At 36.9% G+C, this 72,089-nt stretch overlaps 1 protein-coding gene across 3 annotated transcripts; it reads right to left on the bottom strand.

The window, feature by feature from the left end:
• Positions 1-17,400: 17,400 nt before the first annotated feature.
• septin9b (septin 9b) lies at positions 17,401-68,348 on the bottom strand. 3 transcript variants are annotated; one of them, XM_052558351.1, is made up of 12 exons: positions 68,187-68,348; positions 55,425-55,689; positions 54,232-54,578; positions 32,385-32,558; positions 28,674-28,802; positions 28,460-28,541; positions 28,211-28,348; positions 22,802-22,919; positions 20,579-20,674; positions 20,194-20,290; positions 18,928-18,979; positions 17,401-18,793 (listed from the first exon to the last, which is right to left on the bottom strand). In XM_052558351.1, exons 1-12 carry the CDS (start codon positions 68,206-68,208, stop codon positions 18,637-18,639), a joined length of 1,677 nt encoding a protein of 558 aa, XP_052414311.1. In that variant the 5' UTR covers positions 68,209-68,348; the 3' UTR covers positions 17,401-18,636. The 3 variants fall into 3 exon arrangements, with proteins under 3 accessions (XP_052414311.1, XP_052414312.1, XP_052414313.1); XM_052558352.1 differs by lacking the exons at positions 54,232-54,578; positions 55,425-55,689; positions 68,187-68,348 and adding an exon at positions 40,292-40,457; XM_052558353.1 differs by lacking the exons at positions 54,232-54,578; positions 55,425-55,689; positions 68,187-68,348 and adding an exon at positions 33,115-33,274.
• Between the last annotated feature and the right edge of the window lie 3,741 nt (positions 68,349-72,089).

Below are 72,089 nucleotides of genomic sequence, written 5' to 3'. Positions count from 1 at the left end.
CATTATATGACTGACAGACAAGAACGGTTGGACCTAAAAATATCAAAATTGAAACTACTGCGGAAACAAAGACACCTACATTTTGGATGTCATTTAGGATAGCTAAAACATACAAAAATTTAATTGAATCCCTATAAGTGGTGCTAAAAAATTCAGTTCTTCCCAAAACAGATACGTTAGTTTTTGTGCCAATTGTGGCAGTTTAAAAACAAATTTATCTGTGAGTGGAGCTAAAACTACTGCTTTATAACGTTGGGAAAAATACAACAATTTCAACTTCAATCGACAATAAATGTTACCCTAAAGGGATAAAACATAATTTGCCAAGTCTTTGAGCTTCTTTGTGCTTTGATGTGCATTCCAGTTGTAATCAGAAGTCAGACTTTCAGAGTTCCTGGTAGGAACTTTTAACAGGAATGCCTCCAAAGTTTGAGTTCTGACTCTGAGACTCAGAGGGACTGCAACAACCCAGACTTCATACTTTAAAATGGCTGCACAGTGTATCAACAGTAAGTGAAAGTATTGTTTATTAGCACTTATGTTTGTTTGCCTCTAAATAAAATCAGTGGTGCACACAGTACTATCTATGGACATTACACTTTGGCATTATTTTGTTGCAAAATGCCACTTGGTATGTGTAATTTTCAAATAGTATAACAGTGGATGCACCCATCTTGGTTTTTAGACTTTTGTTCTGGAACACCATCAAATTGGGTGTGGCATCATTCCCAGCTCCAATATCTGACTTCAGAGGTAAATGAAATGAAGCAAAAATTAGTCTTTTACAGGTCTTTTGCAAGAAACAAGAGACTGCCTGACATTTACGTTGAAAGTCACCAAAATGATCAGACGTCTCTGTTCCCTCCTTCAAGGAACGAGGGTTACCATACGTAACCAAGATGTTGCCTTTCAGTCGGTCACTCTCGACATCATGTCGGACCAGCATGTGCTTGCCTCTTAAGTGCCCTTTGAGATGACCAAGCATACTGCTTATAACTCTAGGCAATTGATATGCCAGTGCAGATAGGCATTGAACATGGCTCCCCAGCTGGTGGCAGAGGCATCTGTGTAAACCACAGCATGCCTGGAGGCCTGTTCCAGGGGCACTCCTGCCTGGAGAAACTTAAGCTCTGATCACAGAGTGAAGGTTTGGCAGCAGGCCAGTGTAACTTGGACCCGGTGAATGCCGCTCTTACACGCCCACCTCGGGACTCATCCATGAAGCCAGTGCTGAAGCGATCTCATATGCGATAGCCCTAGTGGAGTAAGTGCCACTACACATGCCCTATGCCCCAGGAGCCTCTTAAATAGTTTCAGTGGGATCGCCGTCCTGCCCTTGAATGTTCGTCTGTTCGATCAAATCCAACTCCATACCGAAAAAAGAGATCCTATGCATCAGGGAGAGTTTGCTTTTTTCCCAGTTGACCCAAAGACACAACAGGCTAAGGTGCCAGAGCACCAGGTCCCTGTGCTCACACATCTGATCCCAATACAGTGCTAGTATGAGTCAATTGATATTTGAGGATACTAACACCCTGCTTTCCGAGGGGAACAACAGCCACCTCCGCAACTTTCGTGAAGACACGTGGAGACAGGGACAGCCCGAAGATACCTTGTACTGATATGTCTGTCCTTCGAAAGCAAATCCCAGAAATGGTCTGTGGCTTGGAAGGATTGACACATGAAAGTACACGTCCTTCATGTCGATCACTGCAAAATCAATCTCTGGGACAGATGCCCCAGAAGATGCGTTTCTGCGTCAACACCATGAATTGTAACCAGTGAAGTGCTCGGTTCAAGGCACCCAGGTTCAAGATTGGTTGTAACCACTACCTTTCTTGGGTACAATGAAGTAGGGACGGTAAAACCCTGTACTCATATCGGCTGGAAGTACTGTCCCTATCGCATCATCCGCCTGTAGGACTACGATCTCTGCATGCAGGGGGTGGCCTGCCTACACCCAGCTCCATGGCACAGCTTGTTAGAGGCAGCTCTGCCAGTGCAGAGTGTGACACACCACCTCAGTCTGCTTCTGTGCAGCCGAGAGTTGCTGGGCCAGGCTCTCAACCGCACCACCGAAGAGTGGCGAAAAGTCTGGGACACCGGAGCAATAAAAAAAAAAAAACATTTTTTGGCGTCCCTCATATCGATCAGACTGCTGCTTTTGGTATTCCTGGGCCACCATAGTGGACATCGCACAGCCCAGAGACCATGCAGTGACCTTCGTCTCTCCTAGCGCGAGGTCAGTAGTGATACTGAGTTCTTTGAGAACTTCTGGGTAATGACCTCTCTCATGCAGGTTTTCACCACTGTAATCCTCAAACCACCTGTGCTACTGCTGGAAATAGCCCCCGCCACCAGGACAAGCACTATATCATGGCAGAAGCAACAGAGCAGCAATCATGACCATCACCCATCACCAGGTAACTACTGCATCCAGAAACGCATGGGTGAAATGGCATCTTTGAAAAGACAATCCGTCGTCTTTACAAAGATGTACCCGTGTAAGCTTTTTCAGGGAATGCTCTTTTTGTGCTGAGGCACAAAGGGGACTGGCCACTTGCAGCATGACATAGGTGAAGTGCGCAACCCGCTCGACTTGCAACAACCACAGCTGAAGTGCCGAACTTCCAACACCAGAAGCTTCCAAGAGCGCGTTGAACTCATAGTAACTTGAAGATACTAAATGGAGCAGAATGATGTTTTCACTCGTCTCCGAAGCGAAAAGCTGGTATGCATTGCATCTGCTGTCTTATTATACTCACACTGTGATCAGCTGCAGCTGGATGCAATAATTGCAAGGCAATGTGCATTGGCTTGTTTAGTTACCACTCGAAGTAAATTGGTCTATTGAAGCAATATCCCGATTTGTCAAACCATTATCCCAGTTCGTCGGTCACCAATGTGACGTTGAGAGTGACCGACTGAAAGGTAACTGTATGTACTGTACATGTTTGGTGCCGCAATGTGGGCAGTGTTTCATAACCCAGGGTAAAATACACTGGGTTAAAAGCTGGATTTAGAACAAATATAACCCAGGGTTAAGAGCAGTGCGATAACCCTTAACAATGCAACACAAATTACATACAATACAGTTAAATTAAGTTGTGACAAAACGTTTCATACTTTAATTAAGTAAATTGTCAACCGTATATACTGTACCTGTCATAGTTTGGAAAAAAAAAAATATTTTATCTCTTTCTCTCACTTGATTCATATTCTCTTTCATTCCTTTTTCCTGAATATACTGTGCAAAGATTGATGAGTTCCTTTAGAAATCCAATGCCGCATTTCAAATGTCACTATTCCAAGAAATACAGAGTGAGTGAAGGAGAGGGCACTGGAAAAAATCAAACAGAGTGAAGGTGAGAGAAGAAAGGGATAACCTAGAAAATGAAAAAAAATAGAGACTCACCCATGTGTGAAAGACATAATAGAAAATGTCAAAAGATGTGAGGAACGATGCTTCTGAACAGGCTGTAAATGCTTCTGTGCCTTCAGACTGTCCAGGCAGAATTTTCATGGTGTCTGTCTCTGCCTTCTCTTTAGATCTTTTTTTCTAGCATGTGACCTCCTTCTAATCTGCTGAAATTACAATTTAAAAAGAACTAACTATGTGTAACAGTTGGTATGTTGGTAATGTAGACCATTATAAAACCAAAGCAGAACTTAAAATTTCCATAACTAGGTTTTTGGCAGATTTCTTTCTCTCTTTTTTTTTTCATTCCCAATGAGGTAAGGTAAGGCTTACATAAATAATAATACAACAGCCCCTTTTGTGACATAATTTTTAAATTCTCATTTATCAGATATTAATATTCAAGGCAGTTGCTATAAAAGAGTTTGCAAACAATTTAACAGCTTTACAACAACAGGAATTCCATTTGTCAGCATGAAATGGTACTCGTAACATGATTTTTTGGTGGAAACATAATAACACACATGTAAGCATTAGCTGGATGAATGAATAAATCAGTGGTATCATGAACTATATTTTCATATATGTATTTATATAAATCACATTTCTGATGGCAAAAAATATTCCCCCAATTACTTTTTAATTGTACGCATTGTTTGTTTGTTCTCATTGGTTGATTGGCATAAGGGACGATTTCATGTAACAGAATTGCTCACCCAAGCAGAAAAATAATGTACTGTCGCCAGAACTATATTTTTCTCAAAGCAAACAAAAATGTATTTTTGGAAAAAATATTACTCTATATTTCTGAAATATATATCATGTACACATTATCTGCGGTCATGAATTAAATGTTTAGTTAATGTAATCCTTATTTTAGTTTATATTATGTTTCATAACATGAAAACTGCTGTAACAATATATACGATACCCTGTTTGCCACTGTTATATATATATATATATATATATATATATATATATATATATATATATATATATATATATATATATATATATATATATATATATATATATATATATATATATATATATACAATAAACAATTTAATTAAAAGTTACTTATCTTCTTAAAAGGAATGGATGTTAAATATTATATTTGTTTTTGCAGAGGTCAAAAACTGATCCTACAGTGTAAGCCAAGTTCTGCTTAAGGACTCATTGTGGGAGCTAAATGCTGTAAATGCTAGCATGAATGTGAAGATGCAGACACAGCAAACACGGTCATATATGAAAAAGCTAATGGGTTAAGTGGAGCTTTGCAAATGTGGCAAGTGAAGCGTGAACACAGTGTTAAATATGCAAATGAAACGAGAGGTCTCACTTATGTCATATCCGTTCACTTCACCGCATCAGCCACCACATAAGTATGGTGCCTTGAAAACATATTTAAAGCCATGCTCACTTGCATACTACATGTGCATGTAAGCAATAAAATACAGACTTCACACCCAAGTCTTCTAGTCATATGTAACAAGAAAGCACAAATGGGCCAAGTGGTAATTTTTTTGGACTGCAAATTGAGTCTGTCATTGTTAAAACAACAACAACAACAACAACAACAACAAAAAACCTGATGCTGAACCTACAGTATAACAATGTATGGAAATACTGCTTAGTAAGACATACTTTTAGGGCAAATAAATCTGCAAAATATTAATTATTGTGTAAATCATATAAATGCCATGTATATGAGTCATGTATATGATTCTTAGACTTTCTTCCTCTTCTTCTTCTTCTTTTTTTATTATTATTATTATTTTTATATATAAATATCATTGCAGACCAGTATATGATATGTGAATCTGCTGAGATAGCACATTACAGTTGCTGGTTAATTTGAAGTTTTATCAAAGTTACCTACTAAACTAGCAAAAAAAAAAAAAAAAAAGTATAATTAATTAATTAATTAATTAATAATTGTAACTTTATTCAGTATTTTAATTTGAAACAATGCTATGGTGCTAACTTAATACATGAAGAGGAGTTTTATGAGTACTTGCATAGTCATTTGAATATCCTTTCACGAAAAGCCAGTATAACCTGTGGTGCTGACAAAAATATAAGACCGCTAATATTCTTGAAACTTCTGGGTTTATGCAATGCCTCAGAAGAATGAAAATGACAGCAAGTTCCACTGATCCTAATGGAAGTCTAATAAAGTCCCAGTTTTGAACTACCTTTTGGAAGTGTTTAAATTTCCCAAAACATCTTGCTTTAGTTATATTTAGCTCACATTGAATGAAGAACTATTACAGCACTATTTTGGGGTGCCTGAAACAAAACAACAACAACATTTGTTGTGCCACTTGTTGAGAAACAAACAAACAAACAAAAAATTCTCATAGCACTGTATAGACGCACATATATATGTGGATTTAAAGATTCACGGACACTAAGGCATACATAAATGCACAGCAATGTGAAAACAATCATCTAGGCCTATTTAATTGATTCATTAGTTGATATATGATAGTTAATTAATTAATAAATTAGCATGGTATTGAAACATATAATGAAGAAAATTAAAAATTTATTCAAACCTCTATTTAAAGGGCTAGTTCACCCCCAAATTAAAATTATGTCATTAATTACTCAACCACATCTCATTCCAAACCTTTAAGACCTTTGTTTATATTCGGAACACAAATTAAGGTATTTTTGATGAACCCCCTGAGCTCTTCAACCGTAATTTTACGAAGCTACAAGAATACTCTTTGTGTGCAAAGAAAACAAAAATAATTACATTGTTCAGCAATTCATCTCCTGCTTTTCACCCTGGGGCCATTTTGGAGAATTTTAACTGAATATAAACAGCGTATGCTGTTCTTTGTCAGCAGCACCACTTGGATATGTTTGTCTAAAGCCCCTTTTCACACTGCACGTTGGACCCAGACAATTTCGAGAACATTGCCGGATTGCCTTCTGTGTGAATGCAAACACTTCCAGCGATTGATTCCGAGATCGATCCAGGGTTGGGGACCTAGTGGCATTGACGGGTTCAGTCCCGGAATGAGCTCTGTGTGAACAAAAGCCAGAACCAATGCCTCAAAGGGTGTGTCGTAGTAATGACGCACGTTATCGTGTGACTCTTCTACAGGGTGTTTTGAAAAATCAGATCAACGTTTGCAACAAAAACATATGTGCAAACTGTAATGAAGCAGAGATCAGGTAGTTCCTCACTATCCACGCAGAAGCTGAGATCATTTGCCAATTTAAGTGAAAGTTAACTTGCCTAGCATTTTCGACTCATACATTATACGTCACACCCTGATGTCATATGTCATTACGGGACCTTTACGGATTGTTTGTGTGAACGCATGCACAGATTGCCGGAAATCACTGGCAGTGTGAATGAACCAAAATCTAATGATCCCGGAACAATTGCTGGGACACACTACCCATGTATTATCCAGAATCTCAGTGTGAAAGGGGCTTATGTTGTTTATGCTTTGATCTGAATGAAAACAATGTTTCCCTTGCTGTCTATGGGAGGGTCAGAGAGTTTTCATTTTTGGGTGGACTATCCCTTTAAGACTAGTGAATGCATACATTACATTAATAAATTGCTTTGCTTCTATCTCATCACATATTTCCTATATTTGACCATTTCACAAGATCAAAACAGCTCAATGGCAGTGAGATGTTATTTCATGCAGGAGAGCAGATTAGTGAGAAAAAAAACAATATCCAATCTTTGAAGCTGCTTGTTATTCATACTGTGGCCCATCCAGGGGGTATGTTTCCTGCTGTGCATAAACAAATAAGGTAGGAAATTGATGGGGGCTGCAAAGAGAGCCTAATGAAATGGCGAATTGCTCTGCCTCCTTTGAAGAACAGTGAAAAACCCTTAAGGAACACAAATGCGATTTCTTTCCTCCTTTTGCTCCTTCTTTTCTTTTCTCTTTGTTCTTTCGTCCCTCCCTTCTCTGTCCCCCCACTCTCACCCTTTCTATCGCTCACGTCCTGCCTCTCTCACGTGCACACACATATACACATTCCCCCTCCCTATTTTTCTAATTTTCCTGAGGACAGAGCAGCTTGGCACATGACATTGATTTCCATCAGCATTTGGAAATAACCTCGCTGTTGCCCAGGCAACACCCATTTACCTTTTCTGTCTTTTTTGCATATTGGTGCGAGTTTTTCCATCAGTGAGGGAACGAATGTGGAACGGTGATGACAAATGTGCTCAGGTGGGGCAACGAGCAGTAATGCATGTGTGTGAGTAATAAATGGTGATGCCCAGCTCTAGCAGGGCGATGCAGCATGACTGGGGGAAGGGTAAAGAGAATGCTCGGTTGTTGAGATGAATATTCTTCTGTGATAAAAGAGCAGGCCAGAGGACCACTCGCATTCTTCCATTAACACATTTCAAATGCTGAAAACCATTTTTGGACGCATTCCAAGTAATGGTGGACAGTAATATACAACCTGTACCTTTATTTTTGGGAACCTTTTGTTTCAGTACATACCATAGCATTTTACTCCTAATATATATTTTTACTACACATCAGCAGTGTTATTTTATTTTTATATTTATATACTATAATAGTATTTCATAATATTTTGAATTAGTTTTCATAAAAAGTTTTAATCATTTTGTGATGTGCTCTTTTCATTGTTTGTGTTTTTATTAATTTTTTTACTTTAGTCTGAGTTTGTACAGTTTTAATACTTAAACTTTTTAAGGCAGCGTTTCAATATTATTATTTTTTCCACCTAATAATTCATAATAATGTCACATGTTGTCACAATCTGTGATGGAGGGGAACGATGGAGATGAGAAATAAACAAAAACAGTCTTTAATCCAAGAAACACAGGGTACATCCAACAATAGGAACCGAAGGAATCACATAACAAGCAGACCGAACATGGACAGACTGCACAGACTAGGACAGTACACAGGGAAATGAGGATAATTAACTAAACACAGCTGGAAACAAATGATGAACTAATCAGGGAACCTAATGGAAACAGGAAGGACCAAATAAGGAAACACAGGAACAGCTACGGGGGGAAAATACAACATGGAACTGTCCATAATCCTGGGTGGATGATGGGTGGGAACATGGACACCCGTTAGGGGCCGGCAGACAGAGTCCAGGTAGAAGACGATGGAGGGAAGAGCCAGGGAATGAGACAGGAGGGGCTTGGAGCAGGAAGAGCCCAGCTGAACCCAGGCCACAGTCATAATGTCTACCCACAGTGGAGCTGATGGATAAATGAGACATGGAGGAGGAATGGCCACTGACTGATGTAGCAGGTGGTGGAGGAGACCAAGGCAGAGATGGAGAGTAGATGAGTCAGGGCTTCTGGGAGGATCTGTAGGTCCTAAGCGGAGCAGATGGCACCGGCTAACATCATGAAGGCATGGATCTGGGAGACTGCAGTGGAGCCAGAACAACAGAGTACTGAGGATGAGCCGAGGGGATGAAGGAGCCTGAAAGAGCTGGAGGGGCGAAAGGATGAGGCACAGCCAGAGGAGTGGAATCCCGAGGCGCAGGATACTCGATGCCAGACCAAGGCAGAGCTGGAGGGACGAGGGAACCTAGTGGAGCCAGTGGAATCCCGTGCCACGGTGGAGAGGAGGGAGCAAGGAGCCATGGTGGAGTCCGGGGCTTAGAGGCTGGAGGCGAAGTCAGGGGAAACTCACACCGCCAGGGGAGCTCACACCGCATATATGATGGGCTGAGTCACTGTGGCATACTCAGCTTACCCTCAGCCACAATGCAGGGGGCAGAGCTCCTCTTCGTGCTCACACCATCCATGGCTCTCTTCATTGTAGCAGGAATGACATCATGGCGATCCTCAGTTCTGTCTCTCTCTCTGGTGATGTCAGTCGCGGCGGGGATGGACGATGACACTTTGTCCGTGGAGTTTAAAGCTTTGTCCGGGTAACTGGAGCGGTGGGCGAGCACCAGAAATAGTATGATGTTGCCCTCGAGCGATCTCTTCCCCTGCTCCAGCAGGAGGAGGAGATATTCTGGATGAAGGAGGGGATCCAAGGATATATATATATATATATATATATCCGCCCGTCTCGTCACATACACCCATCGCCCCTCGCAGGCCGGGGGTTCTTCCAAGACTGGGCACTACTCGACACCCCCCCCCCCCTCACTCCGGGGGGGATCGCTCACGGTGAACTGCGGGAACTTGGGGTTAGGACAGACGAGGCAAGAGAAAAGGAGATGGAAGGATGAGGAGCGACGAGAGAGGGGAGAAAAAAAATTCTGGTTCCCAGACGCACTGGCATTGGCACTGGGCAGCCCTCGGCGGACAGCACGACACTCCGTCGGTGGATGGCGATGGCTCCTCCGGTTTTGGGCAGCTGGCAGGAGTCTCCCGTTCCCTGCTCCCTGCTGGCGAATTGCGGCGACCCCTCCGCTCCCTCATGGATGGCAGCCATCCCTCCACATCACGGGCGGGCGGCAGCAAGCTCGCCCATCCCTGGCAACTCACTCCAGCCCACCGCCTTGAGCATCCATAGCGGCACACTTCCTCGTCTGCTTGATGGCACCGCGGATTCACCACAGCGGCAAGGGATCTTCAGCAGCGTGTCCCTCCTTCTCCCGGGCCTCGGAACCAGTGTAACAATAAACTTCATAATCATCGGGAAGAAGGAGGTGGGAACCGGCGGACATTCAAAATGAAGCTTTAATGATAAAATAAATACAAAACTGCGCGACAGCCCCTCACGGACGACTGCCATGCACAAACAAATTCAAAACACAAAATAAATCCAGGCCTGGTCCTCTCTCATCCTTCATTGTCCTCGTTCCTGTTTTATATCCTTCCATCTCCTCCGTGAGACTCGAGGGTCAAGCAGGTTTCCCTCATTTCTCAATCACTCCACCAGCCTTGCCCTGTTCCCACAGCTCTCACCCCGCCCCACTCGTCACATACCCTTATCGCCCCTCGCAGGCCGGGGGGTACTCCAAAGACTGGGCTCTACCCCCTAACCCCACCCCTCCCCCCTCTGTGGGCTCACAAACAACTGTACACACATAGACACACACACACACACACACACACACAAATGGTCATTCCTATACAACAGCTCTTTTACTTGCCACATTCATATGCTTCTGTACTTTTATTCAAGTATTTAAATTCACAGCATGTTCCTAGGACAATGTGGTATGCAATTTCTGATGAGACTGCCCTACACTGGCAGGGCACAACGTACACATCTGTTTGTGTAAGTGTTGTGCAGATGTTGGGCTGTCTGCAGTGTTTAACAGTTTGGTTTCTCGTGCTCTGATCGTATTGCTATTTTATGAACCTTCAGTTCCTCCAGTCTATATACTGTAATTCAGAAGGAATGCCAGCAAGTTAAATACAGGTGAGAACTTGTGAAATGAGTGTATATTTAGGATTTAAGTATGAATTTGTGTGTATTTCTTAAATGATAATGAGAGTTCCCAATCCGTAGCCCTGTGCAATGTGCACAACTGTTCCCTGGAATGCTAAATGTATCCTTAAATGGTAAAAAGTTAAAAGGTACTTTTTTTTTTCTCTAACAAGAGTTACAACTAGTCATAGTGCAACCAAGAGGAAAATTAATTTCTTATTGCCTGATTATACTATCAGGTTTCACGTGGATTGTCTTCAAAATATTCAATATGTATTTTCACTTCCACTTGCACACATTGGAATGAATAGTAATGATAGGAGACAAGGCTCCTCAGTCTCAGAAATAAAGATTGTCATTGCCAATATGTTGGTGAAAAGCAATGTGCACCTGAACTGGGTACTGTTTCCAATTTCCCCACACCATAGATGTGCTGTCCAGCCCTTTCTAATTGAGACATTATATGAGCATGTTACATGAATGCAACACATAGATCCAGCAGGTCCTTCAAATCACCAAGACTGAATGAACCGATCGGGTGAAGTTTCTACTTTCATGGTCAATAGTTTGATATGCAGCTCTGCAAATACTTGGGAAGAAAAAACACATCAGTTTCTATCATCTCAAGATTCAATGGGGGATTTGAGAAATTTTTGGATGTATTTTTTGTGTCTGGGGAATGAGAACCCAAATCAGGTTTCCTGGAACTCAAAAGCACCCACCTGCTTATTTAGTTAATTTTGATATTAAGACCGAAAGGCTCAAAACACCCTTATAAGACTTTGTCATTACCAAATTCATGAGGAGGGAAAAACAACCCAACATAGATGTGGATTGCTCCTGGAGGGCAACGTTATTATTTTTCGGCCACTGCAAATTTATTCCCAGCAATCAGGTATTTGAGAAAGGGCAAATTTGCATTGCTACCATAGGAGAGTAAATCTGATCATATAAATGTAAATAAGGAACAATTTAAGTGTGTTTTCACATAAAAAAAAGCTGAAACTGTGTATGCGTGGGCATGTGTGTGGGTGAGACATAGTAAGGGGTGAAAGAAAGAGTGTGAGAAACATGAAGAGCTGGAGGGCACTGTAACTGTGAATCTGACTTAATTATCATTTTCCCACTGTCTCATATAGCAGAACAAGACACTACACCCACCCTAACAGGGGGCAGAAGAGATTTAATGACATGATTGTCCATATGGTAGCGTGACATTATAGCTGTAAAGGGACTATATGTAGAATTCCAAAACTCTTGATATAAGTGACACTTGGTGGCCGCTAAGTGATCTGCAGCCAGCGACTTATTGCCCATGCTCACACAGGTAAAGGGGCAGTCACACTAGCCTTTGAACGTGCAAAATTATTTAGGACGCCACTGCGAATATGGGGGGGGGGAGCAAAATATAACAGTTTCCCCTCAGTTATCACAACATGGATTAATCTGTGCTTGTACTGTGTCTTTTGCAATGGCGTCGAAAGTGTCATATTATATTGTATTCTCTGTCTCTCTCTCTTTTGGTCGGAGTTCACCAAACTTGAACTTTGGTACGCAGTGAAATGCAAAATCTTTTCGCATGAGCTTGCGTTTCCAGTTTGACGCATTTGCATGCGTATAAATGTAAGTCATGGAACAAAAAGTGCAGTGTGATCGCCCCTAACACTGAAGAAAATGAATGCAATTCAAGGTCACTATATACAATACTCACGGCAAAAGTTCTTCTTCCTCCCTGCTTAGTAAAAAGAGGCTGAAAATACCTTTGTAGCGATTTACTGTCAATGAACATTCAGATGCCGTTCCCGCTGCTTAGAGTGGTGTTTAGATGTATATGTGTGCTGCATGCTTTCCTCTCAATAACAAAACAAACACAACAAAAATAACTGGTGAGAAAACAGCAGGTAAGAAAGCATCAGATCATAGAGATATGACACTAGCTGCACAATTCACCAGCTTTATGTCAACAGGTAAGGTTATGATAGTTTGATTATACAGCATAATAGACTATATAGATCTGGCTGCGTGAGACTTTATTTTGAATTATTTCTCTTTTCGTGCATGACACATTGAAATTTAAATGGCTCTTTTGGTATAATCCTGAACACGTAAGCAGGGGAACTGCTACATTTTCTGGGCCCCCTCGAAAGCATATTCACCCGTGTTCCGTGGGGTCCCCCTTGGTAGATGTCCCCATCGCGTTCCCCTCAGTAGAAAACCCCCTTTCATTGTCAGGCCCTTCGAATCATTCTAACCTTCTCCCCTCACCTTCCAGCGCCCCTGCACATAAGCATTCATTTCATTTGAGAGCTTCTAAAGATCACACATAAATGTCACATCCTTTTGATTTCCCAGCAAAAACTTGCCAAGTCCTTCACATAAAAATCAGTCTACACTATATGCTTTAAAGGGTTGCTCCACCCCAAATTGAACATTTTGTCATTAATCACTTACACCCATGTTGTTCCAAACCTGTAGAAGCTTAGTTCGTCTTCGGAACACAATTTAAGATATTTTGGATGAAAACCTGGAGGCTTGAGACTGTCCCATAGACTGTCAAGGTCCATAAAAGGTATGAAAAGTTGTCATCAGCCGTGCTGCGTATGCTCTTCTTTGTCATCCGCGCCACTAGGATGCACTGTTTCTATGTGTATTTAGCTTTGATTTGAAATAATACAACGCATCCTCGAGACACGGATGACACAGAAGAGCATACGCAGCACGGAGATATGGAGTGACAATGGAGACTATCTGGATATTTTAGATTGGTCGAGGGCCCTGCATTTCACCTGGTTGTTCATTGACAGCAATATTGCCCAAAGTTTACCAGCAACATTGCCCAAAAAATATAATAAAATAAAACTTAATTAGCCTAAGATTAACCGCATGTTTTTGTCTGAAAATTGTCTACTTTTATAGAACAGGTTTGCAAAGAAAAACAAATAAAAACCTGAAATAAATTTTAAAACTTTAGTTTTACTATCTGCAAATGTTTAATTTTAATAGAATTAAAATAATTATTTTTAATTATTAAATACAAATGAGTTAAAATTTTAGAATGAATCATGCTGTTTAATACTCATTCAGTCAAACAGATACTTGCCAGTCAGACGTAAACTAGGGGATTAGAATGGAGGATAGAAAGATAGACAGACAGATAGACAGATAGACAGATATATATATATATATATATATATATATATATATATATATATATATATATATATATAGATAGATAGATAGATAGATAGATAGATAGATAGATAGATAGATTAAAAGAAGTTTAAATATAAATTCTGGAGTATCTGTTATAAACATCTTCCCCATAAAATGCTGATTTTGCATATGTTTTTGCATTTGTCAAATTACTAATATAAACATAAAGATGAGGGAGGCTGACTCTTACTTAAATAATCTGTGTCGATAGTTAAGACAGCCCTTTTAGGCTTCTGCTATGTTGTTATTCTGGCTTTTAATGTTACAAAACGAATTAAACGATGCAAGAGGGTTTTTCATCAGTGATGTTCAATATAGAAATGCCTCATTGCCCTTCATAAAAAAATCTTCAGCAACATACCTTTCTCTTTATTCCTGTGTTTACTTCAACTGCAAAACTGGCAAACATTATTTGAAGCAAATCACACCCCTCCAGAGAGGATCGGCATGATATTTCTCTCTGCTGTAGAATCTAATTAAATTTGCAGCTGTCTTTTAATCAAAACGAGGCTAATTTGCATATGGGTATAACAGCCCCACATTTCTTTGTAAAAAAAAAAGAAAAAAAGACTTGGCATCATGCCAGGAAACAGTCAGAGAACAGGGACTCAGTGTGAGCATACTGCATGTATATATGTGTTCATATGAGTATTAATTTGAAGAGGGTGGGGGAGTAGAGGTAAAATGTGACAGGCGGATGAGGTAGAATGGAAATTACGCAAGCAGACTAATTGATGCCGGCAATTTAGATAGACTAACAAACAATGCGGGCATTTGCTAAATTGGCTCAAGGGTATTGCGAACAGAGCAATACAGGAGGGTGTCTCAACAAAAACCTCAAAATCACAGATTTGTGTCAGGTTAATTACTAAAATTAGCAAGTATAGAGAAACACACACATTTAATATTTCAAAGTAGTTGATATATAGCAGTTCATTATCAGCAATTACTTTTGTTTTCTTTGTCTGAACAGATGTGCTAGCATTGCGGCGATTAGCTGATCTTTAGAAGGATGACAGGCTTTTGTTTTGGAGCTTGTTGACTTTCATAGATGAGGATCAGAGGGAAATGAGAGAGGATGACGACTTCCTATGGAGAGGGTAAGGACTTGAGTTAGATTACTGTCTGCCACCAATGTGTATACTCACACATGCATGCACACAAAAAATGATTAGCAAGCTAGCTACCTAGCTATCTAATTGGAGACTTATACTTTTGCAAAATAAAGCCATTTTAAAGCAAGTTTTACATTTTAGAATTAAAAATAAAAGACATAGAACACTGTTAAAGGCATGCATTAGTTTGTGTATTGAGGATGAATTCAAAATCTCACTTCTATAGGAATCATTTATATGTTAACCAGGGGTATCAAAACAGAGGTTGTGAAGCAATTTGCAAGAACACTGAGGAATAAGATAACATTTATTGACTGTAAATAAGCCTTCACAAAGGTGCGCTAATAGGTCCTTTATAAATCTAAACTTCATTTTTTCTATTGAGTAGCTGAGCTTGATCATTTACCCATAACACTTCTGAAAGAAGTATGGCCTGCACCCATATTTTAATTAAAGCCAGATTATAAGCTGTGTTGTCTACCTACTTTACTACCTGCTATATTTGAATGCTCTTCATCTAGACACCAGTATCTGCTGCATTGGTATCTAACTTGCCTGATATACCTTACCTGATATGTTGTCTTCATTCAAACCTGCAGTAAATAAACACTGTCTTGAGTTCAGACTCACAGTCTTGTCTGAGTTCTCTGTAACAAAATTAAAGGAATATTTCTCTACATTTAGATTTAGATTTTAATGCTCAATATTCTATACTCAAGAACTATATGTATAGAGACATAGATACAATATAAATATCAAATATGCAATCTCAAAAATATTGCCAGCTACTATTGAAATAACCTTTTAATGACTTATTTTCTACTTTCTTGCAACTTACTGAATATACACATCCCCAAGGATACAAATTACTTCATTTACTATCAATTTCTCTCTCTCTGCTGGAGGCTCCTGGTGAAATGACATTTTGATTATTTCCATAGCTGGATAAATAAAGTGCTGGAAAAATGTTTCCCTTTTTCATTAGGCTTCAGTACAGAATATGGTCTGTTTCATTTCTTTATTTTAAAGATTATATAGTATTTTTATATTGAGTTTAGCATAATTTCCTCATGATCATTACATCAGAGACTTTACAAGGAACATATTGCCTTCCGATTCATAAACTTGCATCAACATGTGATGTTATGCAGAACAAATCACAAGCCCAGCAGTCTCTTAATGTAGCTATAATTTAGCTATAATGTGTAATGTATTTTCTCCTACAACCCGAAGTGCCGGAACCAGTTTTTTTTTTGTTAAGACTAGGAAATAATCAGATACAAAATTAGATGACAATAAAAAATAGCAATCTTTATTTTTTCCAAATCTACAATAAGATAAACCTTACCTTATACTACAACAAAATACAATGGGTGTACAATATTCATACAATAATCTGTTTTAATAATATTGCTGTCCATTCAGGGCATGAGATTGCTCAATATGGGTTGAATAGAACATTATAAGTCTATGAGATTAGGATTTGGTTTCTATTTATTATGGCTGCAAAATAACATCACTGACACCAATAATTTTCTGACAGCCAGGATTGAGACAACCATGTCATTTTTTTTTTTCCTCAATTGTTATGCAAATTATTAGGCAGCACTTGGTAGGACCTGAGACTAAAATTAAAACTGTCAATTGTCAACCCAATTTTGAAGCAGTATGCCTAATGTTTTGGTTAAACAAATAACAACTATACTGTACATAAGAAAAATAAGTGGCAGGTTGTCTGCGAATAGGCTAAGATATAAATGGCGTCCACATGGTCACAACTTTTTCTTTAAATAGAAAAATGGTTAGCATACATCTGATATATTAAAAATGGCTAGCATATATTATTAATCTTCTCCCATATTGTTCCAATATTAGCCCAGAAAATATTATTGATAAAATAAAAAATTGGACACTTTAGTCACATTTAAAAATGTATAAGCTGTCAAATCCCAAAAAAAAAAAAATAAAAAAATAAAAAAAAAAAAACACTAAATTGCAATGACAAAAATTCACATTTCTTACTTATTTTTGTAATTAATTTTAACTATCAGATCTCAAGGTCAGATTTAGTGAATGTACATAATCTGCTCCCCTCTTGTTAATATATATATATATATATATATATATATATATATATATATATATATATATATATATATATATATATATATATATATATATATATATATATATATATATATATATATATATATATATATGCGTCCACATGGTCCACATATATATTAGTTCATCACAATAACATGCTCCATTACACATCTTCTAAGTTTTCTATCACTTTATTTGAGAAAAAAAAAAAAAAAAAACTTTTCAATCTGTTATGCTTGAGATGCTATGTATTTTTATATTTTGCTACTGTAAAGACATCCATGCACTCTTAAGTGTGACTTCAGTGTCCAAAAACGTTTGGGGGCGTCAACTGCATGATTATCCACTGACAACATGAAATACATCTATCAACAAATCATGGACACATGTATATGATACAATATAGATAGAGAACAGAATGGCTCAGGACTTGCTTTACTAAATACTGTGACAGTTGCAAAAAAAACAAACAAACAAACAAACAAAAAAAGTTAAGTATAGGTGCTTTGGGTCACTGTGGTGCTATTCTGGAAATTTAAACATTTGACGTACAAAGGCCACACTATAACATTTGGGTGACATGATGCTGCATATAAATACAGAACCCTTTACAAATAAAAAACAAAATGAACATTTAATGTCAAGGCCTTTACAATTAAAAAGCACAACAATAATTACTATGACAAAATAAATGAGCAATGCTTAAAAAAATGCAAACATGGCATGGCAACAAGTACATGAAAATTTTAGATTGTTAAAGATACAGCCCAGGGCAAAGTCACTACTAAACAGGGCGATACTAAAACTGCATTATGGTTATACTCAACTAAAATGTTCCTCTGACAATGCTTTAATCAGGATCAAAACTCTTGCCTATAAGTGTGTGACTACACAGTCAGAAGTCCTGCAATAAACTAAGGATCCTTTTCCACTTTACTTCGTTTCATTATATTTTTAAATAGTGAAATACATGATTTATTTGTATTCTTTTATGCTTTAGAGCTCTTCATTTTTATGCCCAGTATAGCCATAAAGCATGATTTTATTTAAACTGCAATTTAACCACTAATTTGTAATGATTAAGTGAGAGAGCTTTAAGCATATGCTGTGTTTAACTTCTGACAGATGACATTTTTCAGAGCTCTAAGCTGTTAACATAAATGACAACTTAAAACTAAAACAAAAACAGTAACACATCTTTAATGAAATTCATTACAGAACATCACATTTTACTCCACACTTAAAGATTCATTTTCCACAGATCGGAAATATTTTTTGGTGTTAAAAAAACAATAGTCCACACACAGCCAGTCAGAATGAACCGAGGAAGAGACTATTGAGAATTGAGGGATTGAAAAAAAAAAAAAAAAGATAGATGGAGGGACAGATTGATGGATGGGTGGATGGTCTACATCTCATGGGAGAGGACTTCATGCTCAGGTACGCCATTCGCGTTGATGGCTTGCTGCCCGTTTGGATGCGTGTTATTCTCATTGAGTCTGCGTACGCGGTACATCTCGTAATGGATGCTGCTTGTGATATCTTTGATGTTCTGCATATGAGTTCTAAAAAAAAAAAAAAAAGATAAACAGAAAACACTTACATTAAAATATAATTATTAACAAATGAACTGTAGTTTTTTTTTTTTTTTTTTTTAAACAAACACTCTATATAATATAAACACTGAATCGTTGAATACCTGATGAGCAGGTCCCGCAAGTAGGCAAACTCACAGTGTGCGGTGTTCTCAACTGCGAAAAAAAAAAAAAAAAAAAGATGATGATGTGGTTTTAGAGAGTAGTTTTGTCATAAAAAATATTGTATAAACAGTCTGTCAATGTCTTTTTCTATATTTGCTATTGTGCTTGAGGTGTAGTAGCATATTATTGCCTCTAGATGGCAGTACTGTATCAGAAAACACAGATGTTTCTTAAAGTAACATCACATTTAAAATAGGCCACTGTGAGAGTGAGAAACTGCATTAATAAAAGGAAATGAAATCTAATTTGGATTTGTTCCATTTGAGTGTGGTAAATTGACACAGCCAAACGAGTCAAACTATTTTTTAATTTTATTTTGTTGAGTAGTGGCAGTTAAGCACTAATACGTAAGGGTAAAAATTAGTACTTCTTTAAGTAATCTGCCAACCATCTTCACAGATTAATGTTGTTAGGTTGGTTCTTCCTATAACCAAAAACTTCTACCACCCTCCTGTCCACGCAAGGTTGAGTTTTCTTTCATTTTGGCCACAGACTTTCTATGAGGAGGAGTAGTTTGCATGGTACATTGATTCATTCCTTATGCTCTCTATTCCTGTTGAGTGAATCAGGAATAAGAATTTGATTTGCTCTTGGCAACAAGAATAGGAACCAGGTCCCATACTATAGACAGAAACACCAGAGAGATATGTGAATTTTTGTATTAGGGCTTTAAGTTTAGCAATTACCTTAATTATACAGCAATTACATTTAATATATTTAGCTCAAGACAAACAAATGTCAAGGTTGAATCTGCTTTAAAATAAACACTTTTCAAATTTGAAAAGAAGTGATATTTCCTAAACTGCATTCATTACATATTTCATTTTCTAATCCTCTAAAATAATTATCAAATTTTAAATATCGAAGAACAGAATGAAATACTTGTTTCTATTTTTTTCATTTTTAACAACATGAAAAGCATAACTGCATTAAACACGTTAACTCCATGATGTACTGTAGAGTCCATCACGTTATGTTGCTCTTTTAAAAGTTTAGTTTATCTGTTTAAATACAGTAAAACAACCAAAGCGATGTAGGATGATGTGGACACAAGTAAATACAATTCCTTACACACAACTAAATAATTTTAAATGAAGACAAAAAAAAACTGCCAGAAAGGATGTGCAGATGTGATTTTGGGCAAGCAAAAGTAAGACTGATAGAAAGTTGCTGTGAGAGAGTCTGAATGTTTGTGTGTGCACTACCTTCTACTGTCCCCCATCTTGTTTTCCTGCCCAGAAGTCTTTTTCCGTTGACCTGATATTCCTGATCACTTCCCACCACAGCAAATGGGATCATCTCCTAAAACAGAGATCACACGAAAACCTTCAATATGCAAAAGCAACACTTGGAATTGCAATATACAGTAAGGCAGAAAGAGAAGAAACAAAAGCTCACTTTATGTACTTAAGTCATGAACAATCTATTTTTAATGAATATCATAGTATCAGTATAGATAGATAGATAGATAGATAGATAGATAGATAGATAGATAGATAGATAGATAGATAGATAGATAGATAGATAGATAGATAGATAGATAGATAGATAGATAGATAGATAGATAGATAGAGAGTGACATGGACGTACCCTGATCTTCTCATTTATGATTCTGTCCTCTGCATCCTCATCAAACTCTTTTTGAGGATAGATGTCAATTTCATTGGCTCGCAAGTCCTCTCGTATCTGCACAGACACACACACCAGAAGGTATCCATGAAACAGTATATAGTTCCTGATTCATATTTGGAGAATATGCATGAGGGTGCATACACAGAACATTAGGTCTTTAAAAAAAACTTTACTAAACTACTTTCTTTTATCAAACACAGAATAAAAATGAAAGAATGTACTGGTTGCCCTTTTCCATGCAATTAATGGAAAAGCATCATAAAAATTGTCCATTCAACTCTATATATTTCAAATCATCAGAAGCTACACAGTAACTTTGTGTTATGTACAGACAAATTAATTAGTCCTATTTGTAAATCAACCATTTAGAACTTTCCATAAATGAATGTGAATAGTAATTTGTTTGATTTTAGTCATTTTGCAACATGCAACTCAACAAACTGTCAATTTCATCATATGCAAATTAGCAGCCATTACTTTCTTTAATATTTTTCCTTTTCTGTTCCACGGCAAAGAGTTAGTCATACGGTTGGAACTAGAAGGATGACAAAATTTATTTCATTTTTGGGTGAACTTTTCCTTTAATGGCACATTCTGTACCGTAAGGGTCATCAAGCTTTTCAGATGTCAGATTGAATAATCACAACCCACATGACTTCAGACCTCTGGCAGTGAACATTTCAACTGGACATTGGGAGCATAATGAAAAAAAAAAAAAATACAGTGAGAGAGCTTTTAGCCAGCGGGACGCTTTAATGAATGACGACGAATCAAAACTACACCCTTCACTGAATCCACTCTGAGTCATGTTTGTTTTCATTCGCTGCTTCCATGTGGGGGATGCCATTAAACATTAAAGCAAATAAACCAGACAAATTCAGCAACTCCACACCAATGTTCACAAGGTTGAAAATAGTGTCACCCTACTCTCCTGTCATGTCACAGACATGGAGGAAAAGGATCTAAGGATTGTGCGCTGACCACACAGCCAAACATAACAGTTATGTACAACCCCAAAAAGCTTCTAGAGCCTAGGGTTTGTTCTGTTTGGAAGGTGAAGCAAATGTTAGGAGGAAACAGTAGCTTGGACACACACTGAGATTCCTCTGGAAGCTTTTATACAAACAAAATCAATAGACGTTTTGCGAGGTGAAGTACGAGAAGGATAAAGTTGCCTTCACCCACTACAAGACAAGAGCAACTGAATAAAAACATGAAGTAATAATAAACCATGCAGCTGAATCACTTCAATCACTCTTCAATTAAAATTAATGTAAAAAGATCTTGATACGTGCCGTCCTTCTGATCTCTTCTTACACTTGAACAGTCTGTTAAGGCTGTACATTAAAGGGATACGTCATCGTTTCACATGTTTGTGCTGCGTTTTAATTGCAAACCTCCATGTACCAACTCCAGCTGCCCACTGCTGGATCTATCCTGTGAACTGCCTCTACCAGTCTGTGAAGTTCTGCCAAGTTACAACTTAAGTTGAGGTCAAATAAAACTCAGAGTGCTTCACCGGCCCGTGAACCCCCAAAAAATATACCATAAAATTACTGAACCAGATCCAAGACGTTCCCTACATAATTAAGAATGTCCAAGCAGGATATTTTCCTATATTGATTCTACAAATTATAGGTGGTTATAGAAATCACTTTCAAAAGTAATGAACACAGCTCACACAGAAGTCACTTTCAAGCCAAGCAGTTTTCGGTTGGGCAACACAGCGAATCCGCATGACCAACTTCTGTTTTAACTTCAGTCTAGTCTTTCACAGAAGTTTAAGAAATACCATGAGAAAAGCACATAAAGGAACAGTTCTGCCCCAATTCACACCATTAGGAAGGCAGTTCCCACAGATATTTACACAAAGAGATTTCCACAGACATTGTGCGACGGCAGTTTATATTGAGGTTAAATACTTGAAAAAATAAATCATTGTTCAACTGGTGTAGCCTCTGGATGAGTGAGGCAAACTATATTCAAATTAATGGAAAACATACCAGATGCTCTCAAATAAATTCTTTTTGTTATGCTATTATGACCTTGGGTGACTGATACAGACAAGATGAAAAATAAGTTTACAAGGTGAAGTATCAACAGTATCAGCATCTTATAAAAGCTCTCATTGTATGGTTAAAAGAGATTTATTATCTACAAGCTGAGAGATGAATTGCTTACCTTCTGTTTGAAGAAATCTCTCTCTTCCAGGGTGAGTGTGTCTGCCTTGGCGATAACAGGAACGATGTTCACCACTTTACTTAGGTGTCTCATAAACTCAATGTCAATTGGCCTCAAACTAAAACAGAGAAGACAGCAATGCAGTCAAACCCAAAGTAGCAAAGTGTTAAATAGAATTAAAACACAGTGTAAAAGTTGCTTCAAACTTAAGTATCACATCCTAATATTGTAGATGCAGTACAATTAATCAAGGGCATCAGGGCATCAGACGACTAAACAATATGAAGAATTTATTAAAGAAAGTAAAATGGTTAAAAATAGAACAAATATACATGTAATTATTTATTCACCCTAATATAATTCTTATTTTCTTATGTGGATCTCAAAAGTAGTATATATATATAATGTAATTATATAATGATATATATAATAAAATGTTGTGTTTTGTAGCAGAAAGAAAATCATAGTTTGGAACAACATGGGCAGAGGAAATAGGTTAAAACTAAATGCACTGTACATTTTTGGGTGAACTATGCCCTTAAGGAAATGTTGAACTTTCTTTTGTGCTTGTGACTTTGCATTACTTATATTAAAAAACACATCCAGCCGACATGTTTATTTAAGTCAGCTTTGTGGAGTGTTTATTTGGAGTGTGTACAGCATCCACAACCACAAGTCACAAACAAGCAGCACTGACATCTTTAATGGCCAGATATCTGGTTCACTCAACTTCACATGACACACTGCATTTTGCCTTTTTTAACAAACTAGAATGAACATGCACAGAGCCTCTTAGTCCCCAGGACAAAAGGATGTCACAATCTGAGCTTACAAAACTATCACATGGTGAGGACTGCAGAGCTACAGGGCTTTAAATATTCCGCTGAGTCCTAGAACACGCAAAATATACATGTGTATGCACAAAAAGCCCTGTGAGGAATTATGTGCCTCTATGATTACATGCCTATTTGAATATATAACCATTACCTGCACAGTGACAAAGTATAGTGCATTAGTAAGTCCACAAAACGGAAACACATTTGTGGTTTTGTATATGCTTAAGCGCATACATAGATAAATGTGTCTAGGGTGCAAAATTTGAAGCTGATTATTAGAAGCTGTATCTGTGTGGCATACAGAGGTGAATAAACTCACATTCTTGAATTGAAATTGAAATAGTATAAATTACACATAAGATAAATTTTATATAGGCTATATATATATATAAAACTTGTTCATCAGATTTTTTTTTTTTTTTTTTAAATAAGCATTTTTATCAGGCTCCTACGTGTTGGTTCAGTAATTTAAGTTTCACTAAAAAGTGCGAGTCTGTTAATAAATCCCTTATTGTCAAAAATTCCCAATGTTATTTCATAGGAGCCTCATAAAAATGTTCATTTAAAAGAGGACTTAGAGGTTTTTGCATCTTAGGTCTTCACACAGTATGATACATTTATTTGATAAATTTCATAAAGTTGTAAACATTTTATAAGATTTCATAAGATTTTATTTATTTTGCTTTTTATTTTAATTTTAATCAAAGATTTCATTTTTCAGTTTGATTTTCAATTATCATTAAAGAACATGCAATGAAACAATGCATATGGGCTATTTACAGAAATATTTGTTGGTATTATTTGCAAAGCTTTGGTATGTCAGAATAAAGTTAATTTTATTTTAATTTTTAATACATTTAATAAATTAACTTCTATGTATAGATCATTGTGAACACAGTATTACCCATAATAAATACATCTGTTTACAAATTTTGTTTAATCAACAAAATAAGTTGAAGTGAAATCATCTTCCTGAAATTCCAATTCATATTTCTATTTTAATGCCCAATAGGCTGTAGACTTATGGTCCTTTTCCTTGTGTAATTTAAGTCAGTTTACTTACTCATGTGTATTTGAAAGGAAACTTTATACATCATCAGATGCACATGACTTGCACAAGTCCTGGCATGGGAAAAGCCAATGTGATATTTTAATTATCTACCCCCATCTGTGGGTCTCATAATTCTTTCATAGAGGAAGGAGTCACCATTTGTGGTGGACACTTCTTGTTTTACTTCCTGTTTCCCACAAAACCAAATGGAGATTGCTAGCCACCAGAGTGCGACATCCACTAATGAGATTATAAAAGTTTCCACAAGGTCTCAAAGGATCTGTGTGAAACGTTCAGGAAAGAACCTCATGGTAAATTTGCAGCCAGTGCTGGCATCTGAACTAAAGGGGTTATAGTTAATTTCTACTTTTCTGAAAACATGATGACTTGAAAGTAAAGAGCCAAATGCTGACAGTGGTATTGTGGTCTTGAAACTTAAATAAAAACGATTTTACATGTTAGACCATACTACTACTGATATATTAAGAATTCATTTTTGTAAATCATAGAACTTCCTCACTGTGGAATTATGGCACAGCAACCAAATGAAAAAATGCACAGTTATATGAACATTTATATCCTGCAAATGAACAAATGGCTGATGACTGGCTGATGGCACCACATGAAAAAACAATTAAAAGTTTTGAGTTCCGCTAGTGGCTAACCATCCCCAGTGGCTCCACCTATATTTCCCAGTATGCATTTCCCTATACTCTTGAATGGGCGAATAGGCCTGTTTCCAAGACAAAATGTCAAACACAGGAACTACAGTCTGTGTGTACTCACATTATGTGACAAGACAAGCAGCTGTTCAGATATCTTACAAGCATGCAGCAGCTGTGAAAAAGTGTCTAATAACAGTGTGCACACACACCAACACACACTTGTGGAAGGAAATACTCTCTTTAAAAACGTAACCCTGCCCCCCAACCTTCTTCTACCCTGTGCAGACACTACACACATACAAATATATACCTAGAACCAAACCGACTCAAAGGACCACACAATGTAATTTCTCTTGGTCCCATCACTCACACACAAACACTGGTTTGCATGAATCCCATTTATGCAAGTAAGTGAGAAAACTATAGCAGACAAATGTTGAGGAATAAAGGTTCAACCGTAACATTATGGATCAACAAAAAAAACTTTTTGTACGCAAAGAAAACAAAAATAACAACTGTATTCAACATTTAGTTTCCTCTGTCTCTCCGCATCACCATAGCACAATTTTGGAGAATATCCGCTAGACACAAACTGCGTATGCTATTGTGTATCATCCGCACTGCATGGATGTTCTGTATCCTTGTGTTTTGGCTGACACAAAACAGCATAGACCGTTTGTGTCCAGGGAATTTTCTCCAAAATGGTGCTACATTGATAATTAGAGACAGAGGAGACAAATTATTGAATAAATGTCATTATTTTTGTGTTTTTTGCATACAAAAAGTATTCTTGTCACTTCATAATGTTACGGTTGAGCCAGATGGACTATTTTGATGATGTCTTTAATACTTTTCTAGACCTTAACAGTGTAATTTACTTTGCAGTCAATGGGACAATCACAGCCTCCCAGTTTTCATCCAAAATATCTTAAATTGTGTTCCAAAGACGAACAAAGCTTTCACGGGCTTGGAATGACATGGGGTAAGTGATTAATGACAAAATTTTAATTTTGGTGTGGAGTGACCCTTTAAGATGTACTTTGTTTACAAGAGGTGTGTTTATGCTTGATAATAATTAGGACTGGTAATTTATCGCATTAATTAGATTAATTATGGAGAAAAATAACGCGTTAAAATTGTTTACACATTTGATGCACTTGCCCCGTGCCAGACCTATGTAGATCATCTGCCATTTCATACAGTCGATTGATGACTAATATGAGGCAGGGCAACAACTTACTGCGTGATAGAGCCAAGAAAATATCCCTAAAATTCAAGATATGGGGCAAAATGCCCGTTTGAGATTGTGTCTCATATTTACATCCCATAGTTAAGAAATATCACACGAGCTGTAGGCTAAGTGCAATATCACACTAGTGCAAATGTGATGCTCATCTTATACAACAGTTCATTAAGAAGTTAATATTGTGTTATCTCAGACACAATGTTGTCCGTTTTGCTCAATTTTGCCAACCAGAAGATAAAGACAAAGCAGAACTGTTCATCGCCGAGCAACCCTTAGCGGCATTTCATTTCATAATCCATGTTTTTGAATGAATATGGTGAACCATTTGGTGCGTTGAGCCACTGCCATATGCGTTGGCTTTGAAGTGGTGCTGCACAGACCGATCGTTGTGTGACATCAAAGTACCACAAGAGCAATTCTTAAGCATAAGGAGTCGTCTGTTCTCTAATCTCTTGAGGTACTTTGATGTCACACACCGATCGGCCTGATAGTGATGACCTGCTTCAAGTCAAACAATCCTAATGATTCAGTGAACCATTCAATCGAATCAAATTAATGAATAAATGACTCGATGACTTAATCATTAGGATATTTACCACCACTTATTGGCTTTTAGTTTATCATTTGGAGTATCATTTCATTAAATAAATAATTTCATATTTTCATAGTAATAATAATAAAATTAAGAAAATAAATTATTAAATTTATAGTTCACCCAACCAAAAATTACAATTCTGTCATCATTTACTCACATGGTCCCAGAGTAGGCTATATGTAATATATTTGATCAAACAAAATTTTTCTTGCTGAACCTACTTTTTGTAATGCCTGATGCTTTACACAACAATGACTTTAAATTATCTTTTGTGAGTACTTTCTCCAAATTTGATGTGTGATTAATTTGATTAATTAATCATCACATCATGAAATTAATTAAATTAAAAAATTTAATTGCTTACCAGCCCTAGTAATAATGTATCTCATGTGACCACTTCTGATCGGTTTGTGAGGAAAGGTTTCATTTCTAACAAAATAAATTTTGCTGTATATTTAATTATTTGTTTTTCTTAAAAATGTGTACACAATTTTTCCTAAACATATTTATTTTATGTGCAAACATGTTTGCCAAGCAGAATTTACAAGTACTTTGGTTAAGTTTTTGTATTAACTAAATCTTCCAAATGCAAAAAAAAAAAAAAAAAAAAAAAAAAAAAAAAAAAAAAAATTAAATGATTGATGAAGAGAAGGCTTAACACTCTAATGGTGACTTGAAACATAATGCAAGTTTTAGGTATCAAGAATCAAAACACAATACATACAGTAGTAAAAACATCAATTAATTCTGAATAATAATTGTAACTAAAAAAAAAAAAACATATCATATGAAAAGCTTAAACAACAAGGCTGACGATTCTTCAGCTTGACTTCACAACTGAGTGCATTGAGCAGCTTACAGAATGGATTCATCCAAAGAAATATTAAATTAACATATCAAGATCAGCTTTCAACAAGTCCCTACTGTATAAGCAAACATAATGTAACAATAACAAAAACTTATGTTTGGCATTTGTTTGAGTTTAAATGTAATGTGTTTGTGTGTGTGTTTCTCACCAGTGTCCAGTGGGAGGAATAAAATATATGCAGCAGTGGACTCGTGAATCTGGGATCCTCTTCTTCCTTTCAATGTTGATCTCTTCCTGTAAATACTGTTCGTACTGTGCATTAATGAACTTCATGATGGGCTGCCAGCTACAAACATATCAGACAGATGGGGAGACACCGGGAATAGCATGAGATCTAACAAGATGGCCAAGGAATCAAAGAATTAGTTGAATAACAATTAGTAAAGTTGACACTGACCAGTTCTCATTGTTTATCTGGTCTCCGAAACCTGGAGTGTCAATGACAGTCAACTTCATCCTCACTCCTTTCTCCTCAATATCTGTATAGAAATTGAGTTTAAATATATGTTGATAACTAAATTTATGAGACAGTTGGAACTGTTAAAATACGACTTATCCTTAAATGGATAAGCAGGTGTTGACTTTAGTTTTAGTTCAGAAGGCATTTGTACCATGACTGATGGACTTGATCTCAATTGTCTTAGGAATTCGCTCTTCTTCTGTTTTCATCAAAGATCTGCGACTCACTTTAGATTTAAAAAGAGTGTTCATCAGCGTAGATTTACCCAGACCACTCTGACCTGTACAAAGAAAGAAGGAAAAAAAAACATTATTTTAAATTGGCACTGGGGATGTTTATTAATAAGTTCATTTTGTGCAATTGTATTTTTCTTTTAAATTACAGTATAAGGACTAAATTACACAATTATCCCTAGAAAACATGAACCAAAATCTACAATAATGCATAAATGGGTCATATTTGTTTACTTATTCAAAAAGAATGTGTGCTGTTTTCTATATAAAATCATCCTTTTTTCATCCATGTAACCTTGATATCTTTTAATATTGACTGAGTAAGACCATGTCAAAGATTGAAATAAAAATGAAAATAATGGTTGAAATCAAACTCCGATGCTTGTCGTCTCATAATTAGATTTTGAGACTTCAGTCTGGATTTCACAGAAAGGGTCACACAGAAATGTTTTAACATATAAAACATGTTTATTTGTTTACTTACCTTGTATACTGTACATGCATTACAATAGATGCAACACATTTTTCTGAGCTAATTTAGAGCTACCATCAAGTATGTTGCATTCTGAACTTCTCACAAGATAATGTGAGAATGAACTTTGCATACAAGGATAGAAAATTTCACACACAAGATTTGCAACTTTCTATGCTTTGGGCAGAGTTTGCACCTCTTTTGTTTGTTTGGGCCTTCCGTCATCTTATCTACTGTATCTAAAATAGCATACTGTCTTAGAAGATACTACATTTGATGAGGAATTTATTGGCCATTAAAAAGTATGCATGTGTGTAGTAAGAAAGCAATCTGGACATACTATAGCCAAACATGATGGCACTGTCATGTGTTTTACAGCATCAGTTGGGTTTCTTTCATGACATTCATGAGTCTTCTCTGTGTGGCTTTATATAGTAAAGCATCCATTGAACCTCTGCTGGAATGTTGGAGGAAGTAGTTGGTCATCGAGCTACTTTTCACCTACTGTTTTATGGATACTGCAAATTTGGACAATCTTCTAAATTAATGAAGAGATTTTGGCCTTTGTTTCTCAACTCTGGCCCTTGGGGTCCACTGTCTGGCAGAGTTTAGCTCCAACCCTAATCAAACACACCTGAACAAGTGAATCAAGGTCTTCAAGTTTACTAAAAGATGACAAGTAGGTAAGTTTGATCTGAGTTGGAACTACTCCACAGGATTGAGCAAATTCTTTCTTTGGGCATTCTTGATTTTGGGAAAAAGTAAGCATAGACTGTCAGGGCAATTTGAACCTATCTTGCTGTTTTTTAGCATCTCACACCATGAGTAGTGTTTATGACATCTCACGCCAAGACACCACTAAACATTGACACCTGCATTCTGATGTACTAGATCGAGTTCATTCAAAATTAACAACTCTAATCCATGTGCTTAAGTAAAAAACAAATAGCTATATATTGAGTGGACTAAATGGGACTACGGGACTGAGTAGCATTTTCATTCCCCTTTGCAGATTTGACTCAACACTTGCCACCGGGTTCATATAATGGCCGTCCACACACACACAATTCTATAAAAGTGCCACTGTTTCTAGAGGAGGTTCATGGGAGCAGTTGTTTGCAAAAAACTTTAGCTGGAATCAGTCGAGTGAAGCAGCCAAGGCAGATGCTCTCACTGCAGAAAGCATTAACCATGTCCGATTGAATTCTACAGGGATTTTTACATATTGGCGTACATTGTAAGTAACTGAAAAAACATCACTATAAAATCCCTGATAGTAACCACCAACCTCTAGATATTTGGCAAGGTTTAGAGTTAAAATAGTCAGTAAAAGGTAATCAGAGGATTATAGTTTGACAACAAAACACTCAAAATCACTCATCAACTCCCAAAAGATCAATTCATGAACAAGTTTTTTAAATTTTAATAAAGCTGCTACATATATTAATTTACCAAAGCACTAGATTAAAATACACATCAACATGTTCTTTCAGAGAAACAAAAGCATTTGTCTCAGGTCTTAAGTCAAATAAGCAAAAGACATACAGCACTGTCAAGAAACAATTTTTCTAAAACTCTGCAAGTAGCTACAGGTTTTATGTTCAGTTTTACACATTGCCAAGAAAAATAAAACCGGGGTTATATACTGCTGGAGAATAATATATCTCCAGGAAGATATTCAATTTTAAAAAGCTTGAAGTTGGATATTGGGGTTAAGTTGGCAGTTTGCTGCCAGGCAAGTAACCCACCTTGTGTCCCATTGTGTGTGTGTGTGTGTGTGTCAGTAGATGTGAAATTGTTGGTCTAGTGCTGGGTGGTGTTGACTGCTGATTGAAGGTCTCTGGCTAATAACTTAAGGATCAAACAGATGTAATGATGTAAAAGATGTAATGGCAATGCATGATCTTCCTGCTCACTAAAAACAGTATTATAAGGTATACACTTTAAAAGAAAATGGTGTAGGAGTAATGGCACGTAGTATTATATTTTATGGATATGGATGTGGATATGACATTTAGTTTATATTTTTTACCAATTACTTTTGATTACTGCAAGGCCTTTTAGCTAACAGCTTGCTAGGCCAAATTCAGTCTGTTAATAATTTTTTTCATATGGTCCTCTGACTGATTTAGCTGAAATTGCTTTATTGTCTAATAGATCTTTTGTTTGTTTGTTTGTTAACTCATCACTACAAACATGGGCGTAGGTTTGGGGGGGGGGGGACGCTAGGTACTAGTCCCTATCAATATTTTGAGATGACTAATTTGTCCCCACCAATATTTAGCAAGCTCCTTTGAACTGCTATTTGGATCTTTGCACTGTTATTTTTGGATCGATTCTAACGGCCAGGACGACGATAGTACAAGAAACGCTGTAATTTGATTGGCGGCGGGGTATCTGACAGGCTACACGCGCGATCCGGGACTACTTTTGTGCTTGCACTAGCAGCGAGCGGGTGGTGTGTGTGTGCGTGCACGCGCGCGCATGTTTGACAACGGCGACGGTAAGGGCTGTCTCTCTGCCACATACAAAGGCCAGGGTAAAAACATTTTAATATTCCGTTTTTTTGCCCCTTATTGTACTTTGTAGATGACACCCAAGAAGAAGAAAGGGGACATAAGAAGCTTTTTCATAAAGCAGAGTCAGAGTGTAAGTAGGCAAAATAACTAGCTAGCCACACAAATAAACTAGCAGTAGTGACTGACCAGGAGGTGGGGGTGTCCCCACCAAAGCTGAGACCAAACCTACGCCCATGACTAAAAAACACTCAGGTATGGATCATGTTCCATATCAAATCCAAACCATACCAATTTACAACTAGAAAAAAAAAAAGTCATCTTGGAATAAGGTTCTATCTGCATTCTGAGAAATGGAGCTTCAAAGTCTTTGCATTCCATAAACTTTGTACACAGAACTTTTGTGCTTTCTAAATGAAAAGTCCCAATATATACACACCTTTAAAAAGAATAACAGTATAAGCGGTCACAGAATGTCAATAATAGTAATTATTACCCTTATCAAATGTTTATTTGAACACTCATCTAACTATTTAATCTGGCTTTTTTATATCAAGCTTCCAGTGATACCAAATGTTTATTTTGTACATAAGAACAAAAAAGCAACACATCTGTAATTGCACACCGAAACCTCTACTTACCCACTACCATGATGTTAAACTCGAAGCCTTGTTTCATGGCTTTCCTCCTCATCTGTTCCAAGATGGCATCAATGCCCACATAGCCAAAGTCATTGTTTGTCTTCTCATTCCGTGCCACAGGTGTCTTTCCTACATCTGCCATATTGCCGTAAGAACTTGTAATGACCTCTGGCCCTAAAGAAATTTTGTGACACAAAAAGAGGGAGGCAAACCATTAGCATTTTCATTGTATATGGCAAAAATTGGCTTAAACATTTTTGCACATGCAGCTTTCTTGGCCAACTAAGCCAAATGGCAATTTTCAGTTAATTTTTACCTCATGTTTTGAATATAATGTTATCTAATCTCAAAAGTCTGATTACTGTTTGCTTATGTTATGCTAGTTATTTAACATTATTAAAAAGAAGAAAATATATTATATTGGTATGTAGAGAGAGCAGAGAGACCAGATGTCAGAACACATGGATATAAAGTAGGGCAGAAAACCCACAACACTTATTTCCTCATATTAACGAGACACGTGTTAACATAAGCAACACAATTTATTTGCAACATTTTTGAAATCACCATTATATCATGTTTCTAAAAAACAATTAACAAGCTCTTAATTCCTTAAACTTCTTCAAATTCTCCTCAATTGATCAACTGATCAACTGACAGACTACTGTATTCACTGAAAGATTTAAAAAAAAACAGCAAAATATAAATCAAATGTTAACCACAAGCTTACCCAAAAGAGGGTATTCAGTCTGCAAAGTCGTTGAATTTGATGATTAAGTAGCTTGAAAAATGTGTAACAGAAAGCAAGTGACATACAACTCAATGTGAAAGTGGGAGGGAACAAGTTTGCTGCTTTTCCTTTTTTAACGACAAAGTGTGGCTTCCTCTTTTCAAAGAACGTCTATCACTTGCACAAAATTAAAAAAAGAAAGAGATATACCTAAATATTCCAGTACTGTTTTCATTAATAAATAAATAACATGTAATTCAATATAATGAATAACATACTTTATCCAGATGATAACACAAGATGAATTTACTTCACAGCATAAAAGCATAGGCATGTACAAACATAACTAATCAGTTATGAAACACACTATTGCTTCATCAGTTGCCTGAGGTGGAAAATCTGTGACTTAACTAAAACAGTATATGCTGCATGTTTCACATCTGTACATAGCATTATTAAGCATAAAGAGAAGGGTTGAATAAAACACAAAACTGAGAGTCTAGCCAAATTTGAGAAACAGTCTTATTTTAATGTTTTAAATATTCTTTTTTAGTTCACTCCTATGTTTACAGGTACATTTTCATGTCTAAGAAGTCAAGTTAAAATTGTCAGTCAGTCAAATCAAAACTTTTGCATAAGTTCATCTGTAGCATCACAGTTTCCTGTCAGTGAGTTGCACACATCTTTTGACAGCCTTTTCTGAGAAAACGAATTGTTTGTTCTGAGAGTCTAAAAACAATTCAGTCCAAGCAAGACAGATACACAGACAAACTACAGTACATAACAATACCAAGAAATGGTAGCATATGCCATTTAATACCATGAGTTTCAGTCTCTGTGTTTTAATTATTATTCAAATTAGAAACACCATTACAGTCACTATATCTCTTACACTAATATCTCTTTTCACCTGTCACCTGAATAATCATGCTTTAAAACCCCTCACTGTAAATGTTTGATTTCGTATTTTGAACAGTTTGGGCCAATAAGCATCTTAACTTCCAATTTAACTTCCACACATTACCATGTACACACAGTAAGGTTACTGTGAAGCTTATAATAATGAGGCAGATTTTCCTAAATCAAAAATGAATGCAACTAGGATGTTATAAAACATACTGGCATAACAAGAGGCAGCAAAAAAAAAAAAATAATAATAATAAAAAAAAAATTCTGGCAAACCACACCTTTCATGCGCCGCTTTTAGCATCAGGCGCCGCCTTCAGCTCAGACTCTGGCTCCAAACACTCAATGATTAATGCAGTATTTCAGTTTGTGTGGAGTTTTGGCAAAAACTCCTTAAAGCCAATTAAAATAAAATGATGGGTCTAGGTAAACCTAACTCATCACCGCTGAAGCCTAGAACTTTCCATTTGCCTCAGAGAAGCCTCATGGTTTGCTGTGACCTATATTTTTCATATGTTAACCCAACAGTCAATCACAAGTGAAATCCACACTTTAACCTTGAATGAACCACAGTTTCTTGATACCACAGTGGAATGTTATCCTTGTAAGTTTAACCAATTTGGAGCCATGAAGACTGAGATTCTATACCAAATCTTAAATTACAATATTAAGTGTGAAGACATTGTGTTTATTGTGCACATCCTGTATGTGTATTGATACATGCATACAGAAAAGATAAGGAAAATATACCATGTAAACAGCAGTTTCAGAGTATGCCAAATAGTCATTATCGAAGCCAAGACATGACTTGCTTTTTGCTGCCCTGGTGGGCGGAATGGTTCACAATGTGTGGTCATGTTAATTATGGTTTAATACACAAACACCAAAGAGCATTTGTCCCATTGATTACATGACTACCCAACTGCCCCTTCTGCCAACACCTGTTGTGGGCCATCTGCTAAGAAACAAAATAAGGCATCAATAGGAAAGGAGGACAGAGACATGGGCAGGGCACACAACCTATTCTTTTAAACACACATATATATACGTGTGTGTGTGCCAAATATCATATCATAGACCAAAACTATGGATTATCCAGAGCAGTGATTCTATAACTGTCCTGTCACATTTTAGCATCGGTGAAACCAATCATAGTGGAAACCAATAAACGACTGTTAGCAACATACACACAATAACACATTTTGATTAACGTCAACATTCTTGACACTTGAGAAATTAACCTCCTTACATAGGAATAAATTACCCACGTTTGAAAAAAAATATGGGGCCCCCTGCTAAGTTCCTGGACAGCTCAATCTTGTACAATATGAAAACTGCATATAACCAATTATATGGAAAAGTAGGTGTCTTGACATGCACTTTAGGTTGTGATTAATGTACATTACAATCATGGGTAGTCTCCTGTCTTGCACAGGGGTCTGCATGTACACATTTTTCAGCTTTTTCTTTATGTTCTTTATACCATCTACATATGTAAATTTGTAGCAGTGTGAAAGATTTGTGTAATAATTATTGTCACGTGTTCTGTTTTTGTATCTTGTATCTCTGTCAAGTTGCTGATTTTATCCTAAAACTTAAATCTCAGCAAATAAAGACTAACTAAGCACAAAATTATACATGTGAATTGTAAGTCCACAAAAGATCAGTGAATTTGTATGCATTAAAACAATGAAATGGGATTCTTAATTATGGAAGACTTTCTCTTAGACCTAAATAAACACACGTTCATAGGTTAATATGTGGTACAACAAAAGCAATATTTCTTTATTTCATATAGGCCATGAAATGTGGGCCAGATGAAAAAAAAAAAAAAAATCTACAAATAATAATTTAAGCTAGAAGTATTGTGGTGATGACCAGGATTTCCTGAAGGGATCAGACCCTGGTATGCATGATCAGCCCACTGTGTGCACTCTAACACACATGACCAGTTTTAAATATTAAAGCAAATCAGTTCTAAAAAGATGTAGCTGCAGTGGCAGTTATCCTGTCTCTCATGCAAAGTCTGTGGCCTATATTTTTCACTAGCATGTGTCAATGTTCTAACAAACAGGAAATAGGGGTTACCGCTGAAAAGTGTGTCCCTGCACACACATGCAGGCAAATGTACGTGCACATTCAGTTATTGTAAATGTCACATTTATGTTACTATAAGTTGTCATATTTCATAATATTTATTTTAAAACATAACATTACATGTTGTATTCACAACATTTAAATACTATATTACAGTTCATTCAAATTAATTATACACTTTTTGTAAAGAAAATAGAAGAGAAATAAGTCAGAAAATAAAGAAAATAAGTCAAGAAGAACCAAGGCTGAATTATTCTGCTTAAATATATCTCAGTCCATTCTGAATAGAATGCCTGAACAGCTGACCATGCTTATAATTTTGCAGTATGCAGTCAAGGACTACGATATGCATTTCATCAGGTACATCTAGAAGTATGACCGGGTTTGTCCTCTCTGAAAATTACAACATTTAGAACCACAGAATCCCCAACTATAGGCCAGTATTCCACGGGTCTCATTTTTCCAATGAGTTCTCCAAAACATCAATAACGCTCTACCCCAGTATCCAAAATTTGACTTGGTTGATTTCCTGTTTTCACTTTAAGAACTTGAGAGGTTGTGTGTCCCCCTTCTGAAGCTGATCCAACCCTGTACAGAAACCATATATCCACAGAAAAGCAAGGCAAAGGCTGAAACAAGGCCATATAACAATTCATTCCTTACAGGCAACATACAATTTAATTCTGTCTTCATTCTGAGCCAGAACAGTTGGGAATTTGCCCTTGTTTAGTGGTCTGTGGTATATTGGCCCCTGTAACTGGACTTTGGTCTGGCAACTGACATTCAAAGTCAAGAGTATGCCAAATGAAAAACGTTTGTACAACTAACAATTAGTGTCAACAGCCAATGAAGCCTAGTAGACCTGACAGTTGCCCTAAATGTGTAGCTAAATGTGTCCTGATTACACTAGGCTAGGAATGTAAATGCTCCTAAAGCTGTTCTTACAGAAAATAGTGTAAATGACAAAATGAATAAAGAACATAGTGATACAGACTTATTTGCTGGTAAATGGAAAACCATAAGACTATATGACAAATCAGGAAACTCTCAACAGTGACCAAATTTATCATGGTTCAGTGATATTTTGTGGCTGCAAAATAACTATTCAAAATAAGTGCAAAGAAAGTCAGGCAGAACTAATTCTGAATGATCTGAAACACATGCTCCCAAAGATGTAGACCAATGAAAAAACTCCTCACGGCCAAGTATAATCTTTTTGAGTCGATTGAAAATACTCAATTTGTTACACTTTAGTGTATGAAATGATATTGCACTGTATGTACAGACATTTCTAAACTGGTCTCAGATCAGCTATAGCAGCTTGGCCTGTCTGTTTTACTCAGAAAGCTCAAGATGCCATTTTCTACAGATCAGGAAGAATTGAAGGAAGATGCAGTCATAAAGTTTAATGTCTTTCTTTGACTGAAGCAGATATATGGTGCCTTAAGTTACTTGGATAATTTCTAGAAACTTTCACTAAAAAAAACACCAGCGGAAAGAAACAGATGATTCTCACATGCTTCATGTGTTCACCAGATGCATGAAACATTGATCTTGAGTGTCACTAGAACAGGAAATCATCAAAACAACTTAAGTTATAATAATTTATGTAAAAATGTAGGTGTGTTTCTCACGAACTGGAGATTTCTGAAGATTTTTGGCCTGAAGCCTTCCAAGTTATGTTCTATACACTTAACTTTCAGTAAAGTTGTGGTGCCCAATCCTGTTTCTGGAGTCCCTGCCCAGGCTTTGGTCCCTAAAAGTCTCCTGGTCTGAGGTGATTTACATTTATTTACGATAGACATGCTGGGTCTATCCAGTATTCCAATATGGACAAATTTAAAATTCAGACAATACAATTTGGGGTAGCGATAGCTCAAAAGACAACTTAACAGTGTATTAAGTATTAAATCAGCGGGGAACCTGTAGTTCTTGAATACAGTGGGGTTGGGTAAGCATTGCATACAATAATAAAGAAAGCAACAATGGTATTTGTTGAATTTTTACACTTCTAATTCTTTTGGAAATGGGGTGTTTCTTCTTAGGGCACCTAAAAAACCCCATAGAGTTTCACCATATCACTGTAAAAAGTAATTTAATTTTGATTTACATTAAGTAAAACGAGACTCCCTTGACACCATCCATCAAACACTGCAAACCAAAAGCTGCTAATGCACAGACGATGGATCCACAGACTAAACCAAGAGGCTTATATTCAGAATATTTTCTTTTCCATCGGTTTTCTGGTGTGTATGGATCTGTCAAAAGCCAGATGCAACTGTAAACTACACATCCAATGTACATTGATCTGTAGATGTGGTGAGGTGAACTCTGGTGCTCAGCGTGAAGAATGCTACTGGTGGACTCATCTTTCATTCTGCTCACCCCGTGAGAATTCAACCTTCGCCATTACATGCCACAAGCATATGGTGACGAAGGGTGTTAAAATACTGCTTTCTACAAAGTACCTTCTAGAAAAGAAAAAAAAAATTGCCAATGGGAAGAAACATCTTAAAACCATTTGTGATGAGCACATGTTGCTAAATGTCATTTTTAATCTGATCACTCACAAGAAAATCATCTTTACAACCTATATAATGTAAATGTATAAATCAAAAGCACTATACATCTGACTTTGTTTTTTGTTTGTTTGTTTTTTACTGTATTTTTCATTTCAAACGTTGTTGGTAGACTTTGGAACTGACATAAATCAGTGGTACCTCCACTATTATTTTTGCAGACATCTATTCCAAAATAATAATAATTTGCTAGTTAATCCCAAACTAGGCAAATATTGGTTGATATATTGATTCAGCCAATATATATTTCTCTTACTATTGTAAATAACAAATGGATTGGATTTTTAAACAGGTAATTGTGTCACTTGCAGTATCATATATCCATCTCTCAGTAAATCTACAGCTGTCAAAAAAATAAATAAATAAAAAACAACATGAAGACAGATTATACTTTTCTTCTGAATTCATTAATTTTGGTGGCATAATATGGGGTATATGGCCAACTAAATCACCAAAACCATTTATTTATTTATTTTTTACATTTAGAGCACGACAATATATTATATTTACATGATGTTAAAAAATGGGTTCATGCTTCAAAAAAGAAAGAAAACAGCTGCAGTGGAATAATATATTTCAGCAAAAAAAAAAAAAAATATATATATATATATATATATATATATATATATATATATATTCAGCTGTTCTACAGATGACATAGGATTTGCTGTGAAATATTTGGGTCGAATATGAGGAAGTGGTACTGTATTTTATCTGAAAAAGGAACTCTGCTAAACAGGTATCACATAACTTTGTTGATGTAACTGGAGATGACAGAAGTAAGTGTAATTGGTTTATAGCCATGCTCAAACAAAACTGAAAGATTTGTGTTCTAGATAAATTGCTAACTGCTGTTACTGGGGAAAAAAATGACTGGAAGTAATCTGACTCTCACTGACAAATGGAATCAGAAGTTAAACAGAGGAACAGAACAGATCTGTGCTGAATACACACAGGTCAATTAGCTTCCATGTTAATGACAGAAATTTAACAACAGGAACTGTACTGTCATGCAACACAAACATAAAAGAATGAACACAGGAAGCCATTCAAACAACGCTGATTGGATGTTTATAATCAACTCGCAGAGAACATCTGAAGCTATGACACACAAGTTTGAATTCTGCGTCCAATGTAAACTAATTAGAAGAACTGATAATCAAAATGTCTGATTTCTAGAAACTAAGAGCAGTGATGACACACACCCCACACAAAGAAAAGAGAGGGCCAGGAGGAGCAGAGAAAGGAAGGGGGATGGAAGAAAGTAGAAGGAGGGGTCCACAGAGTCTGTTTCAATGCACAGACAAACAAGAGAAAGAGAGGTCTTAAAACAGTACAAAACTCCACAAACGCTAGCCAAAATCTCCCCTTCTCTTCCTCTCTCACTTGCTTCCTTACTGGCAAGAAAGCAGTGAGGACACCTGGGAAACTTGTGCATGCAGCAACACACACACACACACACACACACACACACGTCGCCCGCTCTGTAAAAGCACCCCAGCCTCTCTGAACGAGACTCTGGAAAGAGATGTAAATCTCATGCAAAGAAAGCCTGTTTTAGCAGAAGTAAACATGGAGAGCAGATTGTGACTCACCCTTCCTTTAGTAGCTCTTGCTGTCTTTCTTTATCTCTCTTTCTGTCCCTCTTTCTCTGTGCCTGAGTCAGCCTGTAACACCAGCTGGACTCACAGCCACGCCCACTCCATGGTCATGTGACTACAGAACAGCCAAGCAGCACTCATCACCCATTCAAATAAGCTATAGTAGAATCTGTCATGGTGTGTGGCTCAGGTTTTGCATAAACTGTGGGGGAAATATCATCATCAGCTCAGTGTAAAAACAATGGAAGGCAAATGAGAGTCCCCTCCATGATATAAAAAAGCACTTGAATGTGTATTCCCGTGTGTATGAGAACTTTAATGTTCCTTACTGAAATAAAACCTAATTTGTTTTATTAAAGGCATATCATTGTAAGTGGACCGAATTTGTTGAGAATTCTGAAAAAATATCTTTATATTTAACTTTATATATATATTTATATATACTATATATAACTTTAAATTAATATATACTACAAAAATTTAATTGTATATATATATATATATATATATATATATATATATATATATATATATATATATATATAAACATATACTAACAACACTATTTCTATTTTTATCTAATGTTAGGTAGTACTGGAGTAAATGTGTTCCCTCTAATATAAAATTTGTTTAATTAAATTTTATATTTATTTGTTTGTTTAGAATACATAACTGAGTAACTCTTTTGGCATCACTCATTCATTGTGCCTGGTAAATCACTTTTCTCTTTTAACAGGGTTGAAGAAAGGGCAAAAACTCCTTGGAAATATTGCACGACAACACATTGCAGTCAGTTTTCTTGTGCTTCTAATGCAAAAGTTAATGTTCACTACACTTTACCAACATACATTTCTGTAAATTTAAATCAGTCACTGTCTATGCAAGAGGAAATGATTAAATATATCTTTGCCTCCACTATATCAGTGAAACACAGATGTCTAACATGTGCATACGTATGTTTGTATGCATGTGTATACAAGTGCATATGCACATGTCTGTATTTTTTTGACCATGCAAGAAAGTAAACATGCAAGAGTCAGGAAGTCATTAAACTGCACAAAACAGTGCTGTATTTTTAAAAGGTTGAAGGAAAGCCAACTTCCAGTGTTCGGTGGATTACAATTATTAAACTCAACAGTTCTTTTGCAACACGCTAATGAAGTTCCGTGTGTCTGAGCGTAACCACATCCATCCAGCCACCTGTTGTGTAGCAAAGACTGATCACATACACTGATAAAACTGCATTCTGCACTGAGTATAAATGAGACGATAGTCATGTGTGCAATGTTTAGTTCGGTTTTTGAAACTTCAAATCAGGTCTAAAGAAAGGAGTCAGACACTGAGAATAATGAGAGAGAGATTTTAGGGTACAAGAAGTAGCCGTAAAGATATGTAAGTTTGGAATTCTGAATACATCTGAGAATAGCTGCATTATGTTACTCAGGAACTCCTATAGGCTCATTGAAAACCATAGACACGAGAAAACAAGAGAGTGGGAGAGATACTGCAGTCTACTTCCTGTAGTCATTTAGGTTTTCTCTGCTTATCTTAATTACACATATACACGAGAGATTGGTCCTTAGAGGGTTGACAACATAACTTCCTGCTTATGATAACTACCATAAACATCCAAATATTACTGGCCAGTTGTTCTTCACACATAGTCAGCCTCTTCCTGAGATTCTAGGCTGGAATTATTTGTTGTTTTAGAGTGAATGTTTGTGTTAATTTCCTCACAGGAAGTTATCAGAAAACAAATTAAGGTGTATTACTGCACAGTAGCAAAATGAAGAAAAACCAGTCAGCGAGACAAAGAGACAGAGAGATAGAGTGTGTAGAGGAGGAAGTTTATGCTGTGCAAGATTAGATTCGATAGTGAGAGGCATGCTTTATAATCACAGCATATGGAATTAATTTCACAGCTTTCTTAGTACTGAAGCTGTGAGGATGACTCATTCTTCAGGCCTGCAGAGATTTAAGACCCTCTCTTATCTGGAAGAGGTTTGGGTTTAATACCTTCCTGTCCCCCTGGTGTTTTTCTGTCCTATTCAACTAAAGGACACTTAGTTTAAGGATGATATGTGATTATAGTAAAACTGTCACCATAAATGTCTTAAAGGGTCTCAATGGTTCAATACAGTCATAATCCATGGTCAGACATTGATTACTCGAAGGCATTTAAGATCGTTTTTATATATATTTTTTTATTCTTAACTAATTTACTTTGTGTCCAAATATGCAAAGCTTGTTCTTTACTTTTACTCTATATTACCAGAAATATATTTTAAATTATACAGTTTCATGGTTTTTAACCCCTGAAACAACTCTTGAAAGTTATGAGTTTCAACAGCTGCAATGATATGAGTTTACTGTAAACACAATGGGTGCGTATAAAAAATGAAAAATACTGCCTCCACAGGCAGTATACAGAGTTAGGAAGGCAACAAAGCATGTCTAAATCCTATGTCACATCCTGTCTACTGCGACACCATTTTTTTAAAATATATATTTTTTTCATGTTTCCCTTGTATCATGTCTGTTTAATTCTCTGACAGTTGAGCTAAATTTGATAGGATCTAAAAGTTGGTTTCCTTTATGCATAAATGCATTTTGAACAATTTTTGCATATTTTTGTAAGCAAGAAAGGAGTTTTAATATTTAATTATAAATGTAAATTAGCATGAATTAAATATTCCTTAGTTGTCATCAAAGATTTCTCTTTATTTTTTTCTTTCATTATACTGCTACAGAAGCCTGTCCAAAATAATTTGCTTGAGGCACTTTTGTTCAACCCATTCAAACAAACGCAGTCTGTGAACTTATCGCAACTGCCTACTTTTTTGCAATAATGCAACTGCTTTTTGGACACTGTTGATGTCTCCAGCTCCTTCTCTTACAACTGGCCACTTACAAAATGACCTGTTTGTAGGCCCTGTTTGTAGCAAAAGAATTCAAAAGAGAAAAACATTTTCATTAATTGTAAGCCTGTTTCTCTGAGGTATCACAAAAAACAGGCATTGCATTGTACCCATGTTTGTTGTTAATTCATTCCAGTTGTGTGGTCACTTCCTGCAATGTTTCTAATTCGATTACAGTTGCTAAGCCATTGGTCCACATTACAACTCTCATGAATCACCACATGAGTAGCAGTGTTGTTCATCGCATCTTTGGAATCAGTAGAGAATGAAACCTCCTAGAGCTGGATGAACCCTGATGTTTGGTATTCTGAAGTTGACAGCTGTGAGTCATGAGGTCATAATGTGCAGAACTCAAAGGAAAAATAAGGTAGGTTAAAGGTTACTTTACACCCCCCACCGAATAAATAATTTATCTTTTTCTCACTCCAACGCACATGCATCAAAGCTTTTCACTGGGGTCCACAGCAAAAACACAATGAAGTCAGGCCATTGCTGGGGAGAGGGTGAGGAAAACCATCACATTTAAAAGAAAGACTTAAACTACTTCAGTCTGTGTGCGTTGAATTTATTTAATACACAGGTTTCACAATTTGAGTTGAATTATTGAAATAAATTAACTTTTCCACGACATTCTAATTTATTGAGATGTACCTGTACCTGTATAAGAGTTCTCTGGAAAGTATCCAGTCATAGGATATGGAAAAAGATACACTACTGAATAAGATACAAGAAACATTGTACATATAACAATGATTTCTCAGTCCCTTTCAATTTAGGCATCTTGGGAACTCACACAGTTCTCCTGCATCTTATCCACTGTTCAAAACACTCAGCAAAATCCTTTGATCTGGATTCGGGATCAGCCGACATCAATTAATTTTCCTGAATCTCATCAATGGTCTGAAATCCCTTCTCCTCCAAAGGTCATTTTCAAAGGTGATTCTTCTTTGATAAATGTCTCTATTTTTCATATTACATGACTGGATACTTTCCTGACAGCCCATAGTGTTTCACTCACCATGAGATGTAGCACACTGATAAAGCTCAAAAGAGCACAAAAAGCACTTTGAGCAAAATTCTCATTGTTATTTTAGTTAAGCAGATGTTAGTCAGGCAAACTTCGAAGTTAGTAACTAATAGGGAAAAATTGGACCTTAAATCAGTTTGACCAAAAAATATTACATACAGTATCAAAAAAATATACTACATACAGTATATACCAAAAAAGGGAAATTAAAGAGGGACAAAATGTTAGAGAGTGATCAAGAAAATAGAATATCTAGGATAAAACAAAAGAGTAAGATTAAGTCCCAAGATAAAGTCCTTTGGATGGAGCTGGTTTGCATTGTGGTGGGAAACTTGTGTGACCCTTGACCTTCCCTCTCGCCATGTAAAGTAAACACATGTTTCCGGAAATGTTATCAAGAGAGGACTGTCATATTTTCAGTGACGCATTTCAACTGAACTTGTCTCAGAGACAGGGTTCCTCTCTCAACATTTCACACATCTTTAGCGAAGACAACATTAAAAACACAAGAACTCAAGTTTTTGAACCTGACACAGAGTGCAAATGGGTGTGCTTGTTGCAGATTTCCTCACTTTGTTTGAAATTTTGTATTAAGCTTGTGCTTTTGACTTCAACTAAAACAGCCTGGAACAAACATTTTACATCAAAGGTGCATGTGTGAGAAATCTTCGGAACATCAAAATAGACATTTAAAAGGACAATTTAGTTAAAGAATAAACTTTATTTTGATAGTCCTCTTTAGAAATTCTACTAATTATTAAATTAATTACTAATTATTATACTAATTCTTATCAGTTGGCAACTACATGTCAACTTATTCTCATTAGAGTAGATCAGATACTCTACAGACAAGAACCGCTTCGCTCCCCTCCGCGAGACAGGACACGACGCTGTGATCATCGGAGATTCCATCGTCCGACACATCCGTGCTACGTTAGCCGAAGGTAAGGTGCACACTCATTGTTTGCCTGGTGCTTGTGTTCTTGATGTTTCTGCACAGATATCCGCGATCCTGAAGGCCGACGAGAGCCCCAGAGCAGTCATGCTTCATGCCGGGGTTAACGACACCATGCTGCGGCAGACGGAGACGCTGAAGAGGGACTTCAGGAGCCTGATCGAGACGGTTCGCAGCACGACGCCCGCGGCGACGATCATCGTGTCAGGACCACTGCCCACGTAACGACGAGGACACGAAAGGTTCAGTAGACTTTTTGCTTTAAATGAATGGTTGTTGTAATGGTGTAAAGAACAGAAACTGCTATTTGTTAATAACTGGAATCCTTTCTGGGAGCGTCCTAGGCTGTTTCGCGCTGATTGATTACACCCCAGCAGAATCGGAGCGGAGCTTCTCTCTGACAACATCTCCAGGACACTTCGCTCCATGTGACTAGTAAGTCAATTCTCAAATAACCATTATGATGAGTTTTGTTCCATCCGCTTAAATGATAAAAGTACTTGCACTGTAAAAACTATTAAGACTGTGTCTGTTCCCCAAATAGTGAGGTCAAAATATAAATATAATGTAGGATCTAGAAAAAATCTTATCGCAATTAAACCAGAAAAATGTAAAGTAAATGAACAAAAACTATTTTTAAAGTTTGGGCTCATAAATATTAGATCACTCACACCCAAAGCAGTTATTGTAAATGAAATGATCACAGATAATAGTTTTGATGTACTCTGCTCGACTGAAACCTGGCTAAAACCAAATTATTATTTTGGTCTGGAGGTGCAACTATATAGTGATATTCTCAATGTTACCCAGAAAACAGGATACAGGTTTAACTCTTTTGAAATACTTCTGCTAAATGTTACACTGTCAGACATGCAAAAGAAATCTAATGTATTTCTTGCTCTGGCTACTGTGTATAGACCACCAGGGCCGTATACAGAATTCCTAAAATAATTTGCAGATTTCCTCTCAGACCTTCTAGTTACAGTTGAAAAAGCGCTAATCATGGGAGATTTTAATATTCACATTGATAATACAAATGATACATTAGGACTTGTGTTTACTGACCTAATAAACTCTTTTGGAGTCAAGCAAAATGTCACCGGGCCCACTCATCATTTTAATCATACACTAGATTTAAATATATCTCATGGAATCGATCTTACTGCTATAGATATTGTATCTCAAAGTGATGATATTACAGACCATTTCCTAGTATCGTGCATGCTGCGTATAACTGATATTAACTATATTTCTATATATATAACTATATTACCGTCTGGACAGAACTATTGTTCCAGCCACCAAAGAAAGATTTGCAAATAAGCTGCCTGATCTATCTCAGCTGCTATCTGTACCCAAAAATACACATGAATTAGACAAAATGACTGACAACATGGGCACTATTTTCTCTAATACATTAGAAACTGTTGCCCCCATCAAATTGAAAAAGGTTAGAGAAAAACATACTGTGCCATGGTATAACAGTAATACTCACTCTCTCAAGAAAGAAACTTGTAGTCTTGAACGCAAATGGAGAAAAAACTAACTTGGAAGTTTTTAGAATTGCATGGAAAAACAGTATGTCCAGCTATAGACAGGCTCTAAAAACTGCTAGGGCAGAGCATATACACAAACTCATAGAAAATAACCAAAACAATCCAAGGTTTTTATTTAGCACAGTGGCTAAATTAACAAATTACCAGACACCACCTGATTCAAATATTCCACCAACGTTAAATAGTAATGACTTTATGAATTTCTTCACTGATAAAATAGATAACATTAGAAATACAATAGCGAATGTAGATTCTACAGCGTCTAACACTTCAGTTTCATCCATCGCACCCAAAGATAAACTGCAATGCTTTACAACCAAAGGACAGGAAGAGCTAAATAAACTTATCACTGTATCTAAACCAACAACATGTCTATTAGATCCTGTACCCACTAAATTACTGAAAGAGTTGTTACCTGTAGCCGAAGAACCGCCTCTCATTATCATTAACTCGTCGTTATCTTTAGGTCACGTCCCAAAACCATTCAAGCTGGCGGTTATCAAGCCTCTTATTAAGAAACCAAAACTAGATCCTAGTGTACTGGCAATTTATAGGCCTATTTAAAATCTTCCATTTATGTCAAACATTTTAGAAAAAGTTGTGTCTGCTCAATTGAGCACCTTCCTGCATAAAAATGATCTGTATGAAGAATTTCAGTCAGGTTTCAGGCCCCGCCATAGCACAGAAACTGCACTTGTTAAAATTACAAATGACCTGCTCCTTGCGTCAGATCAAGGCTGCATTTCATTTCTAGTCTTACTTGATCTTAGTGCTGCGTTCGACACCATAGATCATGACATACTCATAGATAGATTACAAAACTATACAGGTATTCAAGGGCAGGCTCTAAGATGATTTAGATCCTACCTGTCCGATCGCAACCATTTTGTTTACTTAAATGGGGTGTCATCTCATTTATCATCAGTAAAATATGGAGTGCCACAAGGATCCGTCCTAGGTCCCCTTCTATTTTCAATAAACATGTTGCCCCTTGGTAATATTATTAGAAAATACAGAATTAGCTTACACTGTTATGCTGATGATACTCAGCTATATATCTCAACGAGACCAGATGAAACTTCTCAATTATCTAAGCTAACAGAGTGTGTTAAAAATGTAAAAGATTAGATGACAAATAATTTTCTCCAATTAAATTCGGATAAGACGGAGATATTAATTATTGGACCAAAAAACACTACACAGAATCTTGTAGATTACAATTTGCAACTAGACGGATGTACTGTTACTTCCTCTACAGTCAGAAATCTGGGTGTCATATTAGACAGCAATTTGTCTTTTGAAAATCATATTTCCAATGTTACAAAAACTGCATTCTTCAATCTTAGAAACATTGCCAAGTTACGATACATGTTATCTGTTTCTGATGCAGAAAAGCTAGTTCATGCATTCATGACCTCTAGACTGGACTATTGTAATGCACTTCTAGGTGGTTGTCCTGCTTCGTCAATAAACAAGCTACAGGTAGTCCAAAATGCAGCAGCTAGAGTCCTTACCAGGTCAAGAAAATATTATCATATTACCCCAATTTTACAGTCTCTGCACTGGCTACCTATTAAGTTCCGTATCAGTTACAAATTATCATTACTTACCTATAAGGCCCTAAATGGTTTAGCTCCTGCGTACCTAACTAGCCTTCTACCACGCTACAACCCATCACGCACCCTAAGGTCACAAAACGCTGGACTTTTGGTAGTTCCTAGGATAGCAAAGTCCACTAAAGGAGGTAGAGCTTTTTCACATTTGGCTCCCAAACTCTGGAATAGCCTTCCTGATACTGTTCGGGGTTCAGACACACTCTCTCTGTTTAAATCTAGATTAAAAACGCATCTCTTTCGCCAAGCATTCGAATAATGTATCTCTTAAATTGTGAGTGTAGTTGCATCTGATCAAATGTGCATTTTTATTCATTAGCTTGGGTTAAACTAATTTTAGTTTGTTGGATCAGCAGTTATGATAATGATGTCTCTATTTTGTTTCTATGTTTTGCCACGGACTAGGATTTACACAAGCTCCAGTCTGGACCCAGAACACCTGAGAAGAGATGATGCTGACCCTCAGAGGACCTCAGATGATGCTAACCCTGAATCAACAAACAGAACTAACAATTATTACTACATGTGTGACTACATCATATAACAATTATTAATTAATAATATTAATAATGTCCATCGTCTAGCTGACTACGTCTTGTATTATTGTTTTCTAAAAATCCTGTCAAACGTGCACAAACTGACAGTCACCACCATAAGCTACTACTAAATATTGTAGAAACATTATTTTCTGTAAAGTTGCTTTGTAACGATTCGTATTGTAAAAAGCGCTATACAAATAAACTTGAATTGAAGTTAGTAGAAATTATAAATTATTATTATTATTATTGTTTTGCACAATTGGTATGTTAAGTGGTTCTCTGTTATGTCCTACTGATATAGTTAACATTTAGAACAGTTATCTTTGAACTTATCAAATTATATGATAGAATAAATTTACCTTTGTTGGTTGCGTTGTGTCTAATAATTTAAATTAGTTCTAATATGTGATTTACAATAGGCATAATAAATAAGTGATCCAAAAAGAGTTACTCAATCATGTATTCAAATCATAAGCAATGTACATAAATTTCGAACTTACTGTAATAGAGTTTAAGAGTTTCATAGTTAGTAATAATAAATATTTTTGGCATTTGCAATTAGCAATTCTAATGATATCGGTTCTCATCGTTAAAGCTGTGGTTTTGTCTATTTCATAGATATCAACATATCTACAATTTTTGTTATCATTGTAGCCATCATCTCTGTGTAAGTAGAGTCAGTAATATGCTCTTAAATATTGTATACTGTATAATCAAGGCCTTTCTTTATACTGATTATAGATACACAATCAATATGTACAGACTTATTATATATTTCTAATAAAAATAATCGTAATTTGCTTTGAATGTAGAAGCATATATGAATGCTGACAGTTGGAATGGTCTTTCACTATTCTTCTCTACTTTTTGTTGCTTACATGTCTAGTTGAATGTGAATATATATAATAAATAATTTACATTTCTGTAAAACCACAGCTTTATCAAAGGACCAAGTACAGTACAACAGAAACAGAGCAAAAGGCAACAAAAACAGTATGTTTATCTTCTATCTTCTTGTAGGTCTCAAATGTCTTTCTATCTCAGATTCAGCTGTTGAGAAGAGAAGGGGTCACACACACACACACACACACACACACAGGATGAGGCATGGAGCCAGTCATAACACTCTGCAGAGGGTCTAGATCACCAGTAGGAGGCGTTTAGTTGATGAAACTATTTGTCACGATTTTGACAGCCCCTCTTTCTTTTGCATGTGCAACTCGTTTGGTTGGGTGATCTGAGTATGACCTCACTGAAGCTGAAGACACAGCTTTACTTTAGTTCTACAGTCCCAAGAGTAAACCTTTTAAATTAAACCTCTGCACTAAGGGTGAGTCACAGGATCTGAGAGACCCAGGGATTGGTTTATGTCAGGAACAGTTCAGAAAACCCTGTTTAGAATTGCTTAACGTTAAGAAAAAATAAGATTGTCAGTTGCCCGTTAATGATAATTAAGCAATACATAAAATTAAAAATAGTTTGAACATTTCTGGATTTAAGCAGATCTGATGTTTTATGGCAAATCGGAACAGAATACAAAAATAACAAAATATAGTACATGAGTAAACTTCAGGTCATGGGGAAACAATTGGAAGGAAGGACGTGAGACAATCTGGTGTGACGACACTTCCTGTCCAAAAAAAAAAACGAATGAACAGGAAGGAACATAATCTGTCACACATTTACAACATAGCTAGCTTTTGCCTTCTGCCACAATTTGCCCAAATCCCAACTTTACTTACTGTATATTTGCATAGGGCCAACTATAAAACCCAGCTGTTAGATATTATTTGTTCAAAGTAACTCCCTTGTATATGTGTACGCAAGCACCTAGATAATAAAATTTAATTAAGTGACCCTAATGCAGGACAATTGTTTCACATGAACCATTCAGTTATATTCATTGAAATAAACAGGATTTATATAACATTAGGCCAGTTATCATTAAAAGCTTAAAAAGCTCAAACAAATTTTGTAAATGAAAACATTTTGCTTGAATGGACTTTCAAAGGATGCACAAATATCTCTCAAATTTCATAAAAAAAAATCAATTTGTGTTTGGAGGGTTTGGGATGACTGAATGATGACAGTTTATTTATTTATTTATTTATGTTTTTTTTTTTAGTTAACCCATTTTGGGTTATCCTCTTAAATTGAAACCTGGAAAGTTAAATCTTGATCATTAATTTATTGCTGTATATTTAATGTTGTATTATTTTATCCAGCCCCAAAATAAGATTTGATGACTAGTTTTATTATTCACTAAAATGTGTTAATATATCATGTTTATTAAAAAAAGTTCTTTAGATCCATTTCAAATTTCAGCTGCTAAATATGTATGCTAGTTTCAAATTTAATAAAGCGTCATGTTTGATTACATGAATGACCAATGCTTTGCTTAGGATGCTACATTTTAAGTGTGTTTGTGTGTGTGTGTGTGTGTGTGTGCATGTGCACTGGTTTATGCTACATGTAAATGTCCCCACAAGGATAGTAATTCTTATAAGGGGTTACTGTTGGGTTAGGGCAGAGGTAGGCAAGTTCGGTCCTAGAGAGGCGCAGACCTGCAGAGTTCAGCTTCAACCCTAATCAAACACACCTGAACAAGCTCATCAATCCATTCAGGATTACTAAAATACAGGCAGATAAGAGTTTGAACTGTGCAAGACTGCGGCGCTCTAGGACCGAACTTGCCTACCCCTGGGTTAGGGGATAAAAAATTATGTTTGGTCAGTAAAAATGTAACAGAAGTCTATGGAAAGTCCCCACAATTCACAAAAAAAAAATATGTGTGTTGCTTTATTTATTTATTTATTTTTTTTTAAAGAGGGATTAGTGCAGTAATGCAGTGCCCGAGGGCAGGTCAGCAAGTTGATAATGACTTTATTAGGACATGTCACAGTACCAGCACTAGCAGATACTAAACAGTGGGATGGAAAATAAATAAAAATTTTTAAAGCAAAGATGTTAGATTTACAAATCGTGTGCTTCCAGGGGTTCTGCACCAGCCAAGCATCTGTAATTTAGATTAATAGGAACATGCTTTTTCCTATTATAGAAGTGAAGGTATTATAGAAAGTGAAAAGGTTGCATTCTTAAGCATACAAAATATATGCACATGACATAAACACACACACACATACAGTACACACACAGTGTGGCTGTTTAGGCATTAGATCATTCTTGGCTGCAGCTGCTCTTTCCTCTATTTTTTAGCATTTACAGGAACTCCTCTGGCCCAGAGAGTTTCCACTTATGTGTTGTGTGCCATTCATTGTGTGTGTTCTGTCAATGTTTGGATCTGTACCTGATTGTGATGTACATGTTTGAGTTGTTTAGATGTATGCGTGTGCATTGGTATGCTCTATTGTGCATGTAATAATGATGAGGAGGTGGAGTGTGAAAAACTAATCAAATCCAAATGTGTGAGAAGTTATTTAAACTAGACCCTTTTCCCTTTCTCATGTCAATCATTGTATCTTCTACAGGCACACAATTTGACTTCTAAATAACAGGGTTGTTACTTTCTTTGAACTTGTCAGCAGACATTTTCTTTCCAACACGCGTTACAGTTCACTATGCACAAGCAAAGTCAATTTTGTAGCTCCTGAGATTAAATATCATACACAAGGATGACAGAATTGAATCAGCAACCTTTGTGCTATCATTTTCACAGGCAGTACTGATATATTTCATCATTTACTTTACTCAATTTGCATCAACTCTGTACTGACTACTGGCTTACAAATGCACAGACTGCAGGCTTTGAAGCTTCGAAAAAATACAATTACCTAAGAAGTGGCTAAATGAGACTACAGAGGATGTCAGAGACAATAAACATCACATAAACAGGAAAATTAATTTCAGAAGTCTGCTTTTACAGCCTCATTGTGTTTAGAATTGTGCACTTGCAAACTATTCTAAATCAGACTTTCAGGGAAACCATTTTTTAAACACAAACACAGACACACACACACATACAATAGAGTTGTCGGAAGCTTGTGATGCTCATGCTGAAGACATGTGACCTTGGTGCATAAACTTTATTTAGTCACTGTGCTTATTTGGGAAAAAAATCCTGTTGGGTTATTGTCAAGGGAACCATGGTGATGCTAACTTCTGGACTGGCCTACAAAAAATACATCATCATTGCAGTGCTCTATTCTTGTATGTATGTATTTCAATATATGTAGACATTTTCTTAATAATTTACTATAGCAACGACCTCCGTGTGAGCTGCTGCTGACATCATAACCGTATCACAACCACGAAAGGCAGAGAAAATTTCAGACTGCAAATACATCATAGTCAGACATGGTAAGCTGATTGTAGGTTGCACACCTGTTGTAACCTCTAGTAAAAACATAACCTGATTTTAAGCCACAAGGTTAGTCCTATCTTCCATAAAAGTGCATGTAAATTTGGAAGAACTTAGAAAGCACTTACATTATCCGAAATATAAATACAACCGACAGCATATTCATCAAATGTAACGTTCCTTAAATAAACAACAGTCTTCATTATAACAATTTTAAACTTTAAATGAAGTCTCGCATAAACAGCCTCTAGATGTTTTCTTTTTTTTAGTTCCGACTACAAATACCATTACAGTTTGCAGATACTCCACAGCTGCACTGACTTAAATATGACCACTTCCCTTTTCATTTAGACCAGTTCTCCTCTACCTAAGGTCCTTTGTGATCCTGAGTTACCACAGTATGTTTACCTCTCAGTATGAAGGCTGTCTGAAGCACAGCTGGACCAAAAGGCTCCAGTCCAGACAGAGTAAAAAGCCTGCGGCTGCCTTGCAGCTTTCTTCCACTCATGGCTCAGTTGCATCTTGTTAATTTCTCATGGACAGTAAAGGGCCAAAACTCAATGGCTACTTCAGGATGTCAGAGTCAGTTTAAGTTCAGTGTCCAGCTGATCAAACACACAACAGAAAGGCTTGGAGCTCCGGATAAGGGGGATGAGGCTCAGAAAGTTAAAACCATATGAAGCAGAAGACTAGAAGAACTTCTCTCAATAATGACACACATTTACACTTCACACAGGGTTCGATCACCCTTTAAAGCAAGAGATGAGGTTAAAACTAATAGGATCCAACCACAGACCAGGGCACTTCAGGACAGACCACCAAAGAAAAGACCACTAACAAAATAACATATGTGTGCCACATTTAAAAAAAAATGCATGGAAATGTTTTTATGTTTATTTTTATTTTTTAATAATAAATCAGAAGACAATTGACCAGTTGTGTGCTTTTCTAAGAACTTCATTCTTCTGTTCTTGGGGAATAACATTCAAAGAATTGGATTGTACTTACTTTGCTTGTCAGAACTAGGGGATTTCCGTCCAACGTGATTAGGTGACGGACATCTTGTTGTAACTGGTGGATGGTGAAGACTGTCATGACCTTTAGTGTCTGTTGATTTGGTGACAATGATTTCAGGCTTTCTTGCTGATCCATCTGCAGGGCTTGGTGGCTCGCTTTTCCTGAAGGTGGTCTCTGGGAGTTTAGCACTGGCATGAGGAACGATGGTAGATGCTGAACGTGTGATGGGGGCAATTGTCTCCAGTGTCTTGCTGAAGGTGACTGAGTGCTTCTGCGTCTCAGGCATCTTACTGCTCAAGACATCTGGCCTCCTCAGCCCAAACCGAGCAGTGCCAGGACTAGAACACAGTAAAATTGTATCTAGTTAATTTAGATTGCATTTAATCCATTACACAAGCTATGACTAATTAAACAACAGTTATTTCTTCAGATTGGCCAAGAGTACTTATATTTCATATAACAGCAGTGTGATGGTTTGTATCACTTTTTCAATATTGGCATCATTCTGCTTGTCTAGCACTATTTTTGTTGGCAGAGCAGAAACAAACAAAAATAAATATAACAAAAATAAATATAATTTTTTGAATTAGAATTTGCCACCAAACACCAAATAGTGAATATTTATTAAGTTTAATTACATATAAAGCTAATATTTGAATCTCTTTTTATTTTATTTTGTTTTCAATATTTTTGCTCCATCGACAAACACAGTTTTGAATGAACAAAACCAAAGCAGAATCAGAGTAATTCACAGTAGTGACTGTTCCCAAATGCATCAGTATTTTTAAACAAATTGGTTAAGTGAAGATTCAGTGACACAAAAAGAAACCAACTGTGGTATAATGCATATTTTAATCCAAAAACAGATCTAAATCATCTTTAAAGAAAATCAGGGTTTGTAACTGTAAATATTGAGAAAACTGGAACACTTAGACTTGCAAGACCAATGCAGTTTTACACTTTCTTGTTATGACTTTTGAGCAATATTGAAACCAGTCTGCTAAGAGGCTAGAGTCTGGTCTTATTTTATTCTGTTTGTGAACTACAGAGCCACAGCACGACCACACAGCTGGAATTGCTAGACAATGCCACACAAGGCAATTTTGGTCTTTCCAATAAAATAAAGTAACTGACAGGGACATTGTGTCTATACAGTACATGTATGGTTTATGTTTAGTTTATACCTGGGAGAGCCTTCAGTAGATTTGCCATTGTTGTTGGATGAGATGTCAAAGCCTAGCTCTGTTCTACGTGACACAGGTTCAGGGGTTCGAGCTTTGGGCTTTGAGGTGTCAGGAGTCTTGGTACCATTGGAGCCCAGCTCATAATACCGTCCGCTGGTCGGTGACATGGCTGAACGCTGAACATTGGATGGTGCTCGCCGTGTATGAGGCGATGAAGAGTGCGAGGAAGAGTCCACATCTTCCACTTCAAATGAGCGTTTCAGGGCTGCAGGAAAATGACAAATTAAAAACACCTTCAGCTTGGAATTTATTGTGTTAAATTCCTAGATTTATCTTCTGTAGTTAGCACATGCAGATCTAAGCATCATATTCTAGAGAAAGATTTGAGGTTTAAAATACAAATTATCTAAATAATACAAAAGAAGCCATTCATTTGTACTCAACCTAACAATTATATTTAATAGTGTTAGTAAAGTAATGGAAAGCTGAGGGCATCCAGACTGCGAGGCACTTCGCCCAAACCCACAGCAAATATTCTGCAGATGGTAAGAGTGACATGGTAACCAGGGTGCACTTATTATCCCAGAAGAGTTATGAAACAACATTTTATTTTATAATGATTTTTTCAGTAGGGTGGAAGAGCCAAATTCAGTGCTCTGGCCAAAGACTGGGCCTAAAACAGCAAAAGTGTGTAAAAAAAAACACTTTATTAGATTTCATTGACTGTAAAGTTATCAAAATATTGGAAATCAGCTGCAATATAAGCAGAAATAACAAACACAATATATTCAGTTTATCCTTGAAATAATTACTATTTTATTTATAAAATTTACTTTTTTTTTTTTTTGCATCCTTTCCTCATCAATTCACACCTTATGCTAAAAGACCATAACTTGGATATGAGATGTTCAAACTTTAAATTGGACAGTAGAGGAATAAGAATTTAATTTTCATAATCGCTCATGCACTTATACAGAAAAAAATATAAATACATAAATAAATAAAATCAGATAATGTTCTTTTTCCTGTTATTAACTTATTGCCATGAAAATTTGTGAGGATAACTGTCCATTAAAATGACCAACCAGGCCTTTACCAGGCCAACACTTGCATTCACTGCTAGTGAGGGTTAATTTTGATTCCTTTCCATGATACTAATACAAATCTTTGTCATTGTGCATGTACTTACTGGGAAGACACCTTTAATCATGGTCGCAACCGCCTTATGAGTACAGAGAACACTCTATTCCACCAATATACAAAAGTGAGAAGGACATGGTCAGATCTAAACGTACGATCAGATGCATAACTCAGACAGGAAATCTTAGAATAAACCATAAGTGTCTGCCTCACAAGCCTAAAATAAGAAACAATCTCATATTAGGTCATAAGACATCACTAACATGGCCTGTTGTTAAGAGTGTGCTGTTTTTTCGTGCTTGTCTGAATGCAGATGTCCTGTTTGGTGGCAGTGCTAGCATCACTGTTGGAATGTTGAAGGTCACAGTATGTCCAGAGGAGCTGCCCTGGTTCTGTTATTTAATTAAGCATTTTAGTCGACCTTCTAAGACATGACGGTGGCCAAAGGCTTTAACCCTCTGAAGTCGATTAACGCGTATACGCGTTATGAGTCATTTTCTCCTGATAACACCGAAAATAACTTAAATTACACTTTCAGATTTGATCGTAAAGATAAGAGTAATACATCAATCGAATCTGTAAAGGGTCTCCTTTTTTTGTATACAGACATAATAACAACAATTTGTGCACTTATAAAATAAAGATAACAAACAAGGTGTGCTGTCTGCAACCTTTGTCTGCACTGAACTTCATTTACAAACACGTCTTTAAAATGAATTGTAACTCCGTGAATACTCAACGAATAGTCAAAATGTTGTGTGTGTACAGTTATAAGTGCAACTTCTTCATTCTTTCCTCTTTAATGTATTATTGTCTGCACCAACACTTGCTCATAGTCAAATCAAGCTCACCATGGACTGTTCACTCAGACAGAACAACTGGACATGCTTCACTTCTATGGAGCTCTCTCTATATACTGTATGCTTGATTTATATGCAATTGAAAATATATACAAATCTTGTTTCCACAAAATAAAAAACTCAAAATTATGAGATGAAAATTCTATTTATTTATTTTTTACATTCATGTTAAAATCATAATTATGACTTTTTATGTCATAATTATGTCACAACTGATTTTTCTAAAAATAATTAATTATACATTTTACATAATAATTATGAAATTTTCCTCAAAATAAAAAAAAATGTTGCCTTACCAATTATCTTCTGGTAATGGGCACTTTCATACAAATCAGTCTCATTAGAATGCAATATCTGATTAAGTTGAAAGGAAGCTGTGTCTGTTTGTGGATGTATGTTAGCTTGTGTTGTATGTTAGTTTCATGTTTACTCTTGCTATTCTTATAAGCTGGCTAAAAAATAGCCACTGACAAAATACAGGCCTACACCACTTCAAACTGCTTTGGCTAAAAAAAGCATCTCACAAAAATATATGATGTGCATTATGGATGCTGTTACTTGACCATGCAACATAATGGAAGAGAGAGGTAAAACTCTTGAGCTGACATTTATTTTGCTCTTTTAATTTAACGGCATTCGAATAAATTATTAAACACAAGATTTGCTAAAGTCTTGCAGCTTGATGGTAAAGCAAATAGCAGTCTGCATGAGTAACTGAATAAAATCTAAACTGCTCGTTTAAGTATCTTACTTCCAGTATATGTTTTTTAATCAAATCTGGATGTGTGAACATGGTTAGAATACAATTTACAGAATAAAAGAGAACACAAGCATGTCCAAACCACTCTGCACTGGATTCAAAACAACCCAATTGTTTATGACTTACAAGAAAATACAAAATACAATCTCTCTTAAGATGGGACAGACATTCCAGACAAAGAACCTTCCCTAGATAAATGTATGTGCATTTGCCAAAGTGCCTGCAACAGTCACAGTGCTTTTGAAAGTCCCATAAGAGATTCCCACACTCAGTAATGAACACAAACTCACATAAACAGTAAAGAATTAACAAAACATACAATATACAGTACTTATAAATACAGTATTCTATAACAGATGATTTTGTTTGTCATTCAGCACACACTGATAATCTGTCCTTATTTTTGTTTTCTTTGTTCAGCTGCTTTATGCTCATGTGAACAACTTGGAGTTTCTGAGAAAAACAACAGTTTGTTAACAGCTTCATTGGGGAAAATGAAAGGACATTCCATGATATTCATCTTCTGCTCTTATTACATGAAGGTTACAAAAAACATTAGACTGTATTGAACTGTATTTACCCTTACTCTTGTATTTTCACCTGACTTGCATTTAAAAAAATGATTTAAAAACCATTATAACACAAACAAGAGAAAGTAAAAGTGCAACAGACATTATTATGAAATATGAGACTTTCCATTTGTGAGGAAAATGTCACTTGTGGACGCTTGTGAATCATTTCATGTTTATAGTTTATTTTATTATTTGCCACCCATTCTATCTGCCCCGGGAGTTTTCATTGATCATCATTACTGCTGTTTACATCCCACCACAAGCAGACACCGGTTTGGATTTGTCTGTGCTTCACGATGCGCTCAGCGTTATCATAAACAAACATCCTGACACTGCCATTATCATCGCTGGGGACTTTAACAAAGCCAGCCTCAGGCAAGTTATGCCTAATTTTTATCAACATGTATCCTGTCCAACCAGAGGACTGAATACACTTGATCATTGCTACACTCAGTTTAAGAATGCCTACAAAGCTTGCTCACTACTGGCTTTCGGCAAATCGGACCATGCGGCCATTTTCCTCACACCGGAATATAAACAAAGGCTCGTTCATGATCCCCCGGTGCAGAGGGTGGTGACGCAATGGTCCGCCCACTCAAAAGCCATGCTACAGGCAGCTCGTGATGATGTAGACTGCGACAGTTTCGGGCAAGTTCATCTGACGTCAGCGAGTTCACGGATGTAACACTAAGCATAGTAAACATGCTAGCTGAAAAAGCTATGGATACAATAACTATAAGGACCTTCTCAAATCAGACACCGTGGATGGACAAAACAATCCGTGCAGCAGTAAACAAATGCACTGCTGCTTACAACGCTGTGCTCTCCAACGCGCAGTAAGAGCCACCAAACACTGATACAGGGGACGCATAGAGTCACATTTCCAGATAAATGGCTCCTGATGCATGTGGCAAGGATTAAGGACCATCTGTGCCTATTGAAACAAATCCTCTGCAGAGGTGAGAGCAGATCTGTAACTGGCTGACGAGCTAAACACTTTATAAAGCAATTGAAAGCAATCTAAGCAGTGCGAGTCTGCCGATCAACGCGTCAGGAAGCAGCAGCCAGAGCAGCGATCATCATGTGATCACATTGTCGGAGGATGAGGTTCGGAGGGCACTAAAGCGAGTGAATGTAATGAAAGCAGAAAGCAAACCTGATGGGATTTATGGCCGTGTTCTGTGGTCCTGCACTAATCAGCTCGCTGGTTTGTTTACATCCATTTTTAATGAGTCTCTTGCTACATCGGTGGTTCCCACCTCATTCAAAAAATTTGCCATCATCTCTGTGCCTAAGAACAATAAACCCTCTTGTCTCAATGACTATTGTCCAGTTGCCCTCATATCAATAGTCATGAAGGTCTTCAAGTGACTGGTTAAAAACGTCATCTGGATACTTTAGACCCTCTTCAGTATGCCTATTGGCCAAACAGATCCACTGATGATGGCACCTCTCACATCCTGCACTCTTCACTCACACACATTGACAAAAATAATGGGAACTATGTAAGGCTGCTATTTATCGACTATAGCTCAGCTTTTAATACTATAGTCCATATAAAGCTAGCTTCTAAACTCATGGACCTCGGCCTGAATTCTTCACTCTGCAACTGGATTCTTGATTTCCTCACTGGAAGACCTCAAGTGGTGAAACTAGGCCAATAAACCTCCAATTCCATCACCCTGAACATAGGAGCCCCACAGGGCTGTGTCCTGAGTCATCTGCTCTACTCTCTCTACACTCATGACTGTGTGTCTTCACACAGCTCCACATCTAGAATCAAATTTGCTGATGATATTGTGGTTCTGGGCCTCATTCACAACAATAATGAGACTGCATACTTGGATGAGGTAGAGAAATTAACATCATGGTGCCAGGACAACTGTCTCTCTCTGAGGGTGTACTCACACTAGGCACGGTTGCCATGAACCGGGCCCGAGTACGATTGTCCCCCCTCCCCACTCCCCCTCTGGCCTGCACTCACATATAGGGTTTCAGCATTCGTGCCGGAGCACGCTTACGTCATTATGGTGCGACGGTTTCGGGATAAACAGGAAGAGCGGCGCTCTCTGAACACAATGGAGTGCATCGCTCTGTTTTCTTTGTGGATAATTTTGTGTTGTTTGGTCCACAGCCTGTTGTTAAACAGATGTGTCGCCTTAGTGGCGCGAAAATTTTCACGTAATCGTGCTGCTCGTATGAGGATGTTTGCAAGGTACCAGCTGAAGTGCAGCAAGGACTTGACAGTTTTTAGTTTTTATGCGTTTTGCACCTCTGCCGTAGACCAAAGCGACCCTTTCCCTGCCATGTTGGTTTTGGAGCGTCGCAAAACCGTGATGCAAAGCGTCCTTTTCCGTGCTCCGGCACGGTTAGCGCTCACACTGCATGCGAACCGCGCCCGAGTCCAACTGAACCGTGCCCTGGCCCACCTCTTCCAAGCGGGCCAGGGCCGGCTAATCGAGCCGCGCCCGGGCACGATTCGGAGCACTCACACTAGTCAAACGAACCACGCTTTGGTGGTCAAACGCACTCGGGCACGGTTCAAACTGGCAGTGTGAGTACACCCTGAATGTGAGCAAAACTAAATAACTGATTGTGGACTTCAGGAAGAGACAGCAGCAGACCAATACACCTCTTATGATCAGTGGGACACCTGTGGAGAGGGTGAGCAGCTTCAAATACCTTGGTGTAAACATCTCAGAGGACCTGACTTGGACTACCACATTCAAACACAGGTTAATAAAGCCAGGCAAAGACTGTACCACCTGCAACATCTGAGGAAATTCAGGGTCTCACCAGCAATCCTGAAAACTTTCTATTTAGGGGCTATAGAAGGTGTATTGACTCCAGTCAAGACTGCAAAGCCCTGCATAGAGTTGTGCGCTTATCTGAGATCTGATCTGGGTCTTCTTTCCCCTCTCTCCTCAAACGCTGCAAAAGCAGAGCTGTTAAAATCATCAAGGACTCTATCCACCCCAGTAACCATCTTTTCACTTTGCTGCCATCTGGTAAGTGCTTCCGTAGCCTGAAGACAAAAACCGAGAGACTCAGGAGGAGTTTCTTTTCCCCCAGGCCATCAGGCTCCTAAACTCAAAACCAGCCTCTTAACATCTTCATGTCTCCACTTAATGTTCACATTATCAGTAAGATATTCTTTATTCACTACCTCACATTGACACACTGACAGTGTCAACCTGACAGTGTATCTTAATATTTAAGACTACAGTATAATGCACATATGCACATTGTACATTATCCCTGTGTATCTTAATATTTAAGGCTACAGTTTACTTTCATGCACATTATTTTGCGTCATATATTTAATTCTACAATATACATATTTTTTATATTTATTCTTATATTTTTATTGTTTATTTTTATTTCATTCTTTCATAGCTATATTTATGTATATTTTCATCTGTGTTGTATTCTTTAACAATTGCACTGTCCATGGAGCGGACCTGACTCACATTTCACTGCTGGTTATATATGCTCTATATAATTGTGTGTATATATAAAATATCAAAATGTGACGAATAAAAATTTTGAATCTTGAAAAATGCTACTGCATGAGTTGTTTTCCCAACTGTAATTTTGTGTCGTACTACAATGACATTTGTACATGTGGGTTAGGAAAGATAACTCATGTAATGCATGTATATTGACTGCTGAACATAATGCTGGACTGGAAAATTGAAATAAACTAGTAAGAATGGGAAAAGTGTTTTAAAGGAGTTTATTTTAAAAAGTATATGGGGTCAAAAGTGCTCTTACATGTAGTAACACCCATTTATACAATAATGCTATTTACAATAACTATTACCCAATTTTCTTGAGGGTAGTTCCAAATAAAATTTGCACAACCCACAGATCAGCGTTTCAGAAACGTACTCAGACAGCTGTTTGTGTAATAAAACGATTTGCTTTTAAACTTGGTTCATATGGTTCAGTGCTGTATCTACAGCTGTTTGGTTGGGACAAGTGTAGCCCAAGAGCTCATTTTGGCTTTAGTTTCTGAAGAAAAGCCAGAATGCTTTTGAGGGATTATGGGATCACTCCGTTTGTCCATCCCATGCACCTGGAATTAAAGTAAAAAAAATAGGAACCGCAAAGAGGAAATCTATGCCAGAACAATACGTATGCAAGCCTGTAGTGATTCATAGATAACCTATGATAAGCTCTTACTTCCATTATAATCTATTGTTCTCAGAAGCAACTGCTCTAAAACCATTTCAGAAATACTCACAAATAAATTCCAGGCTGAACTAAGTTTGATGCAACAGACCTACTGTATGATACACACACAAACAGATAACTGGACAGATGGCTGGACAGAGAGGAAAGGAAGCTTTTGTTAATGACCTGTATTCAGTTTCCAAAGTGAAAAAATGTTAATGCATTAAAAGCAGCTACATTATACCTTCAAAATCTGACACAAACTTCATCCAGGTGTGTTACCAGTGAAGTATTTCCTTATGCTCTCTGCATCAAGCAAGTCACCCATCAAAACAAATCCCAAATTTGAGGCCTCTCTTTGTAAAGTAAAGACTGAATATATCAGCTGTGAGTATAAGAATATTTCAAACATGAGCTGCTTTTAAAAGCCCAAAATGTATGCACTGGTTAAATATCCACTATTTCATCACAGAACACAACTACTTTTGAATGGTCATCAGTGGGAAAACCTTTTATCCTGCAAAATAGGGCTGTATTAGTTTGACAATAAATTTTTAAACCCACCATACTAGACACCCAGCAGATGTAAAATGAACTAAATGTAAACAAGCAATTTAGATTGTTTAAATAACAAATATCTAAACACATCTATATGGTAAAAAAAAGTTAAACTTTTGAAATCATTTGACCTGAAGTCCCTAAGCCTCTCTCCTGAGCAGTGCATAATCATACAATTTAGAACCAGGCCAGCATATGTTAAAGAAACCAACCTTCATTGGAGCTTTATTTTTCTTGGCTCTCTAACTAGGCCTCTGTGTTGAGGCTCATGGCAGCTTTAGGGCATAGCATACATAAAGATAGATAGACTTAAATTTCCAGTCCTTTCATAGAACTAAAGAAGCATCAGCTTTAATTAATTTTATTCCTCAGAAAAGGGCTTAGTAAATGGAGTATGGTGTCGATTACAAGCCAACAGAAAACAGGCCATCATTTTTTAAAACATTTATAATAATAATAATAAATATTTTGCAGACGAAAGATCAGAGAACCTATTGAAACCAAAGGGGTTATATGCAGCATTTGCCCACAAAGCATGCAAGGATGCACTTTTGGAAAGTTTACTAGTCACATAGTATGCCAGAGTATTTGTGTTATAAACGTTATAAAATGATTGAAAGAGACACAGTTGGGACACTATACAAATTGTGAGTAAAAAAAGAATGGAATAATTTAAAAATATCATAAATGTATATTTTATTCACAATAGAATATAGATGACATATCAAATGTTGAAAGTTAGACATTTTGAAGTGTCATGCCAAATATTGGCTCATTTTGGATTTCATGAGAGCTACACATTCCAAAAAAGTTGGGAGAGGTAGCAATAAGAGGCCAGAAAACTTAAATGTGCATGTAAGGAACAGCTGGAGGACCAATATGAAACTTATTAGGTCAACTGGCAACATGATTGGGTATAGAAAGAGCCTCTCGGAGTGGCAGTGTTTCTCAGAAGTTAAGATGAACAGAGGATCACCAATTCCCCAATGCTGCGGCAAAAAATAGTGGAGCAATGTCAGAAAGGAGTTTATCAGAGAGAAATTGCAAAGACTTTGAAGTTATCATCATCTACAGTGCATATTATCATCCAACGATTCAGAGAATCTGTAAGAATATCTGAATATCTGTGAATATCTAAGGGTCAAGGCCAGAAAACCATACTGGATGCCTGTGATCTTCATGCTCTTAGACGGCACTGCATCACATACTGGAATGCTACTATAATAGAGATCACAACATGGGCTCAGGAATACTTCAGGAAAACATTGTCGATGAACACAATCCACTGTGACATTCACCGTTGCTGGCTAAAACTCTATAGGTCAAAAAAGAAGTCATATCTGAACATGATTCTGATGCGCAGGCATTTTCTTTGGGTTAAGGCTCATTTAAAATGTACTTTAGCAAAGTGGAAAACTGTTCTGCGGTCAGACGAAGTAAGTTCATTTTGGAAAGCTGGGATGACGTGTCATCCGGACTAAAGAGGACAAGGACAACCCAAGTTGTTATCAGTGCACAGTTCAGAAACCTGCATCTCTGATGGTATGGGCTTACATGAGTGCGTGTGGCATGGGCAGCTTACACATCTGGAAAGGCACAATCAGTGCTGAAAGGTATATCCAAGTTCTAGAACAACATATGCTCCCATCCAGACATCGTCTCTTTCAGGGAAGACCTTGCATTTTCCAACATGACAATGCCAGACCACATACTGCATCAATTACAACATCATGGCTGCGTAGAAGAAGGAATTGGGTACTGAAATGGCCAGCCTGCAGTCCAGATCTTTCACCCATATAAAACATTTGAGGCATCATAAAGAGGAAGATGTGACAAAGACCTAAGACAGTTGAGCAACTAGAAGTCTGTATTAGACAAGAATGGGACAACATTCCTATTCATAAACTTGAGCAACTTGTCTCCTCAGTCCCCAGACGTTTGCAGACTGTTATAAAAAGAAGAGGGGATGCCACACAGTGGTAAACATGGCCTTGTCCCAACTTTTTTGAGATGTGTTGATGCCATGAAATTTAAAACTTTCACATCATTGCATTCTGTTTTTATTCACAATTTGTTTAGTGTCCCAGGTGTGAAACGGAAAAACCTTAATTACCTTGTACATTTAAAGTGAGTATTTGCACAGTGATTTGTCTGTAAGGACATAGTCTCCAGTAGCCAGACCTTCAGACTGACAGCTGAAGGTCTGGAATCCATGGCAGCTTTCTTTGGACAAGGCCCACCCATGAGACAACCATTCACAGTTCGTTTCATTCAGCGTCACGTTTCGGGGTGTGGAAATATCACCACAATAACAAACCGGTGTGTAAATCTCTCAGACGTATTTTAAAGATTCTATGCCGCAAACTTTAAGTATTTGACATACTTTTGAAAACCCAACTTTTAGTTGATACTGATAAATCTGTTTCTAGATGGAACGTTAAAGAACACGACACACACATCTCCCGAAAATCCTGTATAAATCAACCAATCTGATGATGACTTTGACACTCCTGAAGTGTTTCCACTTCTGTGTCTCATATGCATCAGACGTTTAGCCAATGGTCTGTGGGCATGATGTCTGAGGCTGAGACTAGTAAGGAGAGGGTAGTGCTGAGAGAATTCTGTGCTACTCTTTTTCTGAATCTCTCTGCCAAATCTGCGGCTATCCAAAGCCCTTAAACACCAGTATTTCTAAATGGTAAGACTGAGTTTTCTGTTATAAAATATCAGAGTAATAATTACTGACAGTGTGTTGGCTTATGTGTGTGTGTCTGTGTACACGCGCGAGGTTACGAGTCATTCAGGATATACAGCATACGCCTATTTAATGGTTCAAGACCAACACTTGAACGTTCAGTTTGGAGGTCACTGAATACAGGATGTTAACTTTAAAGGCTGTAGAAATTACACAACCATGTCATTAAACTGCTGGATGAGTGATTTTTTAGTTATCCATATGTAGTATATGCTTTCTGTGAAAGCACAATTTATGTGTATCATTGTAACTTGGCCATTCACTGAAAACAGTTAGTTACAATATTCTTCAACTATATTTTAAGTATTAATTAAATTATATATAAATAAACACTTATGTCCCATTTAATTGGTTCAAAAAATACACTAAAGTTCAGATAATAGCATTTAATAAAATTTATTTTAAACTCTCAAAATAGCCTCCTCTGATTCCACAGTAGAATCCAGAGTGTTATCTACATACATGTACTCCATGATCAGTGTTTCTCTCTGTGTGCTTGTTATTGTAACTATGCTAATGTGTTGACATGTAACATAATCTTGATTCTGAGCTCTGAGAGGAGACACAAGGGCCAAAAAGTTCTAGGATTCTCTGCCATATCACTTTCAAAACAATCCGGTGTGTTAATAACCATGGTAACCAATGTCCAAACCAATGGATATGCATAACCAGGAAGTAGCTCTGCCCACAACTTCCTCGATGAAGCTGAATTTACATTTCGGAAATCTGTTCTCAGCCCTGATAACAGACACACACACACACTTCAACACAACACAGCTTTACACAAATACAAAAAGCCTTCAACACAAAGACGAATGCCCTGACACTTTCACAGACTGTATCTCATTTTTTTAAGTTATATTGAATCTACAGTATGTATAATATTCTGATGCAGAACATCTCCAATGCCCCTCTGTGGTCACCTGTTAAACTGCATTGAATCTCAAATTCAATCCAGTTTTACAGTATTAGTTCATGATGTGGCATGTAAAATACATGGTGACATTCTGAAATACAGCATGAAGACAGAGCGATATGGTGAGCAAAACTAATGGATGAATCAATTAAACACAATATACAGTAGTATATCAGGGTGTGTTTAGGGCATGTGGCATTGCCAACCAAAACAGCTGATGTTACAGAAGCTCCAAAGATTTGAGGCATGCCACACAGCAAACCCCTCCCTGCACAGCTGCTATGAGATGTGATATAGACACAATATTTATGGGAGATTCTGCTGAGTAAGGTAAACCTTCTCATTGTCACTCACACACACATACTCCATTGAAATTCACTGGGAGTTGTCTACTTGCAGCAAGTATATTTCTTGTTTCCCTTCAAAGTGAACACTGACGTGAATAAGTTAACCTGTAAAATGTGTGTATTAACTGCATGTTATTGAAAAGAGAAAAATACTTGAAATGCAGACTGAGAGAATTTGAAATGAGTTACAAAGCAGAAACTAAAAAGAAGTTCCACTTCCTTATTGTTAAAATCACACCCTCAATCATGTGTTTTCCTTAGAAATGGAATCCACAATCCACATAGACTAAACATAATGATTTTTACATTTTGCATCTAGAAAAACTGATTTCCTTTTTGTAAGATAAAAACAGTTAAGCATAGGTAAACACAAGTGACAGAATATAGTTTATTCAGACCAACTACTGTACTGTAACGACAACAAACTACTTTGATCCAAACTCAACAGCCAGCCAAACACATTAACTGCGAGTACTGAGTGTCACACCTAACTGTGCCTGACCCGACCTACCTGCACAAAGCAGAAATTGCATTGTACTTTCTCTAAAGAAAAAAAAAAAAAGAATTGCATTGTACTTTCTCTAAAGAAAAAAAAAATGAACACATTTCAAATCAATTCATGAGGGTTGTCATTCTTAGCTGTCTTTTAAACTGAAAGAGAGAGAAAGATTTACTTACCAGCGATTCTGTCTCGCTCCATAGCTGGATTATGGCTTCTAACAGCCACATGTGGTTTCTAGCGTTTCTCCTCCTCTCCCTTTATTTGCAGACTTCCCCTTTTGCTTTTTCTGAGAGTTGCTCTCTCCCTCTCTCTCCGTCTCTCTCCGTCTCTCTCTGTTCTCTCACTTTATTCTTTCTTTCTTTCTTTCTTTCTTTCTTTCTTTCTTTCTTTCTTTCTTTCTTTCTTTCTTTCCTCTCTTTACTTCCTCAGGGTTTAGAGGGTTTCATTGACAAGTGAATCCAATGGAACTTCGGTGGCATGTGCTGATCATATGCCTTTATTTGATCGTCTTTAGTCTTTCTTTTGACCTCTTTTGACACTGAAGCTCTGTTGTGTCTCAAAGACGTGGATAAGCCATATGACTGTAAACAGCCCCATGCCCTCACATTGAATGAAAATGAGAGAAAACTTATATCACTGTTTGATACAGCTGAATTTGAAATGCAATATCTCCTAAGTCCAGTAGATTGTGCTATGTATTACAAGAATGAAAGTTACAATGTAAAATTAACTGTCTCCATATAGATTCAAAATGGCATGTATGAAATTATACTCACCCTCAGGCCATCCAAGATGTAAATTTTCGGTTAATAATTTTTTTAGGTGAACTAAACGCAGTGGCAGTCAGCCCATCATCTTCATGTCATTACTCAAAAGAAAATCATAATGATATATTACTTCAGACATAAACTTTACACATCTATGGTTAAGGTAGCATAGGACTTTGATTAGTGTATGTGAAAGACATCGGAATACATGACCATTTCCAAGAATAAAAATAAAAAAATTACTTGGAACACTCTACCACACTGATTAATATTCCTTCTGGGTCACTGATGACGCAGACAAAATAAGCCTATAATAATCAGGTTCTATAAAAAATAAATAAATAAATTATATATATATATATATATATATATATATATATATATATTGTATTTCTTTTGGTCAAACAAGTGTTGTTTATTTAAATCATCTTACAGGGTATAACACATGCCATGAAGTGATTCACCACTATTGAATACCAGTGTTGTGGGTAACGCGTTACAAAGTAACGTTTGGTTTATGGAAGTACGCACATTATTTTCAATTTGTCAACGAAAAAGAAAAGAACATAACGGTAAAATGCACACTCTGTGAGTGACACTTTAATAATAATTAGTTCGGCTATTAAGCGATTTGTCATTTGCCTGTGTGGCAGTGAAGGATTTAATTCGGTTTGTTATCATTTTTGTTTGACAGGCAGATGTTAATTTCTGTTAGATCGTTGGCTGGCTGATTGTTCATCATTTCTAAATGGATTTAAATCTGCAAGCCTGTTTAAGGTTGTGTTTACAAGTAAGCATACTTGTACTTTGATAACTGCATTATTTAAAGTTAAAGAAAAATCAGGAGTTATCTTGTGGTGCTCATAATATACAGTAGCCTAGGCTACCCGGGCTGGGTAGGTGCGAATTTTGATTAATAATATGTTTTGTGATAATAAATAAATAAAACGCAATGTGGAATAGCCTATTGTTGACTGTCTTTCCTGTTATTGTTATCCTGCAGTGTTAATTTAGTCGGATGACTGACGGGAGTCACGACTTCTAGGTGCATTTAAAGGGGCCGGGGGCTGTGTCTGTCATGTGTGAGCCGCTGCAAACGGCTTTTAATTTTTGGTAACGCATGAGTACTCTGACGCGTTACTTTTATGAATAGGTAACGCTGTATCATAACTGATTACTTTTAATTGATGGTAACGTTGTAACCTAACTAACTACTTTCCAAAGTAACTATACCCAACACTGTTGAATACAGTATTAAAAATCATTGTTTTAAATAATACATAACATAAAACTAAATTATCAAAGTTGACTGAAACCCTTCTAATCATATGTAAATCATGAACCACTGAGAAAAAAAGCAGAGTGTTAATCACACTAGAGGGTGACACCGGAGTGGATTTTCAAATCTGTCCCGTCCCAGTCCCGCTAACAAAAAAAAATCCTGTCCTGTCCCAATTCCATGAAAAAACTGGGGGGAAAATCGCAGAAACTGCATCTTGTTTGCTTTAATTATTTTACAGAAGCACTGCGTTTCATTGTTATTCAGAGTGCACACAAATAAACATAGAAAGATTGATTACTTTTATCTGTATGACCAAAAATGTATTTTAACAACAAATTCCCTCTGCTCTGACCATTTAATAAAAATCACTGATACCAGAAACACCGCTCCGCCTTCCTCTGTGGATAAAGTATTTCAGTGTATTTCATTGTTATGTTCATAACGAAGTCTATATTCAAATAAAAACAATAGTTGAATAAAATAAGAGTTTCAAAGTGCCTTAGGCTATTGTGTGCAAACTTTTTTTTATCCTTACCACACGCCAAACTAATAACATTGTCAGCATTAAAAGGTATAATTGCTGCTTACTGCTGTGAACATTTTGTTTGTGATGAAAATAACAGTACACTTTCATCATTTATTTTATCTACAGATGGATGCATTTCTTACATATTTCTGCTTATTCAAAATCAGAGACAGATGAAGTAGCACTGTAAGATTACATTTTTAAATGCATTACTGGGAAAGCGACTGTGTATGAATGTTTAAATCATGCTTGAACCCGAAAATATTCAGTAACGGAGCAAACTCCTTGAGAACTAGCCTGTAACTTCCCGCTCTGTTATTGCTGTTGTAAGATTAATAAGGGAATTAAGATCAATACAAAGGGGATTGAATTGCAGTTAATAAGAACTGAATTAGTAAGCAAATTATTCATAATTAATATTTAACACTTTATCAAAACTATTCTTCCACCGATAAATTGAGATTAGGGTGTTTTATCAATTCTGGACAAAATATTATCCCGTGGCCTACGGAAATAATATCATAAAATTATGATAACTGATTATGAGCAGGGAACAGAATCTTCAGTTTAAGGCAGTAACTTGTAAGCACACAGCACAAGACACTGGTATGTAAAATCAAACAAGGCTTTATTGAACTACTCTAATACACACAAACTACACTAACGAAAACACACAAACATTCATTCAAACAGTGACAGAGAAAAGAGATGTTATTAATGGAGGGTGAATTGAGTCCCTAGTGTCTAGCATTAGACATTATTTCTTGACCGCAACCTGAGAGAATCAATCTACTAGCACTTTATAATCTTAGTTCATTTTTTTTTATATATATAAGATTTGCACCAGTTTCAGCCAGAATTAGGAGATATTGTGGATGCTCCTTGTGGGTGCGTGGGTTCCGTTCTGTAACTAAGTTGCTGGAAAGGGGATCTCTGGTGCTGATTGGCTGGCAGTTGGTCAATGATGCGTTCTGAGGGACAGCACTCGATGGTGATGGTTGGATGGCTTTGCCGGGTGGCCCTGCGTTCGTGAGACTTCCTGGATTGCGGGTTGCTATGCAACAGAGTTTCCTCTATGTCTGGAGCGACTCTGAGCAATAGTATGTTGCTGCACAACTGGAGGCTGCAGATTCAGGACCGCAGATCTGGGCCGCAGTTCTAGGACCCTAGTTTTTCGTGACAGTGCCACCTAACGTACTGGACGATATAGTGATGGCTGCAGTTTCAGGACCGCAGTTCTAGTACCCTGTTGGTTTAGTTTGCAGTCACATTACTTTGTATATAGCATCACTATATTAATCTCAGTAGTATTTGTTTTTAAATGTGATTTTTGATTAAAAATGCAGCAGAGGTTAATTACTAAGTGTGCTTTGAGTCACAATTTTAAATTTAAATATGAATTTACACAAAACATAAATGAAATTAATATTTTTTTAATTTATATATAAGTCTTAGTCTCTTGAATTATACAGTACATTGATTAACCTCATTAAGGTGAATTAGC

The sequence above is a fragment of the Carassius gibelio genome, chromosome B6 (assembly GCF_023724105.1).
Source record: "Carassius gibelio isolate Cgi1373 ecotype wild population from Czech Republic chromosome B6, carGib1.2-hapl.c, whole genome shotgun sequence".
NCBI lineage: Eukaryota > Metazoa > Chordata > Actinopteri > Cypriniformes > Cyprinidae > Carassius > Carassius gibelio.
The sequence above is the reverse complement of the archived record's forward strand: the minus strand, read 5'-3'. Positions and strand labels throughout refer to the sequence as shown.

Bases quoted from the DNA above. Each gene is read 5' to 3' on its own strand.
- septin9b (XM_052558351.1), bottom strand. From the start codon at position 68,208: ATGGAGCGAGACAGAATCGCTG. The intron at 20,675-22,801 runs GTAAGCAATTCA...GTGTCTGTGCAG, and splicing joins GAGATTTCTTCAAACAGAAG to ATACGAGAGGACTTGCGAGC. The intron at 18,794-18,927 runs GTATTCAACGAT...TTTTTTTTTTAG, and splicing joins TTGCGGGACCTGCTCATCAG to AACTCATATGCAGAACATCA.